Here is a 72,089-nt window from a genome sequence, read left to right on the forward strand (position 1 = left end):
TCCTGTCAAGTTTTTCTGGTATATATCTATGTAAAAATAAAATAAAATAATAATACACCACTAATGCTAGACATGTGTAAACAGCTATTGAGTTCGTCGGCTGTCTAGCTATATTTTTATTCAACAAGAATTTGGTTTATATACATGTAAATTTTTAGCGTCACTGAACTTCTAGACACACCTTGCAAAAGTTTTTCCACTCTGATGCGACACTGAAACTTAATCGCTGATATTCCGTCGCTAAGAACACTCGTTGACTTTCAACCGAAGAACATACACTCGAAAATTTCGCTCGGACCGAAAAAAAATTTTGTAAGATTGAAAATTTAAATATTTACAAGTTGATGAAGTCGAGCGCCGGGTGGCGTGCATTACGGTTCCTCGAAACTAATTTGGTAAGATGGCAATATGAGATAAATTTATCTGAATCACTAGCAGTGCACGGAGCCAGGCCTCTAAGGATTGTGAGCGGTATGGCAGTATGGCAGGGATTCTCAACATGTTTTTGTCCATGGACCCCTTTGCCCTTCTCCAAAATGAGTAAATGGGGGGTTGACTGGGTCAATTCCGTCAAAGTGACAAATATGAGACAAAATTTTCAGCCGGAAAACAAGACTTTTAAAATATCACACGAAGATAAGGAGAAACGCAGCGAAATCCATCGACGCTCTTCGACGTCTAAGGTTGTTCAATTTGGTTCAAAAATCCTCCTTCTCTGTTAAATGTTTCTTTGTGTCAATTTGTTTTTTCTCTGTCAACCCAAAGGGCCGGGCCGCACCGCTCAACTCGCGAACAACTTGGTTGAGGGCGACCAGACCAATGCATGCAGGTAGATGGGACATGCCGCACTCGTCAACTTGTTTGTCGCACACATTTCCATACATTTTTTCGTGTCGGGCAACAAGTCGGCCGACAAAGTTGCACGGTGCGGCCTGGCCCAAAGACAAACTTTGGTAAAATTTGAGGTTATGTACATACATACATCAAAGGAAACACACACACACACACACACATACAAACCGCAAATACATACAAAATATTCACCCAGAAAACAAGGCTTTTAAAATATCACACGAAGATATGGAGAAACACAGCGTAAATCCATCAACGCTCTTCGACGTCTGACGATGTTCAATTTGGTTCAAAAATCTTCTTTCTCTATCAATTGTTTCTTTCTGTCAATTGGTTTTTTTTTTTTAAACCAAAAACAAACTTTGGTAAGATTTGAGGCTATGTACATACTTCAAAAGAAACACACACACACACACATACAAACCGCAAATAAATACACACACACACACACATTCACAGAATATAAAAAAATAAAATAAAAAAGGAGCATCCAGGGGAAATGTACTTTTATGGCGTATTAAAATAATTATTTTTACGTTCTAAAATAATGAAATTAGACAACAAGACCAGCCAAGTAGCCATTTACCAGACCTTGGTTTGTGACTGCAGGTCGATAGTATCTTTTGAAAGTTTTCCAATTATTCTGTTCCTGTAAATTTTCATCTCCTTATTAATCTCTCTTGACAATCTCAAGCTATTCAGCGTCTCGAAGTTGACCAATTTCTATAATAAAATGTTGTGAAAATTTATCCATATACATATATGTCACTATGGATGATGTTTGTAGGATGAATTCGAATTGTATAAAAATGCTTATATTAATTGTATTGAATCTGTATGAGTACACTCATTGCTTTGGAATGATCTTGTAAAGGCGAGTGTATATGTTCAATTGAAATAAATAATAAAATAAAATACTTATTTACATATATGGAAAAAATCAGTTAGTAAAATAATTATTTTTACATTCTAAATAATGAAATTAGACCACAAGATCCGCCTAGTAGCGGTTGGCCAGACTTTGGTTTGTGACTCGATAGGTCGATAGTTTCATTTATTTATTTATTTATTTATTTTACAAATATACCAGGAAGGCTTAACAGGTAAACCCCAAATGCGCCTTCCTGATCCACATAATTATTACATAGATACATACATGTAAATCTAAACAATATCTGAAATATATGGTCAGATATTACAAAATAAGAATAAATAACAATGAATAACTTTCATGTAACAATACGAATTTTTATATTCGATAAACAACCACAGAGACATCTATGGTGAGCAATATGGCGAAACCTAAGATATAACAATAACTAAAGTTTCGCAGCAGAAAATTGAGAAGGAAACGCCAATTTTTACAGGAATCGTTTCAATTAAAATCAGAAAAATTGGCAAATTCTAATAAGAAACGATCGACCTTGACAAACCAAGGTCTGGTCAACAGCGAGACTTAGTGGGAATCGAACTCGTAACATCAAGCACGAAATAATTCAACATTCACCACTAGACCACGCTGCTGGTTATTTTATTTTATGATTTGAAATTTTGCCAATTAATCTGATTTTCATTGAAACGGTTCCTGTAAATTGGCATCTCCTTCCCAATCTCTCTTGCAAATCTCAAGTTATTCAGTGTCTTGAGGCTCACTCATTTTCTACCTATACAATAAAATGCTGCAAAAATTTCAACATAAGTGCCACTGTAGATTATGTTTGTACGCATTCACATTGTATAAAAATTCTCGTATTAATTGTATTATTGTTGAGTGTCTGTATTAGTACAATCGTCGCTTTATGGTGCGTACGCACCAAGCCAACGAACGGCCCACAGGCCAACTTTAAAAACCAGTAGCGTACAAAATATCGAAATAAAAATTAAATTTAAAAATTGAAATTAAATATCAAAATTAAAACTATTATTATTATATTAAAATTAAATTCAAGTATCAAAATAAAATTATAATCATTATATTAAAATTAAAATTAAATATTGTTAAAACAGAACATGCACAATTTAAATAAATTTTCGAGATTGACCTAAAATTAGATCATCAACAATCACATACAGGTAATCCTCGACTTTTGTTTGTCGAAGATGTTTTGACTTACGAAGATACGCACTAAGATCGAAAAAAAATCAAAGAATTATTATTTTTACTTCCCCGTAATGCGCAGTTACTGAGAATATATCATGTATTAGTATGGGTGATCCAACGATTTTTGCTAACCCAGGGTGTTGTCGGTCACATCAAACGGATTTTTTTATTCTTCAATTGTTTCTCTCGTCGAAATAAATCAAGTAATTAAATCATTTCAGAGGTAAAATTTATCGGATAATGTGTGATTATTAATTTTATTTCGACGAAAGAAAAAAAACCCTTTGACAAATCACCGACATCTGACACCGCGTTTTTTTATGAATTGTTTTTTTTTTATCGATCATCCAAGTGGAAATACAGTAACATCTTTGATGACTTTAACAATATTTTTTTTCGCTCGTACGCAGAGAAATTATAATATTTCTCTGGTTTTAAATGCGGTATCGTCGTAATTCAAAACATTTTTGCAATTCAAAACATCAACGATGATCTAATTTTAGCTCAATCTCGCTCTTTAGCTTGATTTTGATATTTAATTTCAATTTTAAAATTTAATTTTTATTTCGATATTTTGTACTCTACTGCTGGTTAAAAAGTTGGCCCAAAATCGTCGTTGGTTTAGTCCGTAAGCAACATTAGAGCGATCTTGTAAAGGCGAGTGTACATATGAACATGTTCGATGGAAATAAAAATAAAATATGCACTTTCAGAAAATTATCTAACACTTTTAGAATTTAGAAGATTTGTCTTAAGATCAATGATTGTATCCTTGATTGGGTCTTCAATACAGGAAAGCATTGCAAATCCATGGTTCAAACATTATACTACCATAATATAAATATTTTTTAGATCCAAATTCTTTTGTATTTCAACTCCACTTTGTGAAACACTCCCTCTAGCAGTTGGAAATCCGATCTGATCAAGCAATCCCTGATGTCTTTGAACCACTGGTTAAGAATCTCTGCAGTATGGAGAAGAAGGAAACGATGGCAGTGCGAGTAGGAGGGGGAGATATGGGGGGAGTGCTTAAGTACTCGCTGGTGTAAAGATGGTGGTCTTCGATGGGAGGGGAGGTAGGTGGGAGGTAGGGGGTGGTTTGGGGGTGGTGTTCGGTTGTTTGCGGGTGCTCGTCCAGGTCTCCTTAACGAGGGAAGACGCCGGCGCCGAGATGCTGTGGGACGACGCGGAAGAGACGCAAAAATCAGACGCCATCAATCATTATGACGCACCACGATTAATACTGGATCGGGATTCATTCACCTAACGCTAGCTGATTCGGCGGGAAGTTTCCTTTGGAGTCGTTTTTTTGGGTAATATCGACGCCACCTCCCAACCACCCCCCCCCCCCCCCCCAAACCGTCTTTTCTCCTGTGTGAGCGCTCGTCAATATTAAAATACAGCGATACATTGTATTATTCGAGTTGGAGCCGTTCGAATGGATGAAGTGATGTTGATATGGTTTCTAATGGGTATATAAAAAGTTCTGTACGTTTATGTTTTTGCGTTCTAATTAACGTTATGAAAAATGTTTTCTGTAATATCGTTTTTTTTTATTTCCCCAAGGCAGCACTGAGAAATTTAATCGATTTTTCGCTTGTAGTATTCACTCGACGAGTTTAAGTTGCCTTTTTCGTTCACTAGTGCAGAGCATCGTAACCTCTGGATATTCGCGGCACACATTGTTCACGATTCGAAGAGTTTGTCAGCTACGTATGTATATATGTACATACCGGTCTACGTATATACATGCCCACATACCCACATACCCACAAACATACATCACGTCCGTTTTTTTTTATATATTAATAGTATTGTGCCCGTCGATTTCAACGGGTGGCTTCAGAAGGGAATGGATACACGAATTAAAAAAAAATTTACCCGGCTTCGCTTAGTATTTGTAATATAAACAGTGTAAGCATGGCGAATTCTAATAGTAAATATTCATTTGTTTTTTTATTGAATTTATTTGTATCGAAAAAAAATCGACTCGTCGTCATTGAAATTTTGATTTGTTTACGATTACCAACCGAAGATACTTATAAACATACATACATACATACATACATATACATCTGCGCTCATCATTGTTTTCATGATTGATTGTGATTTATGAGTGAAATTTTGATTAACTCTCTTCCATTTGGGCCGTACAGGGATGTTTTGTATTTGTAGTTGTTTCTTACATATTTATTGAAACTGCCTGTAGGTGCAAGGCATTCCTTATGCTATATATTTTTTATTTGATATTTTTACTTTATCTGTTATTATTAAATGCTGTTTTTTTATGTTTATGTATGGATGTATTTATGTTTATGTTCAAATGTATTTTTTTTATGTATAATTGATGGGTGTATTATTTTCGTTGTGTATTGATTTGTGTTTAATTGTTATTTTGTTTTTTTTGTGTTATGTTTTTTGACCATTGTGGCGCTTTAGGAATTCCTGTTATGCCACAATGGTCTGTTTAGAATAAAAATAAATAAATAATAAATATTAGATTATGGTCAACGTGACGAGATAGAATGTTAAATTACAGAAAACACAAATACCGGAAGGCAAAGATCGAAAATCGAAAGATCTTAAGTCGAAAGATCAAAAAAAAAGGGTGCATGGTAAACGGTACATACTCACTTAATTTGCGCGAGCAGGGTACAGCAGGAACAAGAGGAACAGGCTTTTCCTCCCGTATTCTGCGCGCGCACATTAATACGGGAGGAAAAGCCTGTTCCTCTTGTTCATATGTACATATGTACTTCATCGGCAGTCGCTAGTTATTCCGTATATGCATAAGGACAAAATACTAACTGACATGGGTTTTCTCCCTCACACGCGATCTCACTCGCACGCATTAGGCTGAAGTGCTGTTCGGGGAACACATATTACCGCGGTGCACAGGTTACGATGCTCTGCACTAGTGAGTGCTCTACTGTAAATACACCAATGAATGACAGTTTTGGCAAATGGATTTTTTACAGAAAGAAATTAGGATGTGACCAACCCATCTATGTGTTTGAGGAATATAAGAAGTATAAAAAAGAAAATTCGATATTGAAACATTTTCAACAATTCGATATTAAAACAAACAACAACGCATGAAATTCCCGTTCCCGTTTCAAGTGATGGTTGGAGCTCAACTAACGTCTCTTCAAAACATTTCCTTGACTACACAATGGCGCTTCAAACTTTCGCGTGGGTAAGAACTTAATTGCAAATATTATTATTAAGAGGTTTTTTCACAGTAAGCTTTCCGGATATGCATATTTCAAAAATCATATTTCGAATATTCTTGTGGATTAATAAGAAAAATTCATTTATTTTATTGAGGTAGGCCAGTTATCAATAGAATTTTTGTTATTAATCCAAAAGAATAGTCGAAATATGATTTTTCTAAGTGGAATTTTATTTAATTCTCATTTAAAGACAATTTAATATATTATCCCTATTAATTCAATTCAGATTCGTGTAAATACAAGTAAATACTAGTACGAGTTTTAGCTCGCAATTTTATTGATTTAAAATTCAGCACACTTCCAATTAACACTTTTAAACAAAAACAAAATATAGTTTGGCCAAAACATTATCCTAATAAACATTGTTCAATGGAAAATACTCAATATAAAATAGTATTAACAGTGAGAAAAAATCCCAAGTGAAAATACGTACTTTTGACTTTTGATTTGAACTGGACGACTACTTAGAGAGATTTGAAAGCTGAAAAGTACTACAAGTGAAAGATAAAATATTCGACTATAGATTCAAATATTCATTTTGAACATGAAATTGACAGATTTTGAGACATTGACCGAATAACACCAAGATATAGGAAAAATCGCGCGATTTAAAAAACACATATTTCTCCGAATCTCGAGCCAATCAACATTTTGTATTACCAGATTCGTGTTCACTGAGCATAGATCTATAAGAAAAGTCATATCTCGTCTCTGAGCCATTTTTCGTGTCGAACAGTGTTATTGGTCACAAAGCGCTCGCCCGAAGGTCACTAAAATCTCTATAACGGAACATCTGGCAACCGAAAAGTACATCATACTAACGAGAACTCGAGTGCCAAATATTCCATATTCGCGATTTTCACGGCAAAAATTGTCTTTTGGTCGGTCGTAATGTGACGAATAATCCAATTACCATTCTATAATGTTTATATGTACATAAGTAGGTATTTTTTTCCTTTCTCCCTCTCTACCAATTTTTCTACCAATTTTACTTATAAATTCTCTACCAATTTTTTGGTGGCACGACAAATCAGCGCAAACCAACTTAGCGCCGACCTTTCGGCGCAGACAACTCAGCGGATGACAATTCAGCGCATGGACTATTCAGCGCAAAATCAATTTTTTCAATAAGTTTCAAACGTGTTTTCAAAAATAATTACTGTATTGAAATTGTCGATCATATCTACATGATAATTTCATAAATGCGAATAAATTTATTTGATACTCTTTGTGCCTTTGTGCCCGGTTTAGAAACCCTAATTAAAAATAAATTTTTGCGGCCTTAGTTGAGAAGCCCTGCTTGCGTAAAGATTGGATAAGTTCCGAATCTTGCCTTATTAAACTCGCCAGAAAGATCCAACTCAATTTTAATAATTGCATCTGTGCACATCGAAAGGTTACTCGTCATCTGATGTGCAATCTATCATTCGAGAAAACGAGAATTACGTTTAAAGCTGCCGTTCTGTTAATCTGGCGATTTTAGAGCGGATGCACCAAACCCTTTTTCATATTAAACAATTAAATATAAATATATTTAAAAGGTATTTGAAAAAAGTGATTGAACACATGACCGACGACACATTTAATTTAATTTAATAACGTAATATGCTAACAACCACCATGCGATGATATGTCCAACATATGGTACAACACAAGTATATATCTAATATGAAACAAACAGATTTGAAATATATGTCAGATACACATTGTATCGATACATGTATCGCTACCGATATCAATGTGAGTGGGGGTTCAAATATCTGTATCACTCTTGAGCTTGGCACGAACAAGCCTCTCTAAATCTCCATTTTACACACCAGATTTTCGTTGCACAGTTTCGCCTGCACAACTTCCTCAATATCCCTCACCTACACATCCCCCTCACCCCTACCCAACCCTGAGGGTCCTTCCCAGCCGTGTCCAGGGACGGGGAAAGACTTCCGCCGGGGCTGTGCAATTAATTATGCGGAGTCGTGTGGGCATATCAGTAATTAGAACAAAGCGTCCGGGCAGCTCTAGGTGCGACGGCGGCCAGGTCGTTAAGCGCTCGCCGGGGCACTTTAGACCCCGTCGTTTAACCCCCTCACCCCCCACGTGGTACCCAAAAGCCCACGCCAACTTAAAATGCGCAAACGGGACGCGACAGCGTAACACCTTGCGGCCTTGCGACGGCCTCATTAGTCAAAAAACTCACTCGATGTCGGTTTTGTGCCAAAAAAAAAAACACGTGCAACTCTTACTTTTGAGCCGTCTATATACGAAAATAAAAATGAATTTTCATATTGAAGCATTTGGCGTTGCACTCGTATTTTCCAATTCATTATTTCAAACCGTATACACCCAGTTATGTTTTAATAATTTCACATACATAGGTGTAACTTACTTTGAACTTAAATAACAAAGCTTGACAGAAATACGACAAAATATATCTCAGATTATTTTCGTCTTTTAGGTGCCTTTTCTATTGCCGCGCCTGTGTGCATCGTACACTTCGCACACACCACCCACCAGCTCCACACTAGGAATCCCAAATATTCGAATATATTCGAATATCGAATAGTAGCTTTAAATTATTTATTTGTAGTGTAAAGTTATGAAGAGAGACGCCCGTATACCGATGACGTCATGGTGACGTCGACCAATGGTGGAGTCAGGCGTTGCGGCCAATGGCTGCGCCGGACTCCTTGACCAATGACTGTACGTGTATGCGCTGAGCGCTCAATGGTATAAGTATGGTACGCTCTCGAACGGTGTCATTCGGATCCTGGCCTCCACCTGACGAGCAGCAATAAATAACCTGCCTGCGTGTTTTCTTGTACCTCGATCTGACTCCACTTACCTCTGAATACTCTTCAGTAGTTTTAAGAAGTTCAAGATATTGTTACGTACGCCGTGGATTGAGCGAATTGTACTTAGACCAACGGATATCTGTTATCGGTTAACTAAATGCATGCACTTACTTCCAAAGATTATATCTGGACTCTAAGTGCATTTAGGCTAAACAATGACCGTTATTAGTTATTTCTCAGAATCGTTACGGGAAGACCCAATGTCTTGGAAATATATATCCGAATACGTGACTATACAACAGGTAAACAGATTAGGCGTCCTGAGAGATCTACCCTTTATAAGGCGGTACGTAGGCGATATAATTCATTCTGGACTGAACACTGGCAATACGTGTATCTCCTGAATCATCAATAAATGCTGTGAAACGACTGTTGGCCTTTTTCTTGGATCCTCCACCCACCCTTACGCAACAATATTATTAAAATTTTAAGAGAATCATTATCCGCAACATCAAATAGAACTAAATGTGCTGTATATTGAAAATAAAAAAATAAGTCCGTATAAAAAGTAATCGAATATTCGGATTTGGGATCTGCTGCTGGCCATAATATTATATCAATTGTCAAACTCTGATATGAAACGATCGACCTAGACTAACATATCCAAGGTCTGGCCAGCAGTTGAACCCATGAAAGAAATAGTTTCTCCGTTTGAAATCAGTACTAATACCAATCACTAATCCTGCAAATTATATCGCGCGCTCATATTACCATTATTAACCTATGCTTCACCTGTATAGAATAACGCCTGGAATACTAACCTTTCCAAGCTCCAAATAATACAAAATAAATCCCTAAAAATACTTTATAACACACCCATATTCACTAACTTGAAAAAACTGCATGCCATAAATAATATTCCGTTAGTTACATAATAACCATACTAACACACTTGTGAAGAGTCTGGTGATTACAACAAAATGTCTATACCCTTCAGGTATAAACACAGATTACCTAAACACAATCTGCTTTAGGTCATCGACTTTAGAGAGTATTTAATTAATATTATATATGAGATGTATTATGAGCCTTTATATGAATTGTAAACAGGTTTTTGAGCTATTTTTCCTATTATGCTGTACATTAACATAACAATAATATAATACTATGATTACTAAAAAAATTAAATTAAAATTTTAAAATAGAAAATGATCAGTAGATCAGTAGCTATTAGAATATATATAAGATGTATTGTGAACATAGTTAAGTAATAATAAAAAGTATTTAAAAATCTATCCTGCTGGTCGGTGCGTACGTCTATTCGTCTATTCTACTGATGGTTATTTTACACATTGTTTTTTTAATGCTCATATTGTTCTCACAGATACTATGATTACACTACTATGGGAATAAAAGTCCAGCAAGTAAAAATTTTCAATTTATTCTTTGGTTTTTAAGTGATTTGCGTTTGATTTCTTGGCATCTCTTTGGGAACTTTGGTATCTCTGACTCGTCTCCAAGCCGAGCATTCAAAAGTGTCGTGATGGCCACCCGCAGCATTTCCAACGTAACATAACGTCACAGAAAGTATTAAATTATATGGCCAGTCGTAAGTGCGACGAAAACACATAAAAATAAAAAGAAAAGAAAATTCATAAAAACTAACCTGTAGAAAGTAATTTCAGCGGGGACATTATATACGAAATATTTTTCGAAGATTTTATATAAAATTTATACGAGCGTAACTAAGTGTTTCGTTTATAGCAAGTATCGCACATTAAAATTTTTACGACGTTTCGATCTTTGCTAAGTGCGCGACATCGAAACGATGGTAATTTGTAATGGAAAAAATCGCTGAAAAAAAAAAACGACGACCATGTAATGGAAAATCGCTATGCGATCGGAAAACCTAGACGTATACATTTTCTTGGCACGCGTTGCGAATGGGAACGGCTATACGCGTTTTCGTATACATATTTATATATGGTAGTATATCGAGTTTGATTGGAGTGATTAATAAAAGCTGCGCGAAAGCGGTGTAGCTGACGTCGTTTCGAAGTAAATGATCTATATAATTCGTGACATTAAAAAAAAATGCAAAGGAAGCCATAGTCGTTAGGCGTAATATTGGAACGGCGTCGTAATTCGAAGTGACTGTTATATTATCGTTAATTTTCGTATTAGAGCGCAATGGCCTAATGAATGCTGAAGGGCGAAAATCTAACGGAAAATTTCCCCCCTTTATACAGGAAGTGATGCTCACTATGACACATTTATTTTTCGAAAATCAATTATCTCAGAAACAAGTTGAGCGTTCATATTACGTATATTTAATGAATTTATCCACTTGGCAATAAAACACCGTATTTATTCAGTCGTATTGAATCATAATGAAAAATGCGATATATTGTATTATTAAGTCATCTTCCACACATGTGATTGGCTACTCGATTTCGAGCGTAGTGATCATTGTTATGTAATAAGTTATTACATAACAATGTTCACTACGCTAAAGAGTGGACCCAGAGCCCGCCGTTCATTGTTCAATTGTTGTAAATGCATTGTGAATGGTTCGTCGAACCTTTTTTACAAACCTCCTTTACGTGTCACTTACGATTACAATTCAGGAAAAAGTTTACCTCTTATCCGATCATTTCATACTGCTCATTTTGGTCATCAATATATGTAAGTAAATGGATCCTCCGCCATTACGATAGAGATACAATATCGTTTAAGACGCGTTTGAAGTTTGCAAATATGAAATGTGGGTGACGTCTATGTAGTCTTTAGTTTTATACGTAGATGGCGGTAGTAAAATAAAATTATTGGTATTTTTATTCAAAATAATAATTTATATATCTTAATATTATATAAGAGGTTTGTTTTTAAAAAACTTTTTTTACAATGCTATTTTTTTTATTTGGGTATTGACGGTTTTAAAAGTATTATTAATTTAATTATTATATACACAATTTTTGTATTTTTATACATATATTTATATTTTTTATTATTTTTGCACTCTAGCTTTGTAAATAGAGCCAAACCGCCCCAATTCCCGGAAAAAGCACGCTCTCTATCCGCGCTCTAGTAATAACTACATACATTTAGAATTTATAAATCAAGCTTTCGACTATTTACTTTGTATTAGGGTTTCCATTACCGGTGTTACTGAAACCGGAATCCCGGTTTTAGCCAATTTTCAGATACCGAAATACCGGTATTTTGTTATTAAATCTTAAGCAAATTTGATTGTAAATATAATTGATTTTGTAACGAACGGATTTACGCGCGCTTATCTGATCTCGTGCTGGGTGATGCAGAGGGCGTTTAAATCGTTCTTCCAAGGGTCGGGTTATATGGAAACGTGGACTAACCTTGGGATACAGTTATATATATAGTCGGGGAGGTTCCTGACTGCAAATCGTCTCGTTGATAACAGCTTCCTCGTGGTCGGGAAGCTGGCTCTGCGGTCCTCTGGTCGGTCGGTCCTCTCACGGCGGATGTTTCTCCGTAAACGGCGTGAGGAATACAGGGGACGTTGTGCTGGAACTCAGGGGAGGGAGTGATGCTACACTTGACCTCACAGCAGTTATTCAGCACTGATGGTGGATCTCTGGGCCCCGTCTCCCCCTGGAGACGTGCACAGGAGAGATCTTTCCCGGATGAAGGCTGGCGGTAGAGAGAGGGCGCTCTACATGCGTGCGCGCCTATAAGGCTTTTTCCTGTGTGGCCACTCGAAATAAAGGGCGAGTGTTGCCCTATGGGACGATGGGGAGAACGTCGCGTTACAATTTCAATTATGCACGAAGATCCCGTCAAGATTGAGCGATTGAGAATCGAAGTATTTTATGTTTTTCACAGAAATCCTTTATTCTATTTAATTGAATTTATCCACTTGGCAATAAAACACCGTGTTTATTCAGTCGTATTATATATCATGATAAAAAATGCGGTATATTGTATTTTTAAGTCATCTTCCACACATGTAATTGGCTACTCGATTTCGAGTGTAGCGATCATTGTTATGTAATCACTACATATAGCTGAATTTTCCAGAATTTTTCGGTCGAATTTAGCCCTTTGGACGCGGCAAATTTGGACAAAGCAATCGGAATAGTGTAGGTAGTTTGACATACGAACGAACGAAGTGAAACTAATAAAAACCTTGTAAAAAGTGTACTGTTCCAAAAGTACTCTGTGGTGTCGCTTTGGTACAACCTGTCATAGCACCTAATGGTAAAAATGAAATATATAAAATTAATACTATTAAAGATACTAGTTCATACAATTAAATGACACATAAGCCACATCATTAAATTCATAATGTGCATTAATTCCAAATTATTACTCAAATAGCGTTGTTTCTTAAATATATATGATTAAACAACGCAACCGTGTGACTCAATGCACAGTTAAAATCATCAATGCGCATCAACGAACTATTAATCACATTATTCAAAACATCAATAACTTCTCATATGAATTTCCGCTCACTAAATTCGAATATCGGTCAAATCATACCGAATATGAATTTTAATTTAAACCAATATCAAAACGTGAGCCAGGTTTTTTCATATGCAAAAATTCAAAATTGACACATCACACAAAACATATTTTATCAATTCGTTCGTATTGAAAATGAATAATAAATTTACTACTTTATGAGGTTGGCCGGAAATGGTATATTCCCTTATATGTAGATGTCCTCTTTGTTATGTTTTTGGATTCAATTATCTCCAAAACACCTCAACGGATCTAACTGAAAATTTTACATGTAATAGAAACCATAAATTTCATACACTAATATTTTTACCTCAACCGGACTTATGGAGAATCGAGGTATTTTATTTTTTTCTCAGAAATCCTTTAGTCTATTGAATTGAAATTTCATATCTAGAAGTTTTAATTTAACACCAAGTGATATATAAAATTTGGTGAACACCCGTCAACCGGAAGTGACAGTTAAAACTTGTTCGATTTTTCTTCCACTATTTTTTTCGACCCCTAAAACATGTGTGCTCTTCACAAGAAAATTCAAGTAAAGTTCTTTTGTCAATGTGATGAAAATAAAAAAAAATCATCAAATTTAATAAACCGGAAGTGGGATTTTTTCCTCTTAGAAAAGTCAAGAATGTTGTGACCACACGAATTTTTCCACACACTGAACTTATCAAGCTTAAAATTTATATTCGTATTATTTATGTACTAACTTAGAGTTTGATAAGGTTTTTGGCTAGAAATCAGAAGCAGTAAGTAGTAATTTCAATACTAATTAAGTAATACTACAATAAGTAGTAATTTTTTTTAAAACAATATTTCATCATTTTTAATTATTTCTTGATATTTAATGTTTGTAATATTTATAGTTATGTTAAGTAATAAAAAGGAATTAAATAAAATCCGACAGCGGGAAGTAGAATATTTTTCATATGTAAGTTTCCCTACATTTGCACTCAATTTGGAACGTGTATGCATTATCATGTTCCAAAACGCAGTTTATATATAATTTAAATTACTTGGTTAACAAACCATGATTTCTTTATTTTCATAAAAACGTCACATTTATATTATTGCTAGATATATTCTAAAACTACAGATTTAATTACGGAACGATGATGAATTAAAAATGAGATACGTAGAACTTTGTTTCACTAATTTACTTTTGTTCACTTTGGTCTGCTGCTGTGCTGACCGTCAATTGCGGGGTCGATATAAATGACTCGAATCGTGACCTATATAAATGATTTTTATATTTTGGATTGGGCAAAGTCCGGCATTCCTGGATTGGGCAAATTTGGCACTCCTATCTCATATGACTATCCCTTTACAGGAATTTTATTGGGCTTGTTACTCACGTATATGAATGTGAGAAATTTTATTATTATTTATTTTTTATTATTATTTTTTGTCTCTTTATACAACTTTCTTTTTATATTTTATTCTGTATGTGTGCCTATTTAAATAAAATAAAATAAAAAATAAAAATAAAGTAAATTTAGTTATTGTGGGAATTATGTATTTACAGTGATAAGCCAGGTATATAACAGTATGTACATATGTACATATGTTTCGTTATCAAATATTGTTTTTTATCGTTTTTATATTCCTCAAATACATAAATAATGTCATGGTTTGGTAACATCTATACTTTTTTTAGTAGAAAATGTTGTAAAACAGCGTAATTCATTGGTTAAGCGATTACCTACCAGGTCATTGGTTCAAGCCCCAGTGCAAATCAAAATTTTTTATCGTTTTTTATTCGGTTGAACTGCATTTAACCTACAAACATAAACAGGTTAATACTTAAAATATGTATATCCGATTGCGAAGAGACAAACAAAAACTTATTACATCACGTTGAATCCGTTCGGAGTTCGTACTTTCAAAAGCTTCAACGTCGATCTCCACGATAAAACTCGCCATTATTGTGCATCGTTTCCGGTTTTACTGCTACGTCCGGTTCGTCGTAAAGGTGACGTCGAACTTAAACCAGAACACACACTTCTTAATGGACGGTGAACATAAGCCAATTTTTTACTACCTATACATACTCCGATTTGTACGTGCGAAATCCTTACGAGAAACAGCAAACATATGTGAGCACTCCTTCTTACGGAAGAGTTAAGAAAGCATCTTCAAAACTTACCCAGCTGAATTCTAAACTAAAACAAACAAAAAAGGAACATACATACATTCATAAGTACATATATAACCAGCAGCGTCGACTAGTGATTAGTATAGTATACTTTCGAGCGGAGTGGTCACGGTTCGATTCCCACTAGTAGCTGTTGGTCAGACGTTAGTTTATGACTCCAGGTCAATCGTTTCCATTCAGAGTTTGCCAATTTTTATGATTTTCATTGAAACGGTTCCCATAAATTGGCATTTCCTTTCCAATCTCTCTTGAAAATCTCAAGTTATTCAGCGTCTTGAGTTTCAGCAATTTCTATAAAAAAAAATGCTGCAATAATTTCTCCATAGATATGTCACTGTGAATGATGTTTGTATGAATTTACATTGTATAAAAATGCTTGTATTAATTGTATTATTGTATTGTAAGAGAATTGCCGAATGCGTGAAAAATGCAAGCACGTTGCCCAGTTCACGGATTTGGCAATTTCTTTACCGAATGCGTGAACTGGACATTGTGTTATATTATAACCAAGTGTCAAAGTGACACTTAATTATATTTTTTCTTTTCTCCTTTATACTCACAAGCTATATGCATTTCAATTATAATTGATAGTACATAATTTCTAGTGATCATTACTTTTTATCATTAATTCTTTATACAGTAACAACTCCTGTGAAATGCGCCAAATTTAAATTTGAGCAAATTCTATCTGTGACGATGGGAAAAGTTATTATTACTAAGTTTATTGAGCTTTTTTGGAAATTAGTATTCGAAATAAAGTATTCGAAAATTGTTTTTTTTTTTTTGTAGGATTTTGTAAATATAAACCTTAATGTAGATGGCACAATTTGTAAATGTAACAATAGTTCTATTTACAGATTCTATTTACAATGTTCTATGTATTTACAGAAACCTTTGTAAATAGAACAATTCTCAATTTTCGGGAAAAGTACATTTTGAAACATAAACTTCTACGTAAATTCATACACAATACTAACTACACAGAATGAATTATTCAGAATATTTCCGTGGGATATATAATTGCTATTCTGTGTGTCTGTGTAATATAACGCTCGCCGTATTAGTCGTTTAGATTCGACATACATACATACATATATACGTATGTTATAATATAGAAAAACTTCTATATATATACTGTTTGATACCAATGTTTCGGCGCTTTTTTTAGAGAGCATTTGGCGCCATCTATTGAAAATTTATTTAATTAATTAATAATTTTTTTCTATTGGTGTTTTATATTTTTTATATGTATGTAGTTAGTGTTATGTACCTAAATTATCAATGTAGTTCCCATAATAATCAAATTCACTATATGAATATACGTGAGTAACAAGTCCATTGAAATTCCTGGAAAGTGATAGTCAGATAAGACAGGAGTGCCGGACTTTGCCCAACCCAAAAGATAAAAATCATTTATATAGATCACGAATCAATCACATAAGTTTGTCATCACCATCAAGACTCCGAGAGTGGTAGTCATTAATATCGAACCCGCAAGTGACGCTCAGCACAGCAGCAGAACATAGCGAAACAAAGTTTTACGTATCTCATTTTAAATTCATCATCGTTCCATAATTAAATCTGTAATTTTCGATTATACATATCTACCAATAACATAAATGTAACGTTTTTATGATAATAAAGAAATCTTGGTTTGTTAACCAAGTAATTTAAAATATATATAAACTGCGTTTTGGAACATGACAGGTATGTAGGTAGTTTTTACCTTTTCTTCATATTACACAATTAAATATAAATATTAAATTAAATATAACACAACTTAATATTTCAACACCGATGCGGTGCAAACGATCGTCAAGCGCCAGACAGACTGAACCACAGATTAACGACACGTGTACCTTATGCGTGCGCACTGCTCGCACTTACACTTAGCGAAATCTATCCGAAGTTCCGACATACCTATCCTGTATACGTTCTGTGCTTCTGATACTTTAGTTCCGAATTTTGCCTTATTAAACTCGCCGTAAAGATCCAACTCAATTTTAATAAATACCATTTTAATAATTGCATCTGTGCACATCGAAAGGTTACTCGTCATCCGATGTGCAATCTATCATTCGTGAAGTCGAGAATTGCGTTTAAAGCAACCATCCAGTTAATCTGTGGTTCAGTCTGTCTGGCGCTTGTCGATCGTTTGCACCAAACCCACCAATGATATTTCATCGAGTACAACACTAGTTGAATATAACAATAGCTTTTATTTTTATTTCAATTTTGTTTATATTTTAAACAGTATGAAGCTAATGTTTGTGTGTTGACCCAGGTGTAATGTATGTATATTATAAACAGCCTCACCTATCATCCCTTACAATATACAAAAAGCATGAACCGTGAACCGGCCTGTATCACATTCAAAATGTCAGTATTACATTCGAATATACATACATACATATTATATAATATATGTATATATAAAGCGACAAAGCCGTTTCAGAAAATGTACATGTTTTTATAGGCGTCGCCGTCGTTCAAATCTGACAATCGTGCTTCGAATCCGAATTTCCGAGCTCACAATAAAACGTTTCGGATCAAAAGTCTCTATCTCCAATATTTAATGAAAGGCAGATACTGACGACGTCGACCCACCCCATCCCACCCCCATCCCCACCCTCCCAGTACCCTTTGGCTTCATTTCCAGGAGCGCGTTTTCCATAGTTTTGCGACGGAAATAATTTCCCCGTCGAAAGGCTACAAATTTCCTCTCCCTTCCACGCCGAAACAAACTGCTACAAAGTCGCTTTTCGCCTTAAAAGTGTCTTATTAATTCCAACCGTTTATCGAGAACACTAAACAATACGAAACAAACACCCATCTACCCTATCTGCCACCCCTATATTCCAAACCGATCCACCCTGCCGCTTTCTAGGTCTTAATTTCCTCTTCATTATTTTTACTTTCTTTTTTTTACCTTCCTTCAATATAAAATGAAAATGAATGAAAAGCGTCGTCACTTTTTTGATAACACAGAAGATATGTAAAAAGGTAAAAAGACTAAACTTTAATAACAAATCCAACATCATTATTATTTTCCAAAACTACACATGGAAACTTCAACGGGTAAAGTACAGAAAATAAATAGGGATTGCAATACCGGTGTAACGTGTTTGTCGGTAAATCGTCAAAATTTCGCCATCGATATATACCGGTAAATATTATAATTGACTGGAAACTATTGTATCGCAAATTAAGTATATACATATACCCGCATTTAATTGCATAGTATTATAACATTAAACGTTGATGAAAATGGCGTATTGTGAATCGGGTTGTTTGGAATTTATTTATTTTCAGTATTAAATGTGGCAATTTCAAATTGATAAATTCACTGGAAACACAGACAAACCAAATATATTGTTACGAATCTACTTTAATGAATTTATATGACATTATTCATCCGAGATTTATTTTTAATTATTTACGATTTAGTCGAGGTTAACGCTTTTAGGAAAAGCGTCCACACACAATTATCTATGTACCTACATATATACAGTGGCGGCTCGTGGATATGATAATTGGGGGGTGCTGTGGTAGATTAAAAATCAGTAAATTTGCATATCACTTATATTTTATTAAAAATAATAACAATAATGATATAAAGCTATTTCAAAACAAATTCCATCCGTCTATTATTGCTATTGGCAAATTTGTCTATAACTTTTTCATTAAAATTTGTTATTTTTCTCATCATATCTTTCTCTATTGAAAACATATGTAGATAAAGATGTCAATCTCTCTTGACTCATTGTGTTTCTGAGGTAAGTTTTGTTTCTATTTAATGTAGAAAAGCATCACTCAGGTTCTGCAGTTGTCATCGGTGATAAGCTCAAGTTTTGATAGCATGTATGTGATTTAAAATCCGGTCGTGTGAATAATTTCAAGAAAATTACCTATATGTATCCGATGCGGTGCAAACGATCGACAAGCGCCAGACAGACTGAACCACAGATTAACGACACTTGTACCTTATGCGTGCGCACTGCTCGCACTTTCACTAAGCGAAATCTACCCGAAGTTTCGACATACCTACCCTGTATACGTTCTGTGCTTCTAATACTTCAGTTCCGAATTTTGCCTTATTAAACCTTATTTTCGCCAGAAAGATCCAACTCAATTTTAATAATTGTCATTTTAATGATTGCATCTGTGAACATTGAAAGGTTATTCGTCATCTGATGTGCAATCTATCATTCGTGAAATCGATAATTGCGTTTAAAGCAGCCATACAGTTAATCTGTGGTTCAGTCTGTCTGGCGCTTGTCGATCATTTGCACCAAACCCATATGTATCATAAATTTGACTAAACTGCCAGAATTTTCAAGCTAAATAAAACAATGTGCACAATAATAAAAAGTCATTAAAATGCGATTCAAAAAAAAGAATAAGGAGTTGGAGTCACTCAACTTTTACTACTCCGACTCCTACTCCACAGACCTGTATAAAACGTATTTATTTTTTTGTCGCCTCCTTCTCTCGAAATGACAACAAAAACGAGCTTCGAATTAAAAGATTCCAATTGCGATTAGATCAATCTTGATTATTATTATTAATTAAATATACATATAATATGTACAGATAAATGTATATGAAATCTCTCTTTCATACAACGTTGAAGAGCTCACAATTAATAATATAATATTATGGATATTGTGAGCTGGTATTCAATTAACTTTTTCCCCGAAATGCTATATTATAAAATACACCGCTTAAAATGAAATTTATAAAACCTACATTGAGCTTATTCCATATATGTATATTTTATGAAAACATTATTTTACGTTAAAATTTAACTACATACGAAATATTGTATTTTGCATGTGTATGATACAATATTTAATACAATAATACAATACAAATATTGGATTTTACATACGAAAAAATAACATAAAATTTAATTATTTTACATATTGGGAAACTTTATGATGATACTCCAATTCCAAAAAAAAAAGTTTAATTAATAATATTCAAATAATATAATATTTACATTAGCCAGCAGTATGGCTCGGCAGTTGCGTTTATGTTTAGCACCGAGAGGATACCGGGTTCAATCCCGTGCTAATCTTTAATTCTGCTGGTCAGACTTGGATATTTGTGACACCAAGTCACGAAATTAGTAATTAATTAATGAATTAATCTATAGAGACATCTATGGATTTAGACTTATACATACATAATTGTTTTACATATTGTACATAAATCAAATTCAAATATTGGTGACATAGTGGGTAGGATTGCTTTTGCCAATTTGATAGGAGAACCGTTTCAACAATGAAATCAGCAAACTCTGATAAGAAACGATCGACTTGGAGTTACAAACATCCAAGTCTAACCAGCAGTATTAAAGATTAGCACGGGATCGAACCCAGTAATCTATCGGTGCTAAAAATAAACGCAACCATCGAGCCATACTGCTAGACATATATGTACACCTACAGTATATACTTTGTTTGCATATTTATTTATTTATTTATTTACAATTTTGCCATAGTGATATTAAATATTAGCTTCAAGTCGTCACTATGGCTACACAAAAAGAAAAAAAATACCATAAGTTGAAAAAATAAAATAACCATAATTAAAAACAAATAAGGATAAATGTAAAACAAATATAAAAAACATACCTCTTTTATAATTTGATTAGTATATTATTTTCGTTATTAATTTATGTTTAATTGTTATTTTGTTTTTTTTGTGTTATATTTTTTGACCATTGTGGCGCTTTAGGAATTCCTGTTATGCCACAATGGTCTGCTTAGAATAAAATAAATAAATAAATTTGTATATAAAATTATTATTTTGAATAAAAATACCAATAATTTTATTTTGCTACCGCCATCTATGTTTAAGACTAAAAACTGGATAGACGTCAGGCACTTTTCAGAAATTCAAAATTCAAAAGCGTCTTAAACGATATTTTTGCACGATCGTAATGGCGGAGGATCCATTTACTTATATTGATGACCAAAATGAGCAATATGGCAAAGTATGAAAACCATCGGATAAAAGGCAATTTTTTTCCTGAATTGTAATCGTAAGTGAAACGTAAAGGAGGTATGTAATATGTTATAAAAATATAACATGCTACGATCCCAAACTAAGCAATCCCTCAACCAGATCGGTATATTTTAGATTAAACAAATCCAAACCAATAGAAATCCGGTTGGGGAGCTTGATGCCCCTGGCGACAGGGGACGAAACCATCAAATTGGTACGAGCCTCAGGTGAGGAGAATAAATAGCGGTATCTTATATATCTGAGTTTGCTGCGAACATTGAAGTTCAATTCATCAAGAATTTGAGAATTGCACACCAATCCAATCAGTAGTTTATTAAAATGCTTCATATGTATTTATGTACATGCAATCAACCGAGTGGAGATATCTTTCTTGTGGGAAACTGGTTAAGAATCCCTGTCGTTTTTACAGTCATAAATAGTTGAAAGCATTTTTTTATTATTTTCAAACGGACTTACACCACTCCAAATGAAGCGGCTTCCAAATGCTAGCTTTGAAATTTATGTGTCTATTTTTGACATTTCATTAACGTACCTCTCCCACTCTCTTAGCGCGCTGTTCATTTTTGAAAATATTCACCGCTGATGACACGATTAATTATGTGGCGGAGAGCATTCCGGTTGACAAGTGACAGAGAGCCTTAATTATCGTTTTTCTGGACAGCGAATTGGATGTGGTTTACCAGCGTGGTCACCAAAATTACCACACCCACAATTCGATTTATGGAGGTCGCATACGGCTGACAGTGAGTGATCGACAGGGCGTAGACACAACGTTTTGAATTGTGGAAATTAAAAATTTAAACTTTTAAAATTACACTTTTTAATGTATATTGTATTTCGAGCCTGCCGGATTTCACCATGTTAAACATTTGTACCATTTGTCTTATTTTCCAGTAGTGTCCCGTTTGTCTTCTGGGGTGCAACCATGAACTATGTATATCAATGCACTATGATGTTAATAGACAAGTTGAATTTTTGGTCATATCAAATTTCGCATGGAACTGTCTCAACAATTATCGTCATGTAAAACCGATAAACTCTGACATAAGACGACTCTTAAACTTAGTAGACCATTCTCAAAATATTTAGAACTTGTAGGAATATAGCACAACCTGTACTATCCCGAATCAAAATCAGTGATCTCATCTATTTCACAACAATACACAAGTCGTAAGATGGCATAATTGCGCTCCTGTACGCAGAGCTAACCTCGCCTGGAATTATCTTCGCTACTCAAGGGCAACAACCCAATTCGCTTTATAATTATGACTGCGAGCTCGTAGAAGCTTCCATAAAGATGATTTCATCACTCGATCTTACATCGAGCAACCTTGAGGCATAGCATACCTGACCTCCATAAACGTGAAAACTACCAAAATTATGATCTCTTCATCCGGAGACAAAGGATAACCTCAAGCTCCCGATTGCAGGATGACATCACTCAACCAGTATATAATCTAGAGCAGTAGAGGCTTCCGCTGAAAAGGGCAACTAGCCAACTTCTCCGCGAATATACTATACATACTTGTAATAAACTTGTATTCTGAGCAATAATAAAAGATCCTCTTAAAAACTCAACCGAGTTTCCATAGGCCAGGACATTGGTCGACACACCTATCCTACGACCAAAAGAATTTTTATTTTAATGCTGAATCTGATTTGAACATATCTGATTTCATTGCTGCAAATTTGTCCATAGATGTCTCTGCGGATGTTAATTGAAGTATGTATAATACTAACATGTTTGTTGTTTTATTTTATTTTATTTTTATTTAATGAATCATGCACACTCGTCTAACAGATATTTTTACAGACAATGCCACGAGTTGTGCTATACTTTATAGGCTTTTCCTCCCGTATTCTGCGCGCGCACATTAATACGGGAGGAAAAGCCTGTTCCTCTTGTTCCTGTTGTATCCTGCTCGCGCAAATTAAGTGAGTATGTACCGTTTACCATGCACCCTTTTTTTTACCTTTCGACTTAAGATCTTTCGATTTTCGATCTTTGCCTTCCGATATTTGTGTTTTCTGTAATTTAACATTCTCGCTCGTCACGGAGACCGCATATGTATGTATGTATGTTTCTGTAGATGTTAATCGATATTTGTCTTGTATAATATTTACAATACTTGATAATGTACAATGTTTGACCATATATGTCATGATTAGTGTAAATAAATTGGTGAATACACATATATAATTAATAATTCTCAATTTGTATCGTTGGGAGGGGGTTTTGGTCTCTTGTTGAGGGCTTTAAGGGTCGAATTTTTCGACCTTTAAGGCGGGATTTAATTTAATCTGTATGGCACATTCGTAGCGTTGGAGTAATCTGTTAGATGAGTGTGCATGATTGATTAAACACAAATAAAATAAAATAAAATAAACCGCAAGAATATGTATATTTGATATATAAGTGGTGGAAGTCCAATTTTCAGTTCCAAAAACACTATTTCTGTTTGACTTAATTCACAAATTGTTATCACTTCTTTTTATTCGATATTTTATTTTATTTTAAATATTATATTTAATGTTTTGCGAGATATTTCTCAAAATGAAGAAAAGTGCACTTATACCAATTTCAAATATGACAGCTCATATTCAGACTAACTAGAGGGAATGTTGATTTCATTGGAACCGTCACATTAATTAAGCTAGATAAATTGGCAAATTCTAATAGGAGACGGTCGATAGACGTAATCATAAATTTTCGATTTGGATTTTTGGATTTGAACTGGTTAAGAGGGCTGGACACCAGCGCCTTGTCCATACAAACGTATTACACTTCTCCCTTCCTCAATTATGGCACTAGAGAAATTATTTTTTAATATGCTATGGATATCCACCATAGGCATGTTTCTATCGTTTTATTTTTTTGATTAGTTATTTTTTATAGGAGCTAAGAGCCACCAAATATCTATAAAATCGCCTCGTTTTTACACCCACGAAAAGAGTCCAGCGTGCTAATTTAGCGGTTGATTTTTAAAAAATACGAAGACACAAACATAGAATTTTTAAATTGGTCCAGTTTCGCAAGAGAAAACTGGAGAATATGAAACCTCGATTTCGTCGATCACTCAATATTTATTTTATTGTTACAAATCAATACACACACACTCGCCATTACAGATTTGCTCCAATGCGACGGGTGTACGTTAACGAAATACAGAATACATAAACAATCAGAAATCAGAAATACAGTAATACATACATATACAAGCAGAATATATAGCATATAACAATTAATCAGAAATAATAATCATAGAGACATCTATGGATTATTTTTAGATTTTTTTTGTATACAATTTTTATACATATAATAAATACGAAATTATAGAGATGTCTATAGAGATATCTATAGATTTCAGATTACTGTGTATAATTATTACAAATTATACACAGGCAGATTTTGTGACAACAGGATTAGATCTAATACCAATTTTCAGGAACCGTTTCAGCAATGATCAGATAAAATTGGCAAACTCTGATAGAGAAACGATCACAAAAAGGGTTTTGTGACGATTTGGAGTCACAAAACCCCCAAATCTAACCAGCAGTGGCGAGGACTCGAACCTTTGACCTCAGTGGTGCTAAATATATACGCTACCACTAAGCCAAACTGCACATTCACTCAATATATGTATATATCGAAGAAAGGAACGGCAATAAAATTAAGGTTTCGGGTATCCAGCCCTCTTAAGTAGTGACCTACGCTGTCACTATGCATGTATACATACATATTCTGTAATCATCTAAAGGCTTGTTAAAATTATTTTTAAGCTTCACATAATTATCCACAAACTCCACCTCCTATTCGGCAAAAAACAAATAAGTAAAATAAAATTAAGTTTAACTCAAAAACAAGCCGACGCACAAAAACAAAAGATTATTTATTATGTCTGAGTGAAGTGAAAAAATTATGTGTTTTTTTTCCTACTCTTCTTTTTGTTCTCTCCAAAGGAGAAATTCCGGGGAAAACTCCTCTAAGCGAACTACATGATAATGACTAATGATAAAGGCTCGAGTTTTTGGATAAAACTGAACGGTAAAAAATACGTCTTCCAATCTCGCTTTTTTACGCACATTGATTTACTCGGATGCTGCGAATGATTAACTACCTGTTATATCTCACATCTACAACGCACGCGAAAACATTTTTTTTCTGCGAAAACTTGTACACAGAAAATACGTTACCCGTCGCGTATTTCGTTCGCCTCGCTTACAATCTATTTATTGTATATAAAGCGGGAATATTGCGAAGAAATATTTTAAACGCAACTAGTAGAGTGTAAAATTCAATTTTTCTCCTGAGGGAAACTTTTGTGATTGCTTTCATTCGAAATTGAGGCTGATTTATCAGACCGAACAAGTTAGTGCAACAAAAAAGATGATCCACTCTATGAATGGATATTGAACGATTGTTGTGATACACGAGCTGAACAACTCCAGATTGATTAAAATTAGCGGCTTACATTTTGTATAAATACTTTTTTTGCGATTCAGTCATAATTTTGGTAAATGTAGATAAGTGGAATTTAAATACAATTTATGTTATAAAATCTTATTTATAAAACCGAAACGGCGTATTTGATTTGTTTCTGATTGGCTGTTGTCAAAGTCGTTTCTGATTGGCCTTTGTCAAAGTCGTTTCTGATTGGCTGGAGTGGTCAAAGACGTCTGTGATTGGTCGGTTGTCAAATAATATTTTTTTCCATTCAAATAAATTTAATGAACAACCAAATGAAGATTGTTTTTATGGATTTCATTTCATTCCCATTTACCGAGCTAAGCCGGGAACCCAACGGGAACGGGAACGGAATTGCATGCGTTATTGTGGTATTGCAAAGCATGCCGGGTTCAGCTAGTCTATGTATTAGGGATCCCAATCGAATATTCGAATTATTCGTCTGATTTTTCAGCCATTCGTTATTCGAATATTATTCGATTGTATATTTTTTATAAAATAAATACACAAAATATGAAAAGAGTGATGACGAAGAAGCCAACGATTATGAAGAAAATTAAATATGTAATGGGGATAATTGTGATGAAAATGAAGATAATCAGGAAGATGAAATGTCTACATGTGAATAAGCGGATTTTTATTCATTAAATACAGAAATGTATGAAGAAAAATCACTTTTCGATCGATAATAAGCTCGAAATTTTAGAAAACATCAGCAAAAGAATACGAAGTCACCGGTGAAATATACATTTTTAGAAGAAATCATAATGAAAAAAGAAAATAAATTGAAATTATTGTTGGATGTAAAAACGAGGTGGAATTCAATGGCAACTATGATAAGACGATTTATTCAAGTTTACGAAAGTGTAAACATATCACTAAAAGAATATAATGTCAAAACTGTTTCTAAGAATGAAATTGATATTTTGAAAATTTAATTGATTTTATTATTCCCGTTGAAACCGCAATCAAAGAATTAAGCAAAAATAGTGCATCTTTAATAACAGCAAAACGAATTTCTAAATGTTGATCTTATATTTTGTGTGTATTTTAGTATGTTTTTTTTTAATTTTCATAAAATTATGTATTATTAATTGAAATATATTACATACATATATAAATATAATGTAATTTATGTTTAATACATATGTAACTACCTTTTTTTAATTTTTGAATATATTCGAATATTCGAATAGCTCTTGATTTACTATTCGATATTCAAATAGTATGTATGTATGTATATACATATATAAAAAAAATTCGGTCTCCGTGACGAGCCGGAATGTTAAATTACAGAAAACGCAAATATCGGAAGGCAAAGATCGAAAATCGAAAGATCTTAAGTCGAAAGATCAAAAAAAAAGGGTGCATGGTAAACGGTATATACTCACGTACATATTCACTTAATTTAATGTGCGCGCGCAGAATACGGGAGGAAAAGCCTGTTCCTCTTGTTCCTGTTGTACCCTGCTCGCGCAAATTAAGTGAGTATGTACCATTTACCATGCAACCTTTTTTTTTGATCTTTCGACTTAAGATCTTTCGATTTTTGATCTTTGCCTTCCGATATTTGTGTTCTCGGTAATTTAACATTCTGGCTCGTCACGTAGACCCAAAAATAATAATGTCTGTTTGTCAGTCTGTCTCGTATAGGCTCCTACACCATTCAACCGATTACGATGGAACTTTCAGCATTTATTGTATACATGTCCGGGAAGCTTACTGTAAAAAAAATCGCCCAAAAACGGGAACGGAAACGGAAAAAACGGGAATAAGTGGCATTGCAACGCAATCATTTCAAATGTTTTCGCGCCTCCACCTGCGTTGTTAGGGTAAAATAAACAAACAATTAAATAATTTCAATTGTGTTTTTCCGAAAAATGGAAACGGGAATTTCATGCATTATTGTAGCATTCAGCTAGTGCTATATAAAATGATACACACTAACAACTCGAACAAACGGAAACCGCACATATCTCATCTTTAGAAGCAAGATGTCCAAATTGAAAATTAGCCACAGAAACCCACCAGGACCGCATTCAGATCGATTCATTTTTTTTAATTCGCGGCGTGTACTGCGGTCGGGCCCTAAGTGGCAAATCTCGTTCGGGGATGTTCCTGGGCGGAGGCGGGGGAAGGGGGCTGTATATTCGCATCGAAAGGGTGTGGGAGAGATGAGAGGGGTGGTTTGGAAGGGGAGGAGGATGAGGAGGTGTGTGCAGCAGCCTCGGTGACAGGTCACGCGACAGCTCCAGTAAACAAGCTGTCAACGCTCACGCTCCCGAACCGTACAGTTGGCCGTGCCTGATTCAGCAGTTCGCCGTGCACCGGTCAATTTTCGAAAATTTGACCCATAAATTTCGACCGTATAATTTAGCGACACCACTACACTCCCCCTACCCCCTCCCATTCCACCCCCAGAATAGACCCCCAAATCTCCCCATACTGAACTCCTGTCGTATTTTACGTGTCGACCGGTGTCGTAAAAACGCGGTGACGCGGCGAATATTCTCCTTTTAACACGTTCAAAAATGACCCTCACTCATTTTTGCTCTATATTATTTCATTTAGCTAGGGGTTACCATATCCTAGTCATTAGAAAAGACCCAACATGGATAATGTTACGATAGGTTTTTGGCCAAAATATAAATAATTTTTGAATAAATCTTCTTTATTGGCGATATAGTATGTAATTTTAAATAAATATTTATTTATTTTTTACATATATATATACCAGGAAGGCCTTACAGGTAAGCCCCAATGCGCCTTCCTGGCCAATTACAAACAATGCAGCATTTTTTTTATTACAATTCGGTGAATTACGAGACACTGAAAAACTCGCAAATTAACGAGACATCTATGAATTGTACATAAATTTTATTGTACATCAATCAAACTTCAAATAGTGGTGACATAGTAGGCAGGAAGGATTTTTAGCCAATTTTTTTTCCTGGAACCGTTTCAACAATGAAATCAGAGCAAATTGACAACCTCTGATAGGAAACGATCAACCTGGAGTCACAAATCCAGGTCTGACCAACAGCATACTCTGAAAATTTTATTTTCATTAGCTAAGCAGAAGCTTAACGACCGAGCTATGCTGCTGGCTTTATGTAATTTTAAATGAATATTTAATAAATTTTTAAAATTTATTTATGCTATACAAATGTACATATATATACCAGGAAGGCCTTATAGGTAAGCCCCAATGCGCCTTCCTGGCCAATTAAAAACAATGCAGCATTTTTTTTTATTACAATTCGGTGAATTACGAGACACTGAAAAACTCACAAATTAACGAGACATCTATGAAGTGTACATACATTTTATTGTACATTAATCATACTCAAATAGTGGTAACATAGTAGGTAGGAAGGATTTTTAGCTAATTTTTAAACGGGAACCGTTTCAACAATGAAATCAGAGGAAATTGGCAAACTCTGATAGGAAACGATCGACCTGGAGTCACAAGTATCCAAGTCTGACCAGTAGCACTACTTATATACTCTTTTCAATCGAGGTCAGCTCACGGGATCGAACCCGGCGCCTCTCGAAGCTTAATGACCGAGCTATGCTGCTGGTATAAAATAATTATTTTATTAAAAATTTAAATATATACAAAATTTTATTGAATTATTGAAATCTAAATAGTGTATATAATTACTAGATAGGATGCAATGCCACAATAATGCATGCAATTCCCGTTACCGTTCCCGTTTTTAAAAGTGATTTTAAAAGTGTTTGTGTGTATATATGCATATTAAATTATCCCCAAATGTATGTGCGTCCTCTTTCACTCTGACATTGGATACATTTAAAATATTAAATTATATCAACTTTTCCAACGTTTGACCACTAATCGCGTTTATTTTTCAAGACGATTAATTTCAAACCGTTCAAAACTGAAATTTGACGTTGATTCGTGGAATAAGTACCAAGCTTTTGCCGAAAGTTCCAAAAAGCCTCCTAAGCTCTTTTAATAAGCTTCGTTTTGAGGTCGCTTTGAAGTTTACGACCGATCGCTGCAAATATTCACTTTTTAAGTATCGTCAACCCTTTAACGATCGCTCCATCAAATCTACCGTTTATATTAAACTTAATTCCATTCTACCTGATGATAATAAAATGCAAAAGAAATACTCGAACCGAAGTGAATTTACCCGCTTTGTTTCTTTTTATTTTATATTACATACATATTTATTATTATTATTTATTTATTTTAGTCGGCAGTATGGCTCAGTGGTAGCGTGTATATTTATCACCAAGTGATTACTGGGTTCGAGCCCGCTATACTGCTGGTCAGACTTGGGTGTTTGTGAGTCCAAGTCGAACGTTTCTTATCAGAGTTTTCCAATTTTATCTGATCATTGAAACGGTTCCTTAAAATTGGCAAAAAAAATCATCCTACCTGCTGTCACAAATCTTCTGTATTATGTATGTACAATTTGTAAAAAAATATATACAAATCTAAAGATCCGTAGACGTCTCAATGGATTAATTTTTTAATTAATAAATTAATTGTTAATTTCGTGTTCTTCAGCTTCTAGAAATACAGTGATTTGTGTAATAAATTATTATTTTGAATAAAAATACCAATCATTTTATTTTACTACCGCCATCTATGTTTAAAACTATAAACTAGATAAACGTCAGGCACTTTTCAGAAATTCAAAGTTCAAAAGCGTCTTAAACGATATTTTTCTCCATCGTTATGGTGGAGGATACATTTACTTATATTGATGACCAAAATGAGCAATATGGCAAAGTATAAAAACGATCGGATAAGAGGAAAATTTTTTCCTGAGTTGTAATCGTAAGTGAAGCAAAAAGGGAGGTATGTAATAAAATGCTGCATTGTTTGTAATTAATTGTCCAGGATGGCGCATTGGGGTCTTCCTGTCAAGTCTTCCTGGTATGTATCTATTAGTGCTTCCAATCCCGGAAAGTTACTTCAGCACCGGGATTGCGGTGCTGAGAATTTCCAATCCCGGGATCCCGGTGCTATCACCGGGATTAAATGTATAAGAAAAAAACGTTCAATTGCATTTTCAAAACTCACCTAAAATAAAAACTGCAATTACATACATTGACTTTATTAAAAAAAATCGGATGTGACCAACCCACGACTTTATCTATGTATTTGATGAATATAAGAAGGATAAAAAACAAAATTCGATAATCAAACATATGTATGTACATACACGTTCACACATACTAGCTATGAGCATTTTCGATACAAATTGAACACAAATGTAGGAAAACTTGCACAAGACAAAAGTTCTACTTTTGATTTCTGAGAAAAACATAAAAAACCTTGAATCTCTAGAGTAAAAGTAATTCTTTTGTTTTAGGAAAAAATATTTAAAAAATTTTGGGGTATAATATTAATAATTTCTATTACAAGTAAAAAAAATCTGTCCTATTTGATTAGCGGTTTGGCAGATAATTGAATTCAAAAAATAAAAATAAGAGAACACCTTCAAAGGGAGGTACCTTTTCCACTTAACTTGAAAATTTGAAAAAAATTACGTCGTATCGATAAGAATTTTAGTAACCGATACTAAGTTTCAGTTCGATTGGACGAACGGTGTTCAAAAAATCCCCAAAATACACTGACACACAATACACAGTTTTCTAAATCATTAAAAGATGATCAGTGATCGATTCTGAGTTCGAATCAGACAAAATATGCATCAAATATCATTGCGGTTGAGCACAATATCATACCATTTCATGGAAATGGCAAGCCGTCGTCGAAACGGGTTAGAACAAACAAATGGACTATGACTGTCATTACTCATCCCACTATTGTTCAATATATAATGTTGTTTTATGTTTTTTCCATATTATTTTTGTAAAAATAATATTTTTAAAGAAATTTCTGCCAGCACCGTAATCCCGGTATTCATACTAGTTTCAGCACCGGGATTCACGGTACCAGAAAACACCGGCATCCCGGGATTGGAAGCCTTAGTATCTATGTATGTAAAAATAAAATAAAATAAACCCAAAACTTTTTTGTACATAACGACATACTAACAATTCCAAACGATACAAATTCCGAATGGAATAAAAAATATTCCGTTTTATCAATAATAACAAGAAATCTATCTAGATAAATAAATAAATATTTGCTTTTAAAATTGGGATGGTTTTTTAATCCAAATCAACCGTCTCCTGTTAGATTTTATCATTTAATCTGACTTAATTTTTGTGGCATCTAATAAAATAGACATCTCTCCCTCTCTAGCATGTTTCTAGCAAAGTCCGAATGTGTTGATTGTTGCAAGAATGCATATACTTGCGGTTAATAATTAATATACGTAGGAAAGATTTTTGAACGTGTGAGTGAATGGTTGGCTAACGTGTATGGTGTGGAGCGTGTATGGAAACATTTGCCATAAGGCTTGCCCAACGTTAAGACGTATAAATAAACACTGTCGAAGCTACTCCATGTGTATCATTTGGTACGCCCTACAACCAGGATCCTAGATATACATATGCATACCTACATTGTATAATATTTATATTTCACGTGTCAGAAGTGTCATACTAACACTACAGGTGTCGTAGGACTAGTTGTACTGCTAGGTAGTACTAGTGTTGTATCCGATGACATATTTTATTTTTTTACATACATATTTTTACATATTGTTACGTACGCCGTGGATTGAGCGAATTGTACTTAGACCAACGGATATCTGTTATCGGTTAACTAAATGCATGCACTTACTTCCAAAGATTATATCTGGACTCTAAGTGCATTTAGGCTAAACAATGACCGTTATTAGTTATTTCTCAGAATCGGTACGGGGAGACCCAATGTGGAAAATACATATCCGAATACGTGACTATACAACAGGTAAACAGATTAGGCGTCCTGAGAGATCTACCCTTTATAAGGCGGTACGTAGACGATATCAGGTCATTCTGGACTTAGCCGTGACACTGCGTGTATCTCCTTAATCATCAATAAATGCTGTGAAACGACTGTTGGCCTTTTACTTGGATCCTCCACCCACCCCTACGCAACAATATGTACATATATACAAATATACCAAGAAGGCCTAACAGGTAAACCTCAATGCGCTTTCCTGGCCAATTACAAACAATGCAGCTTTTTTTTTATTACAATTCGTTGAATTGCGAGACACTGAAAAACTCGCAAATTAACGAGACATCTATGAATTGTACATAAATTTTATTGTACATTAATCAAACTTCAAATAATGGTGACATAGTAGGTAGGAAGGTTTTTAGACAATTTTTTTTTCCGGGAACCGTTTCAACAATGAAATCAGATAAAATTGGCAAACTCTGATAGCAAAACCTGGAGCCACAAATATCCAAGTCTGACCAGCAGCATTACAGAAATACTCAGAATAAATTCTTTTCAATCGAGGTCAACTCACGGGATCTAACGCGGCGTCCTCTTGGAGCTGAGCAAAAGCCCAACCACCGAGCTATACTGCTGGCTATATGGCAATATGTTTGAATATGTACACAGTACCTTCATTAAAATCTCAGTTCTACGTCAAAAACGAAAAGCATTTGATGTATCGATTTCAACTTCTACGTTTTATATTTACGAAGGTGCATATGTACATATGTACATGTATGCAAGATGGAAAAACATCAAAATTGTATTTTAAGCGGGGGAGGGGTGAGGAAGGATTGGGGTGGGGGGGGGGGGATGAGAGCGCAAACAAAGTGAAATTTTGTCGGAGGTTCTATGCTTTTTTGGGGCTTCCACGATCGATCCAATCTCGCTGTATAAATTATCGTTTTCCCGGGAAATTTCATATTTGTATAAGCGAACAAGAAGCATACACAGACTTACGATGTTTCATTACGACGGCGTTTTCACTATCTGTTTATTAAATCTGATATTTATGCAATTTCACGTTGTGCGTATCTTAAGCGTATTGAGTTTCCACGTGGGCGGGAAAATTTATTCGTACGTACGCAAAATTTACACGGTAAAATTTTGTGAGATTATTATCACGTGTATCATACGCCTGCTCACTGTCTCCGATTACTTTTTGAAATTTTCAATATAACCTTTTTGATGTCAGAAAATATGTCCATGTATGTATGTATGTATTTGATACCGAAAATTATCACTTCAATCTTAATAAGAGCATAACATATTATATTTGAGCTAATATTCTGGCAAACTCTCAACAACTAATCTGAACTCGGATTAAATATTCTGATTTAGTATGACTATTTTTTCTAATAAATATTACAATCTTTAAATAAATAATTCAATCTCAATTTTCGACAAACATATGAACATTTCACTCGTTTTATAATAAATCTATTTAACCCATAGATGTAGTATAATACACTAGATCCACCCTCACGTGTTATACTTGTCTCCCTTTTGGCACATGCAAAATACATGACGCATGCACAGTTTCTCTTAGTAGGTAGGTAGGTACCGCTGCGTCGTAGGGAAAAAAACCCAACTTCCCCGGTAGCTAAACCCCCCGCACCCCTCAGTTAGTGAAGACAAGATCTCCAACCAAAATAACACGTCTGGGCCCATCTAGTGTATTATACATCAATGATTTAACCAGCAGCGTGGTCTAGTGGTGAGTGTTGTATTTTTTCGTGCAAGGTGTCACGGGTTTGATCCCTATTAGAGTCTCGTTAGATTGTTGAGGTCGATCGTTTCTTATCAGAATTTGCCAATTTTTCTGATTTTCATTAGAACAGCTCCTGTAAAAATTGACTTTTCCTCTCCAATTTTCTATTAAAAACCTTGAATTTAGATAGATGTCTCTGTGGATGTTTATTGAATGTAAAAAATTCGTATTGTTATATAAAAAAATGTTATTGATCGTATTGTATACGATGTTTGTAATATCTGACCATAGATGTCAGGTATTGTTTCGATTTACATGTGTACATATGTAATAATTATGTATTTAATATATGTAATGAAGAGTATTCAGAGGTGGAGTCAGGTCGAGGTACAAGAAAACACGCAGGCAGGTTCCAAGTCTTTATTAGCTGCTCGTCAGGTGGAGGCCAGGATCCGAATGCCACCGTTCGAGAGCATACCATACTTATGTATATCATAGAGCGCTCAGCGCATACACGTATTATCATTGGTCGAGGAGTCTGGCGCAGCCATTGGCCGCAACGCCTGACTCCACCATTGGTCGGCGTCACCATGACGTCATCAGTCTCTCTTAATAACTTTACAGTAATATATAATTTCTCGAGTCTTAATCTGTTCTGCACACTCGCCGCTTTGCAGCAATCTGTTAGGCGACTGTGCATGATTATCTACATATATCTATATTCTATATATTACATATATAAAAATGAATGTCTGTGTGTGTGTCTCTAATAGGCTCCTAAACCACTGAACCGATTACGATGGAACTTTCAGGATTTGTTTTATGCATGTCCGGGAAGATGTATGCATGTAGCGGGTATGCACTGTGAAAAAAAATCGCCCAAAAATGGGAACGGAAACGGGAATGAGTCATTGCAACGCAATCATTTTTCCAACAAATGGAAACGAGAACGGGAATTGAATTCGTTATCATTCCGGGTTCAGCTAGTAAATTAATAATAAATATTATATACAAAACTAAAAGGTTAGTATTTAAAAAAGTTTTTTTTACCAGGGTTTTTATTTTTAAATTTTTAGTTTACTAGTAATATAACCGGAGTAGAACTTTTAAATCAGCTGATAACTAATAACTAAAAATAAAACTATCACTGTTTGATCTGTGTACATATATTAAGCCTGTATTGGTTAGAAAGTTTGTTTTGATTTGAGGTTATGGGTTAAACGTCATTCTGTCAGATTCACCAAACAGTGTTGCCACCCTGCATAAAGGCCGGTGTGGCAACAACCAAGACCGTTGGCTCAGCAAGCCTCCACAAAACTATAAATATTTATATATTAGAGATAACGAGAACTTTATAAAATTTTATAAAATACAGAGTGAAAAAAGAAAAAGTTATAGGCGCTTAAATAATTAAAATTTGACAGCGAGATGGCAGGGCGAAAAGTAATAAAACTACCGATGTGAATGATGAATGTGACAGATAAACGTCACCGTGTAATACGATGCAGTATTTTCAAGGGTGTCTAATACGATATTTTTTCACCATCGTAATTTCGGATGATACCTTAACTTATATTGATGACCAAAATGAGCAATATGGCAAAGTATGAAAACGATCGGATAAGAGATAAGGGATATAAAAAATGACCGCTTACACGAAAACCATGTAAAACGTATAAGAGGTTAGTAAAAAAATTGAAATAATCATCATACAAATTAATGTTTCAAAGGAAATTCACTCATATAAGATTATATACACAGCATAGCTCAAATGTAATCTAATCTATGTAACTGTTGACCTAAGACCGCGACACATAAATAGTAATTTTTTATACAAAATTTTAGATATGCACAACGCTAAAATGCATTTAAGCAGACGATTGATCAAAATCGTTCAACCGGAAGTACGATTTCAGTACACGAACTGTGCACACAAAGTCAGACGATAGTGAAAGGTACTTGTACGTACATACATATATAAGAAAAATAGAGCAAGATCGAGGTTGATGAATCACGAATGCATAATGAGGTTACTCGATAAGCACACCACACTTTATCAAAGATATACACATGAATGTATATGATATACCAGTGTTTCCCAAACGTATAACATACCCCTTTAGAAACTACACGAGTACCTCCAAATTTCGTATTGCATAAGATCGTTACGTATAACTCCGTTTAAAATTAAATTAAGTCAAAAACTTAAGGCCTTTTTATTTAAAACAGAACTGATTATTCAGAATGTATTTCGAAATAAATAAAGTCTCATCATGTTCAATTTTTTTTTCAAAAATAACATCTGTATTCAGCTCTGTTATTTTTTCATCACTGTTCTTATATTTTTAATAATATAAGAACAGTGATGAAAGGACATACATATATTTCACATTAAAATAAAGAAAATACATTCTGAATCTGTTTTCAACTAATGTGTTGAAACTTATGTATATATTTCAAACAGCAGCATGGGCTAGTGCTTTCGAGCAGAGTGGTCACGGGTTCGAGTCTCACTGGTTGCTGCTGGCCAGACTTCAGATATGTGACTCTAAGGTAGATCGCTTCCTTCAGAGTTGGCCAATTAAACTGATTCCATTGGAAACGGTTCCAAAAAAAATGGTAATCCTGACCTATTTCTCGCAAACTTGAGTTTACAGCATCTGATAATTTGTTGATATTTGATAATGTTGCAAAAATTTGTCCATAGATGTCACTTTGAATAACACATTGACAGTATATATCGTGTTAATAAAAATGGGTATAACATGTACATATATAAAATAAATAAATGTTTTTTCATGATTTAAAAACACATCAAGTTCGTAAATTTGACTTGAAAGTTTCAGTCTCTCAAACATTATTATATTATAAGCGCTTCTTTTCTAGTCATTAGTAAATAGGTCACAATTTACCAATTAAAAGGTTTTGGGCTCAAATTCCGAACGAATCAATTCGATTTTTTGATTATTAAAGTGTACAGTACATAGCCAGCAGCATAGCTCGGTCGTTAAGCTTCTGCATAACACCGAGAGGCACTAGGTTCGATCCCATGAGCTGGCCTCGATTGAAAAATATTTTTTCTGAGTATATCTGTAGTGCTGCTGGTCATACCTGGATATTTGTGACTCCTAGTTGATTGTTGCTTATCAGAGTTTGCCAATTTTCTCTGATTTCATTGTTGAAACGGTTCCCGATTAAAAATTGGCTAAAAACCTTCCTACCTACTATGTCACCACTATTTGAGTATGATTAATGTACAATAAAATGTATGTGCAATTCATAGATGTCTCGTTAATTTGCGAGTTTTCAGTGTCTCGTAATTCAGCGACTTGTATGATAAAAATACTGTATTGTTTGTAATTGGCCAGGAAGGCGCATTGGGGTTTACCTGTAAAGGCCTTCCTGGTATAAAATGCAATAAAATAAAATTAAATAAAAGTATGTATTTTCCATACAAAATTCGCAACTTAAAAATCATTCTTTCCACTAGAGATAAGAACGTTTCCCAAGGCACTAGATGGAATAAAAGCCTTAAAATCTTTCTCCTAACAACGAGAGTAAGCATGCCACAGTTTGGGAAACATTTACACGTATATACTAAGTAGTGAGAGAGGGGGAGGGGTGGAGAGTAAATTTCGCATCAACTTAGCCGGCTGCAGCTTTTGGCCGTAATTGGAACGGAAAATTCGGAAAAGCGTCGTTCGCCGACGACGCCGTCACGGAAAACTAAGCCATTCAACGGGTGGCCTTTAAGACTAGGGTCTCGAAATCTTCTCAGGAGGAGGAGAGACCCGTAATGAAGTCAATTATTCGGGCTTTTCACCGTCGGCGGTCGCGAGAGCGTGAAGGGCACGAGACCGAACAAAGAGAGGCGGTTGGGTCGCTTCCCAGCCTCAGGACACGAACGATTCCGGTGTGTTTATTCAAATTGAGTTAATCGTCCGGTCTCTTTTCCTTTTTTTTCTCTTAGATCTCCCTTACGTCTTTGCAATTTTCGCAAAAAAAATAACAAACGTATTTTGCATTATTTTTTAGGCCTTTAATTTGAGTCGGTATCCTCTTTGGCACAACAAACGTAGTTTTTTTTGTTCATTACCTATTAATATAAACATGTGTGCTTAATTAAAAACGCTTAATTTCATATTCTCGGAGAATACTGCTTACTTATGTATATATATATATATATATATATATATATATATATATATATATATATATATATATATATATATATATATATATATTTATATAATACGTGAAATTAATTTCCGCAAGTGCCTTCTGAATGTACATATGTATACATAATAAATGTACATACTAGCCAGCAGTATGGCGCGGTGGTTGCGTTTATGTTTAGCACCGAGAGGTTACCGGGTTCGATCCCGTGCTAATCTTTAATACTGCTGGTCAGACTTCGATTTTGTGACTCCAAGTCGATCGTTTCTTATCAGAGTTTGCCAATTTTTCTGATTCCATTGTTGAAACGGTTCCTCCATCAAGTTTGCAAAAATCATCCTACCCGCTATGTCACAAATATCTGAATTTGATTTATGGACAATATGTAGACAAATTATGTACAAGTCTAAATCCATAGATGTCTTTATTAATTCATTAATTAATTAATTTTTAATTTCGTGTGTATTAGCTTCTACAAATACAGCGATTTATGTAATAAAAATGCTGCAATGTTTGTAACTATTTTTCTAGGAAGGCGCATTGGGGTCTACATGTTAGGCCTTCCTAGCATATATTGTTACGTAGGGGTGGATGATCCAAATAATAGGCCAAAGTTGCTTGACTACATTTATTGGGTGATTAAAGAGATCCACGCACAGCCAGTGCTCCGTCCATAATCCCTTTGTATGGCCTAAGTACCTTCTTATAAAGGGCAGGTTGCTCACTGCATCTTCCTTGATACGTTTGTTTACCTATTGTTATAGTCATGTACCAGATATGGAGTCCCACGGTCTCGGCACGCAGTCCCACGCTTTCGCGCTGTCAGTTCTGAGAACCCTAGCGGGAGTACCGTTACCGACCACTAAGTCAATTTGAGGGGTCTCCATTGTAAGCTGACTGCACTTAAGCCTGGAAATAATCCTCGAAAACCAATTAAAACGGCGGCTCTTTTTCGCATATGCTACAATATATTACTATATCTAAGTGTTAAATGATAAAAAAAGTGTTGATCACAACTTGAAAAAGTCATATTTATGATTTTCGTTCGATAGTTTGCCGATAGATGTCTATAGGTGCCTTCTAACGAAACGAGTTCTACCTTTGATTCTTCTTTTTTTGATTTGAATTCTTTGACTTTGGTAGTACTTTGACTATTGGTAGTTACTCGAAAAATCTTTTTGAATCAGGACTGTATGTACTCCACAGGATCACTTCTGTAGTACTTTCTTCACCGTCAAGCACGCTATAGGAGAGAGATCACGAGTCACGATGACGAGACGTGGCGCGTTTTCCTGAGCGTGAGAAGGGGATGGAAAGGGTTTTAATAGCCCTTTTCATGCCATCGATGACCGTTCGCCCGTAATAGGATCACGGGAGGATGGGAACTCGTCGCTGTCTGAGTGGCTTTTTTTTAAATAAAAAAATTAACTTTAAAACATTATTTACATCAAATTTTATTTGTAGCCCTTTCAAAATGATTTATCTATTCTCTTTTATCTTTTTTTTACTATACGAATCTTTGAACGTACGTTTTATCGATTACCGAAATTTACTAATTTAAATTATAGTACATACATATGAAATGAGTTAATGTGAAATCGTCCCTATTATATCATACTTTCTTATTCAATTATTTATAAAAATTACAAAAAACTTGTAGGTATTTTCTAATAGTTGTATTTTCGATAGATTTTTCGCATATTAAAAATATTTTCCCATAATAGTGTAGTTAAGGAAATGTGTACGTTGGTACGTTGGTAACTAACCCTTACATTACGTACCACTCATACCAACCTTACATTACGTGCCACTCATAACAATCCTACATACATATATATAAAAATCATTGTTTGTCTGTCTGTCGCTTCCTATACTTAACTATAATTTTATTTGATTATTAAGTATTCATTTGAAACTGAAACATTCACTTATCGAAACGCATCGAGAAACGGGAATGGGAACGGGAATTGCATGCGTTATTGTACAATGGAACTATCAGGATTTATTGTATGCATGTCCGGGAAGCTTACTATGAAAACAAAATCGGCCAAAAACGGTACTGAGTGGCGCTGGGAAAAAACAACTGGCAAACGGGAAAAAACCTCTTAATAATAATATTCGTAATTCGTATTATCGACGCGAAAGTATGAAGCGCCATTGTGTAGTTAAGGAAATTTGTTTGTTGGCAACGACAAAAAAGCAGTTCTGATGACACGGCTTTGAAAAGTCGTTGTTTGATCTCCAACCATTACTTAAAACGCGAAGTCTGCCAACTGAAGAAAGCAAAACGGAACGGAAACGGCAACGAGAATGGGAACGGGAACGAGAACGGGAACGGGAACGGGAACGAGAACGGGAACGGGAATTGCATGCGTTATTGTGGCATTACAACGCATGCCGGGTTCAGCTAGTCTAATTACAAAACTACCACAATCAATACATATCATCCACAGATCATCAAACATGATAATTCAAAGAAAATAGTAAAAAAAAAACCTTCACAGACAGATTGATCACCGTCTGCGCTGTTTTTCCACAAGTCTACCCCTCTCATTATTATTTCAGGATCCCCTCAAAAATAAAAAAAGCCATGAAAAACAAAAGAGACGACGCCAAAGGGGAAAACCGACACGACAACTCTGAAGAGCGCCATATTTTTCATCGAGTGTGAAAATTCATCGACTTTCCGGTCACGCGTGAAATGCAAATTTTCATCTCAATATTAGCCCCAGCGTCGGGCTAATAACACGCGGGGAGCTTTTGTCGGTGGAAATGTGCAACTCAAACGAACCGATGACGGGTGTAGGACGAACAGAAAAGGGGTGGTTTTCAGAGAGTGGGTGGTTCAGTTTGCCCACCCACCGCTAAGTGCTCACTTCAAAAGCCGCGTGCCCCAACCGACCTTTTTACGTTATTCAAAGCCGTAAAGACCAGCTCTTTCACGCGCACCTAAAACACAATAAAACACATCCCCCCCCCCCCACACTCCACCCCTCTCCCCTTTCTGTAACTACCACCCTTTTGGTCGTCGTGTCCAGAACTTAATAAGCCCTCGAGCGCAGACCGACAAAGAAGCGAAAATGTGCCACGAAAGTGCGGCGAAGAGGTGACCACCACCCACTCACCTGTCCACCAGCCGAAACGTGAACGCAATATAATATATAAAAGCCTCCAACGAACTACCTTTGCCACCCCCTTCCATCCCCCCCTCCCCTACCACTCTTATTTTACTTCGTTCGAAATGGTTAAATTGCATAATGTGCACGTTGATCTAAAAGTTAATGTTGGGTCGAATGCATGAGTGAGTACGTGCAGAGGAGTTTTAAATTAAGTTTTTGTTACTTTTTACATACCTTCTTTACGTTTCACATGGCTTTCGTGTCAGTGGTCATTTTTGTCTCTTATCCGATCGTTTCTAATATATAAATATTTATAGTTTTAACTCTCATATGTATATATAAATTTAAAATTTGGCGTGTAGCTTCTTGTAGGGTAATACACGATATATATTGATTTTTGGCCAAATATGTCAGATTTGACATTTCACGGCTAAGAGTATAGCACTTCACTGGGTTTTATCTGCGAGATAAGTATTCAATAATAAGTTATGTTGTATCTAATTGTTAATTTGAATTACAATAACATTTAGTTTTTTACAATAAGCTTACATACATACATTACATACAATTATTTTTAGTTATCAGCTGATTTAATTTATCTGATGATTGAAAAGTTCATTTCTGTAAATATGTACATAAACTCATTTATGGACAATCATACATTGATAACTATCCTTAAAGCAATCTTAGTATTAATAAACTATTCTAAACTGTTAGGTTCCCGGCATAAATGAGTATACATATTGCCGGCAGCAACTCATAACCTCAAATTTCATTGTTTATTCCTTCATAACAAACTTTCTAATCAATACAAGCTACACATGTATACAGATCAAACAGTGATAGCTTTATTTTTAGTTATTTTACATACCTCTTTTATGTATATTTCACTTACGATTACTATTAAGAAAAAATTTTGCCTCTTATCCGATCGTTTTCATACTTTGGCATATTGATCATTTTGGTCATCAATATAATTAGTAAAGGTATCATCCGCCATTACGATGGTGAAAAAATATCGTATTAGACGCGTTTGAAAACTCTCCCACGAAGATGTGCCTGACGTTAATCGCCCGAAATGATCGGTCGCATTGTTCGCCTACTGCGATCGCTTCGGCGTTTTCTTAGTGAATATTCCTTTTCGCCGTCATCTAGCTTTGTCAGATTTTAATTGCTTAAACGGCTATAACTATTTCTTTTTCACTCTATACATATTTTATAATTATCTTAATTAAATTTTCAAAAAAAGCCGCACTGTCCAAAAAGACCATCGTATTTGATGATATGTAATTAAATACAACTAATTATATGTAAACCTGTGTGAAATAACCTGATTAAGATAGGTTATTTCACCGGAGGTGACCGGAAAAATGCACTCGAGATAGTTGCACTCTCGAGACATCCAAACTTTCAAAGATGCTCAAGGAGAACTAACGCAATAGAATTCCACAAAAAAGCAGCGTCAAGGGGTATTTGTATGTTATCTGAGGGTGCTTACTTTTTTTGTGGAATTCTATTGCGTAAGTACTTTTTGAGTGCCTTCTGACTTCTCGGAACTGCGCTACGTTTGAGTGCAATTTAGTGCATCTTTCCGGGAACCTTCGGCGGATCTGTCGGCTCGCGAAATGACAGATATAAACGTCATTCGACTTTTGGCCGAAACACCACGCTATTCGACATAGCACCACGCTTCATTTAACATTCATTTTAACAATCATTATATAACCTACGAGTGAAGTAAAATATATATAAGAGAGATAAAGACAGCCTATAATGCAAATTTTATAAAATATAGAGTGAAAAAAGAAAAAGTTATAGGCGGTTAAACAGTTAAAATCCGACATAGCGAGAGGGTGGCGAAAAGGGTGTGGATAAATACTAATATACGTCACCGAGAACGATGGTGGAGTATTTTCAAACGTGTCTATTAGGATTATTATTCACCATCGTAATGGCGGATTTGATTTCCACATATATTGATGACCAAACCGAGCAAAATGACAAAGTTAGAAAACGATCGGATAAGAACCCAAATTTCGTCAGACGAAAAAACCGAAAGCGAGATAAGAAGAGGCTAGTAAAAAATACATAGTATTATTGTACCAATAAAATTAAAAGTAATTGCAGTCTATAAAATCTATATACATACATACATATCTAATATATAATTTCGAAAAAGACTTTGTAACTATGTATGTAAGTACGTAGGGTTTGTTGGTAACATCGAAAACGATTCGACATAGTTTCGATTCGATATGTATTTTTTTCAATTCAAATAAATTTAATTACAAAACAAATGAATATTTACTCTTAGATTCGCCACGTTTAAGTTGTTTATATTACAAATACTGAGCGAAGCCTGGTAAAACAACTAGTAATCTATAAACAAATCTCTAAACACAATTTCGAACTTATTATGTACATGTACATAAATGATGTGATATTTAGTATACTAATAAAATGTACTGAATATTAATATAACGGTCTACTTAAAAAAAAATAAGCTTTACGAAAAAATCAAATTTAAAATATAATTATTAAAAAAAAAACGACGATGAATTCAATTTTCAAAAAAATTAAACATTCTGACCTTTGTTTCGAAGTTTCGTCTGAAATTTGTAATTATCTTCAATTTACCTTTCGGACAGGGTAGTAACAAATATGCGCAGCATCAGGAACCAGTGGCACGGGGTGAAACGAGAAAAGGGACGAAAAAAATCAAAAAGTAAGGGTGGGTAGAGAAACGAAACGAGACATGGAAAGAAAAAGAGAGGAGACAGGGAGGCATTGTCTCGGCCCGAATTTAAACTTTTAATGTCGTCGCGCTCGCGGGACAAACTTGAATTACAAATTACGGGATGAAATTCAAAAAAAAAAAAAACGAAAGAAAATTGTACGCATCCCAGTCGAGTTTAATGAAATAATCTTGAACCTTGTCTTGGCGGGGCAAAATTCTTGAAATCCCGCACGCAGACTCCCCGCGCGCCGTTAAACTTTGCTTAAATAGATTTACAAGCCGGAAAAGTGGAAAACTGGAGAGGGTGGGTGGGCAGTCACGGGGTGGAGATCGACTCGCACATCGCACCCCATAATACATATTTCATTTTTAATTTAAACTTCACAAATCATTCTTATAAATAAATGGTCTCCTAGATTACCTTATTTTTTATGTGTAAACTTCTATGGGTGCGGTTCAATATGAGACCGTCACGGTAACCGTAACGAAAAGAGCATACATATGTAGATATATTTAACCAGCAGCATAGCTCGGTCGTTAAGCTTCTGCCTGACACCGAGAGGCGCCAGGTTCAATCCCATGAGCTGACCTCGATTGAAAAGAATTTTTCTGAGTATATCTGTAGTGCTGCTGGTCAGACCTGGATATTTGTGACTCCAGGTTGATCGTTTCCTATCAGAGTTTGCTAATTTTCTCTGATTTCATTGTTGAAACGGTTCCCGATTAAAAATTGGCTAAAATCCTTCCTACCTACTATGTCACCACCATTTGAGTATGATAAATGTACAATAAAATGTATGTACAATTCATAGATATCTCGTTAATTTGCGAGTTTTCAGTGTCTTATAAGTCGGCGACTTGTATAATAAAAATGCTGTGTTGTTTGTAATTGGCCAGGAAGACGCATTGGCGTTTACCTGTAAGGCCTTCCTGGTATAAAATGTAATAAAAATATGTATTTTCAACATTTGTTGCAAAAATCTCATATGTAATTTATTTTATTTTATTTCAATCGAACATGTATGTACACTCGTCTTTACAGATCGCTCCAAATCAATGAGTGTACTAATACAGATACAATACAATAATAAAATTAACACGAGCATTTTTATACAATGCGAATTCTTACAAGCATCATCCATAGTGACATCTATGGAGAAATGTTTGCAGCATTTTATTATAGAAATTGGAAAACCTCAATACAATGAATAACTTGAGATTTGCAAGAGAGATCGGAAAGAAATGCCAATTTATAGGAACCGTTTCAATGAAAATCAGAAAAATTGGAAAACTCTGAAAGGAAACGATCAAATTGGGAGTCACAAACAAAAGTCTGGCCAACAGCTTTTTATGGGAAAATATGCTAATTGCAGTATATAGGAATCGAATCCTAAATACTGCAATTATTATTTAATTATTAGCACGGAATCGAATCCGGTAACCTCTCGGTGCAAAACATAAACGCAACCACCGAGTCACACTGTTGGCTAATATATAAAAATTTCTGGGCTACGTTGATTGTATTGATATTTTAGATACATTTATTATGTATGTAAATGTCACAGTGAAATTGTATTTCAAGTGAAAATACATTTTCAGTGAAATCATAACCAATTACATTTTCAGGGTTGGTTTTATTCATTTAAAATTAGATTGTTAGGGTTGGTATTATTTAAAGGTTAGGATAAGTTAGGTTAAGTGATGGTTGGCCCTATTAATTTAAGATAAGTTCGGTTAAGTAAGGTTTGGCCCTATTCATTTAAGATTGGGTTGTTAGGGCTAAATTTAAAGAGTTATATTAATGATTTGGTGAAAGTATTTGATATATGTAAAGTTCATATGTTTGCGGATGATACGTTAGTTTATATTGTAGGTGATGTGCAAGTTATGAGTGATATTACGGTATTTAAGTGATTGGTTATGTGAGAATAAACTGAAAGTGAACTTAAGTAAGACTGAGATGATGTGGATGAATAATAAAAAAGTTGTGAGTGATGTGATTATGGATGGGAGAGTGGTAGAAGTAGTAGATAATATTAAGTATTTGGGCATTTATTTGGATTGTAAATTAAGTTTTAAGGTGCACGCAGATTATATTATTAAAAAAATGGCCAAAAAAGTTGGTGTACTTTGTAGGTTAAGAAATTTATTAAGTATAAAAAATAAAATATTGATAGATGTATAATTGTATTGTACGGCCTCATACTGTATACTTTGCTACAGTCCTCAATCTATTTAGTGGTTTGTGTATTGATAAACTGCAGAAAGTGCAGAATAGAGCAATGCGTGCAATTTTGAATGTGAGGAAACGTATGAATGTAAGAAGTATGTTAGATGAATTGAAATGGTTGGACATTAGAAATAGTCTTAAAGTAAGCACTTTAAAGTTTATATATAAGCTAGATAAGAATCTATTACCCAAATATTTTAATAATCATATAGTTAGGAATAGAGATATACATAATTATAAAACGAGAAATAGGAATAAATTAATTATAGGTAGAGTTAAGAAAGCTAAAACTGCAGTAGGTGTTTTTCACAGAGGTGTTCAAATGTATAATGCCCTTCCTGAAGGCATTAGAAGTTCTAATAACATTGCCGCTTTCTTGAAGGGTGTTAATGGATACCTTTGTGGAAGATGATTTATAATTTTTTGTATATGTATTAGCAGTTTTGCTATACATATAATAAATAAATAAACGTTGTAAATTCATTGTTTGATACATTTTCACTGCTTGAATTGGTGAAAATATATTTTCACTTGAAATATGCTTTCACTGTAACATATACATACATTCAGTAGGCACTTACGGAAATTAATTTCACGTATACATATTATATCATATATATAAAGACGGTAATCTGTGTTATATGTAAATTAATTTAATTTGTCGCGACTCGAACCGATCACCCCAAATATTCGGAATATAGGTCTAAATTGAGCTAATGGTCACGTACATCACGCCAAATCCAATTCTTCATTTCGACTTTTTTTTTTAAACATTAATTGAAATATTCCTTCTCGCCATATAAAAATACGTAATTTTAATAATTTCATTTAGTGAGGTTTTGAAACATTTTTTATAGATTTATTTTTAATTAAATTTAAATTATTTATATTTTGACGATATTCGAGAAAAAAATTGATTTCATTCACCGCGGGCGCCGGGAATCGAATCTCGGACCCTCCGATCCAAACGAAATGTTCTCACGAGCCCGCGCCGCACGCCATATCCTTGCCCAGAATACGTGTTGTAAATACACATCATATGTATATGCACGTAATTTGTTATGTGTAATAATAATATTCAACGTTACGAGGTCAATGATCGTTTGTGTATTATCGGAAAATATTACATTTTGTTAACTTTAATTAACATTTTGTTAACGTTAACTTTAAGAAATTATTACAAATAAAGAATTGAAAACTATCTATGAGAGTCTACGAAAATAACGGTTCCAATTCCGGATTTATTTTTAAGTTTTATACCCATGCGATGATATTTCATCGGGCTATTCACTAGTAAATATATATAAGTAAGCAGTATTCTCCGAGAATATGAAATTAAGCGTTTTTACTTCAGCACAATTGTTTACACATATTAATAGGTAATGCACAAAAAAAACTACATTTTTTGTGCCAAACAGGATACTGATTAAAGGCCTAAAAAATAATACAAAATACGTTTTTTTTTTTGCGAAAATTTCAAAGACGTAAGGGAGATCTAAGAGAAAAAAAAAGGAAAAGAGACCGGACGATTAACTCAATTTGAATAAACACACCGGAATCGTTCGTGTCCTGAGGCTGGGAAGCGACCCAACCGCCTCTCTTTGTTCGGTCTCGTGCCCTTCACGATTTTATTGATATTTTAGGTACATTTATTAGCTAATAATAATTCAAAAAAATAAATAAATAATTTATGTACGTATAAAAAATGTTATAGCACATTGCACGAATGCGATGGCATTCTCGGTTCGCGAACGTCTCTCGCTACATTGCATCAACTATACACACCCAGTCAACTCTTCACAGCTGGAATCCCTCACGCGTCGGTCACTTGCGTTAGACCCATCTTTCAGCGTCAGTATTGCTTCGTCCCCATCCAGTCGCGTGTTGTTTTCAACTCGAAAGCTTCGTTTCTGTGTACATCACTTACACCCGGTGCTTTTTTTTTCTTCTTGGGTCGACTTATGACTTTCGGTTCGGCGCAAACTTCACAAAGCTCGACTCGTCGGTTGAGTTGGTCGGGTACATCGCTCGGTTGTGATTAGTTGGCGAGTTGCTGACACCGATCAACTTCCAGCCGGTTAATTGATAAAGTAGTCGACCAGCCGAACCGTGAATCGCTTTACTGACGAAACTCTCCCTCTTTCCTTCCCTACTCAAAGCAATACCGATTTTCGCGTTTAATCCAAATGCTGAAACGAACGTGAAAATCCGACAACTGCCAGCTGAAAGAAAACTCGCGGAAATGCGATGCAAAACCATTTTGAATATTGTTACAGCGTAATATTTATTTATTTATTTTACATAAGTATGTATATATATATATATATATATATATATATATATATATATATATATATATATATATATATATATATATATATATATATATATATATATATATATAAAGACGATCACCAATATAAGATATGCTGATGACACGGCACTAGTCGCTGAAAATTTAGCAGACCTGCAAATATCTCTAGACCGTGTACATCAAGAAAGCAATCGAAGAGGTCTGCGCATAAATCTAAAGAAGACAAAATTTATGATAGTAGATATAATGCAAACAGACACCGGGAATCTAACCTTGGATGGAGAGGTGATAGAAAGAGTAAAAAGATTCAAATACCTGGGTACCTGGCTGAATGAAGAGATAGACCCAGATGAAGATCTAAGAATCCGCATCGAGATGGCTAGAACAGCATTTGTAAAAATGAAGGCGGCGCTTACAAACAAGCATCTCAATCTTCATACGCGGTTGAGATTCGCGAAGAGCTACGTCTGGACAGTATTACTACACGTATGTGAGAGGTGGACTCTGAAAACCAAGATGATCAGCCGCATTGAAGCTTTTGAGATGTGGATCTATAGGCGTGTGCTGAAGATTCCGTGGACCAAAAAGATATCAAACGAAGCTGTCCTCGGCATGATGGGGAGAGGCAGGGAACTCGTTTCTGTCACCAAGCGGAGAAAGATGGAGTACCTCGGACACATGATACGGGGTCCAAAATACGAATTTCTCCGTTTGATAACCATGGGGAAAATAGAAGGAAAACAATGGATTGGCAGGAAAAAGTTATCTTGGCTTCGAAACATGCGCATGTGGACCGATATGAGCGCCGAAGAGCTATTCTGAGCCGCTGAAGACCGATGCGGATATATTCAAATAATCGACGAGGTGGTCGCCAACGTCCGGATGCGGACAAGGCATTAACAAGAAGAAGAATAGGGATGTGGCGTGACGACCGATCGATTGTGTCAAAGAGACACGGTTAAGTGGGGGGGGGGGTGTGGAGCGTCTGACATGTGCTCTTGATATTGAGCAACTGACTTGGAACGGGTGACGTCAGTGTCAGATGCGCTGCGCGGGAGCGTACAGACATAAACACATCCACGAAGACACAAACACACATTCATTCATCATTTCGAACGGGTGAACGGATTGGATCGGCGAGCGTGTAATGCGCGCACTCAACATTTTACTATTAATATGTGCGCGTGCCTATAAATTACATATCTTACATTATATATATATATATATATATATATATATATATATATATATATATATATATATATATATATATATATATATATATATATATATATATTTATAAATATATATATATATATATATATATATATATATATATATATATATATATATATATATATATATATATATATATATATATATATATGTATATATGTATATATATATTTTTTTTTTTTTTTTTTTATTACATTTTCATACCAGGAAAGCCTTACAGGTAAACCCGAATGCGCCTTCCTGGCCAATTATAAACAATGCAGCATTTTTATCATACAAGTCGCTGAATTACGAGACACTGAAAACTCGCAAATTAACGAAACATCTATGAATTGTACATAAATTTTATTGTACATTAATCATACTCGATTAGTGGTGACATAGTAGGTAGGAAGGTTTTTATCCAATTTTAATCGGGAACCGTTTCAAGAATGTAATCAAAAAAATTGGCAAACTCTGATAGGAAACGATGGGACCCGGCAATAAGGACAGCAACAAGGATTTCATTAATAAGTCAGATACCTCATGGAATAGGAGCCATCCGATAAAAGACTGTGCGGCCAGGAGGTACCTTCAAATGATGTCTACCACGCACGCAATTTGAAAAAAATATTTACATAGATTACTAAATTTTTTATATTATAAATATCAATAGCATATTTAGAACACAGTAGTTTTAAATTATAGGTAACTAGTGTTTTTACCCGGCTTCGCCCGATATTTGTTGTATAAACCGCTTAAATATGGCTAATCTAATCATTCGACAGCCAATCAAAAATTAATTACACACACAACGAATGATTTTTTTTCATATATGTACATATGTATAAAGGAACTGGAACTGAAAAAAGAATCCTGATCCGGAACTGAAAAAAGAATGCAGATCTGGAACTAAAAAGGAAAAGGGATCCGGAACTGAAAAAAAATCCTGATCTGGAACTGCAACAGGGATCTGGATCTGGAACTGAAACAAGAATCTGGATCCGGAACTGAAAAAGGAATTCGAAACCGGAACTGAAACAGGAATCCGGATCCGGAACGGAAAAAAAATGAAAAAGAATTTGGATCTGGAACTGAAAACAGAATCCGGATCCAGAACTGAAAAAGAAATCTGGATCCGGAACTGAAAAATGAATCCGAATCTGGAAAAGAAAATGAATCTGGAACTGGAACTGAAAACCGAAATCGGTATCGATGTCGTTGTCATCGAAAATTTGATTTTTTCGATAACGTCACGGATTCTACCACCCAAACCTTACACTTTAACAAAGTCTCTTTTGAAAAATTATATTAGATTTGGTATAAATAAAAATAAATAAATAAAAACCTCCACTTGAAATCCAATTGAAACCTCATCATTATCTTTCCGGTCACGATTATACTATGGGTAAGAAAGTTTAAATACTTATGCCAGATCTAACTTTGAAATACTCACGCATGATTACCACAGCAGAAAATCACTTTATAGTGTAATATAATCCGACATTTTCCAACCGAATAATAACTATTTCGAACTACACATCGTACATTAATTTTCTACTCTATGCCCGTTCCGGATGATTCGAGGCCCGAATGAATTTAAAAATAAAAAATCTATCAATGCTATGATTTATAAGCGAATATTATACATATTCACTTCTACTTCGAGGACTTGGGTTCTTTCCCCGTGAAAAGCACTAGAATCACGATCGTAAAATTAAACGAATTCAGCTCGATGACGGTCGGTATTTAGCATCGATGACCGGAGTTTACTCGGAGCGCGTACTTTTTCATTTACTTTCAGGAATTTTCTTTTATTAACAAAGGAATTTGCAATTTATCGGCCACGACCTTTTATGGATCAAGTATTCCGTCGACCTTCATTGTTGTGGAATCTTGTAAACCCTTTTAAATGACCCTTTGTACCTCGCAGGTCTCCGACCTTAATCCCGCTGGGTGAGGCCAAAGGGTCTTTCAATTTAGTTTAGATCCGTAAACGTATAATCGACAAAAAAAATTTAGTGCCACGTTTTAAAATTCGCCAGAGCATCGCATGAAAAAATATTAACTAACTCAAATTGATATTAGAAACACGCACAACGTTCAAACAGGATTTTATATGAAACTAGTGCTGTACCCGTTGATTTCAACGGGTGGTTTCGGAAAGGAATTGATACACGAATTAAAATAAAGTTATATATATATGTATATAATGTAAGATATGTAATTTATAGGCACACGCACGTATTAATAGTAAAATGTTGAGTGCGCGCATTACACGCTCGCTGATCCAACCTATTCACCCGTTCGAAATGATGAATGAATGTGTGTTTGTGTCTTCGTGGATGTGTTTATGTCTGTACGCTCCCGCGCAGCGCATCTGACACTGACGTCACCCGTTTCAAGTCAGTTGCTCAATATCAAGAGCACATGTCAGACACTCCACACCCCTCCCCCCCCAATTTCCCGTGTCTCTTCGACACGATCGATCGGTCGTCACGCCACATCCCTATAGCTGATGCTTAAAATGCACCCATTGGTCAGAATGTATCGTCATTGCTCTAATTGGTCAAACGTTTTAGTCCACGTGGACCACTTCACGCTGATTGGTAGTGCGCCTCGTTTTCGTGTATTTATTTTATTAAATATCTCTAGACACAACATACACTCCTGGCAACTTTAAATTTATATTTTTGAAATCTCCGTACTGGTCGACGCGTCCACCACATACACACAAACATACATCGCGTCCTTTTTTATATATATTTTACCAGTGTTGTGCCCGTTGATTTTAACGGGTAGTTTCGGATTGATACATGAATTAAAATAAAGTTATATGTTATACATATATAAATATAATGTAAGGGAATTTATAGGCGCGCGCGCACGTATTATTAATCGTATAAAGTTGAGTTTGCGCATTACACGCTCACCAATCCACCCGTTTGAAATAATTGAATTAATGTGTGTGTGTGTGTCTTCGTGGATATGTGTATGTGTCACCCGTCACTCGGCCTGACGTCGCATATGCCTGTTGTCGCTCGGCCTGACGTCACATGATGCTCTACACCCCACACATCCCCACTACCACGCTTCCCCGTATCTACTCAACCACTTGATTCCGATTGGCTGTATCTCCACGGTCCGACACAAATATACCCACTGTTATGTACCTCGCTTATCAATGTAGTTCCCACAATAATCAAATTCACTTTCTCATATTCATATATGTACATACGTGAGTAACAAGTCTATTAAAATTCCTGTAAAGGAATAGTCACATAACATAGGAATGCCCAACCCAAGAAATAAATAAATCATTTATATAGATCACGATTCGATCACAATAGTCAGTCAGTTACCATCTGACTCAACCTGTAAAAGGATAGTGACATAACATAGGAATGCTGGACTTTACCCAACCCAAGAAATAAATAAATCATTTATATAGATCACGATTCGATCACATAAGTTAGTCATCATCATCGAGACTCCGAGAATGGTAGTCATTAATATAGACCCCGCAAGTGACGGTCAGCACAGCAGCAGAACAAAGTCTACCAAAGTTAATTTCTACAAATTTCTACGTATCTCATTTTAAATTCATCATCGTTCCATAATTATGTAAATCTGAAGTAACAATATAACATAAATGCAACGTTTTTATGATAATAAAGAAATCTTGGTTTGTTTACCAAGTAATTTAAAATATATATAAACTGCGTTTTGCAACTTGACACCACATTTTATTTTATTTTATTTAAAAAAAAGCAATACCACAGAGACTTGACAGTTTGCCCCAAAGCGTCAATGTGGTTATAATACAAATATAAGTTAAAGCAAATCAAGAATAATAAAAATCATAAAAAAATAATAAAAATCAAGTAAGAAATATGTACACAAAATAAAAACAAAGAAATAAGATTGAAAAATTATATCGTAATATTTAGGATGTGTTCCACCAACTCAACATAGCTGGCATTGAAGAGGTCCAAGTAATGTGTCAGTCAGTTAAGGAGTCGACCAGCTCTAGAGAGGGGAGAGTTCATGAGCACGTTTGATTTAGCCCTAATTGGCAAAAAGATATCATGCTTTCACAAAACTCTATGATTTTCCGGGGCCCAGGATTTTAGTCTCTCCAGGATAGAGGAATTGTTAATCTCTCTTCAAAGTAATTTTACAAAATATTTCCCAAGAAAATATACATATGTACATCGTGTCCGTTTTTATATATACACTAGTGTAGGGCCCGTTGATTTCAACGGGTGGTTTCGAAAAGAAATTGAAACTCGAATAAAAATAAAGTTAAAGACATGGAATCGACTGGTTTCGGAAAGACAAAGGCACAAAAAAATGAAAATTATGAAAAAAATGAAAAATATGAAAATAATAAAAAAATATGAAAAAAAATGAAAAAAATGAAAAATATGACAAAACTGAAAATAATGAAAAAAAATGAAAAAAATGGAAATAATGAAAAAGATGAAAAATTTGAAAAAAATGAAAAAAAATGAAAAAAAAAAATTTTCGATTGTCGACGAAAGCCGAAGTCGATTGTCGATTGTCGACGAAAGCCGAAGATACGCGAATGATTGGTTCCCCATACTTGTAAAGGGTAATCGAATATTATGTACGTAATTTAGAGCATTTTTTCTATCAAGACTAATGTAGTAACGTAACGTAGTCTAATGGTTAGCGTGAATGTTCTGATCGGTTCAAGTCGCGACAAAGTCGTCTCGTCGAAAAATTAATTTATCGATTTTTATCGATTCATTCATTATGTTCGGCGAGAGTTAGGACACACACACACACACACACACACACACACACACACACACACACACACACACACACACACACACACAGATTACCGTCTTTATATATATGATGATATTTTTTTAACGCTCAATATTGAAACCATTCTTCCTTCGCAAGTGAAAGATATTACACGTGGATTTAACTTGAATTTTATTATAAGTCAACTTTTTTCTATAATAGAATACTTGGAAGCAATTCAGAAAATTTATTACAGCTTTTCAAATATAATATTGTATTAATCCATTAAGTCGGGGAAAATTTCTACGAAACCGATTAATAATAAATTTTCCACATGATATAAAAAATAATATCATATCGTAGCACGGTCGAATCAATTTCAAAATAGTATTAATTTATATATTTTTTCTATTACTGTTACATATATGTTAAAGAAAGTGTCGGGAAAAGTAATACCGAAGCGATCATGTTGCCTGTCACGTACACATTCCAATTACACGATACATAATACAAGATTCAATGAAATCTTTGCAAAATCGAAAAAAATAAGATTATTTCAACCAAAGAAACACATTTTTACTAACATTAAAAAAATATACAATGCTCATTTGATACATTATCATTGATACATTTTTTTATATCATATTTGTAGATTGGAAAGTGGTACATTTATATTATATATATCATTAATAAAATATTTTAAATACTTAATCTGTTTATGTCTAGACTCCTGAAGTCTCTAGAGTTGAAAAGGGCTAAGCCGATTTTAATGTGGTTTTTTCGTGAACGAATATTCACTTAATGTAAATATTTATAGGAACATTTTAATTTATGGTTTAATATATAGTTTAATAATGTGAAAGAGACGCCTACACATTTAACCTGTTCTTTGACGATATTATTGGTATTTAAGTCCAATTTCATTATTTAGAATATAAAAATAACACTGTTCGACAAATGACGACTTTTCTTATATATGACCAGTATACCAGTATACATATCTATGACCAGTGAACACGAATCTGGTAATAAAAAAATGTTGATTGGCTCGAGATTCGGAGATATGTGTTTTTTAAATCGCCCGATTCTTCTATATCTTGGTGTTGTTTGGTCTATGTCTCTGTGAATTTTATTTTTGTTACTGGCAACCCATTTAACGTTTGATTTGCCAGGCGAATGCCGATTCTGTCGGCAAAAGGGAAAAAACGATTGGAACAGTGTGGACAAATTATTTTTCACCATGGTAATGGCTGACTTGATTTCCACATATATTGATGACCAAACCGAGTAAAATGGCAAAGTTTGAACACGATCGGAAGAGTGTGGAAAAGAATCCAAATTTATAAAGAGTGTGGAAAAAAACCCAAAGAACCCAAAGTGAGAAGAGCCTAATAAAAAAAAATTACGTTTTTACAAATACATAGTATTTATTCAAAAAGTTTGATACAAGGCAAATACATCTATATACATAAAAAAATCAAATATTACAAAATTATAATAATGTCCTATTATTGAGTTATCCATGTGTGTAGTAATAATAGATGAAGTTTTGTGAAGACATTTTGACTGATTTGAACTGATCAGTGATCATGTTTTCATGTTTTTTTTTTTTTAAATGCTTTTTATTATTACTAAATTATGTTCACAATACATCTTATATCTATTTTAATAGCTACTGATCTACTGATCATTTTCTATTTTACAATTTTAATTTAATTTTGTTAATAATTATTAAACCGTATTATATTATTCTAATGATAATTTACAGCATAATAAGAAAAAGAGCTGAAAAACCTATTTATGTACAATTCTTATAAATGCTCATAATACATCTAATACATAATATAAATTAAAGACTCTCTAAAGTCGACGATCTAAAGCAGATTGTGTTTAGGTAATCTGTTTGTTATACCTGAAGGGTATAGACATTTTGTTGTAATCACGGAGACTCTTCACAAGTGTGTTAGTATGGTTATTAGTGATTCTGTCATAGAATCTATTGGTTGGTTTGTTAGTAATGTCTGTAACTAACGGAATATTATTTATGGCATACAGTTTTTTTCAAGTGAGTACATATATATGGGTGTGTTATAAATTATTTTTATGCAGTTATTTTGTATTATTTGGAGCTTGGAAAGGTAGTATTCGAGGCGTTATTCCATACAGGTGAATTTTATTTTATTTTATTTTAAGTTGCTAAGTTTTCATGTTTTTAAAATAATGTGTGTGCTAGTATTTGTGTTTGTGTATTTATAAAATATGTAATTGGAACACCGTTAATCCTATAAAACTGAAACAGTATAAATTAACAAAGCTTCATATATTATTAAAACGTAATTTATAATACAAGGTATCACCGCTATTGTATTATATAATGATACATTGAAAAACATAATCCTAATAAGGATTGGTTATATAATATAATAATCTCACATGAAGTCGACTTTCACATGAAAAGCACACCACGTACTACACAGTGGCTATTTCCAGCCTAAGCCTGAAAGCTTTTTCACAATTTAAAACTTGATATTAAATCGAAAAAGTCATCTGTCGGACACGGCAACCCATTTCATCCATCTGAATGGCCGACATATTATAATTTCATTCCATATTCACAATAACAGTTCATTTCATCCCGGCTGAAAATAACCGCGATACGTACCGATCCTACCTCCACGTAATCCCGCGATGCGAGCCATTCTTGTCCGCTTATTGTTAGTAAAATTGAGACTTTATCATGAAAATGTATCATATTCAAGCGACACAATGCGTACATACCGAACAATGAGCTTTTCCTATTTCCCGCGTCGATATCGCCATTATGTACTACATACGTTCGATATTCGCGCATCGCGAGTCGACGCCTGCATGTATTATATAATATGTACACACAGCTACAGCCACAAGCGTCAAGATTAAATTATGAGAAGTGGAAGATGAAGACGTGCGCTAGTTTCAGGATGCTGAAAACCGGCTGCAGGGCCTGAAAGCTCGGCAGCTTTCTCGCCAACTTTCGATACATGCGGTTTCGCGCCGCAAACTCCAACCCTGCTCCGAAAGCTCTCATTAAAAGCTCGCTCGTAACGAACTTCCCCAGAGCTTCGCAAACATTTCCCTAATAATAAACATATCCAATTTAACCGAAACGGATTAATTTACTAGGGCAAAAAAGCACGAAAGCAAACACCTACGCGCGCGCCCACTTTTATGTGTGTACGTGGAAAGGAAGGTTTTCGCGACGTGCTCGTAAACAAATCGAACGCTCTACTAAAATCGGAAATGAAATTTCAAACGTCACAAACAGGGTTTCCACACGTCCAAATTTGGGCGGAACTGTCCAGACTTCAATGGACAAATCCCGAGTCACATATCGCCTATGAAATATATATGTATATTAAAATATATATTTTATTTATTATTATTAATAGCAAATTGCTAATGAATTATTTCACAATTTCACAATTAAAAATATTAACCTAATACTATCAACTATATTATAACATAGTTAACAAAACTATAATTAGTAATCCTAAAATAATCTTACATATAAAACACTAAAGTTTGTACGTATGTTTGTATTTTTCGTCAATTAAATTAATAGTCGACAGTCTATTTTTCTGACGTCATCGAACAAATAATTCGCTTTTTTCCGATTCAAAGGATTCTAAGTTCCCGGGGGCGTGGGAAATGAGGGCTAGGCCCTAGGGCTTCGCCCCTTAGGGTGCGCAGACCCCGTCGGTGTACATTTTTATAAGAGACTTACCATATATGTTTGTTTGTTCGTGACAGTCAATTTAATAATAACGAGAACCTATAAAGTAAATTTTATAAAATATAGAGTGAAAAAAAAAAGTTAAAGGCGTTTAAACAATTAAAATTTGACAGCGAGATGGCAGGGCGAAAACTAATGAAACTACCGATGTGAATGATGAATGTGACAGATAACGTCACCGTGTAATACGATGCAGTATTTTCAAACGTGTCTAATACGATATTTTTTTACCATCGTAATTGCGGATGATACCTTAACGTATATTGATGACCAAAATGAGCAATATGGCAAAGTATGAAAACGATCGGATAAGAGATAAGGGATATAAAAAATGACCACTTACACGAAAACCATGTGAAACGTATAAGAGGTTAGTAAAAATAAACAAATGAGTATTCAAATAAATTTATATAAAATAAAACTTCAAATAAATTTAATAAAATACTATTAGATTAGTCGTGTTTTAGCGGTTTATATTACAAAAACCGAGCAAAGCCGGGTAATAAAGCTAGTATAATATAATTCCAAACATATCAGTTTATTAAACTTACATATATGTATATAATTAGCCAGCAGCATAGCTCGGTCACTAAGCATAGCGTTGAGAGGCGCCGGGTTCGATCCCATGAGCTGAACTCGATTGAAAAGAATTTTTCTGAGTATATCTGCAGTGCTGCTGGTCAGACTTGGATATTTGTGACTCCAGGTCGATCGTTTCCTATCAGAGTTTGCCAATTTTCTCTGATTTCATTGTTGAAACGGTTCCCGGTAAAATTGGCTAAATATCCTTCCTACCTACTATGTCACCACTATTTGAGATTGATTAATGTACAATTCGGATGACCGTGAAAAAGTCGAAAATATTGATTTATCATGCATGCATATGAAAAACGGCTAGTATATATGTACATATATCACTGGCGTGCGGTAAAAGTCTCTCTCCCCCCGTCGTACATCCTCACTTAATTTGCGCGAGCAGGATACAATAGGAACAAGAGGAACAGGCTTTTCCTCCCGTATCCTGCGCGCACACATTAAACAAGGCTATATGACAAAAAGAGAGATAATTTCACCGCATGCCACTGATATATATTATATATACATAGTACCGTTTGCCATGCACCCTTTTTTTTGATCTTTCGACTTAATATCTTTCGATTTTCGATCTTTATCTTCCGATATTTGCTTTTTCGACCATTTCACTTTCGGTCCCGTGAGGTAGACCCGTACAATTCATAGATGTCTCGTTAATTTGCGAGTTTTTCAGTGTCTCGTAATTCAGCGACTTGTATAATAAAAAATAAATAAAAAAAATGCTGCAATGTTTGTAATTGGCCAGGAAGGCGAATTGGGGTTACCTGTAAGGCCTTCCTGGTATATATGTAAAAAATAAATAAATAATTACGTCATCTTCCATTATTCATTGACACCCCCTCAAGAAAGCACCAATGTTACTAGCACCTCTAATGCTCTAAGGAAGGGCATTGTATATTTTAACACCTCTGTGGAAAACACTTCCTGCAGTTTTTGCTTTTTTAACTCTTCCTATAACACTGAGCAACAACAAAAAAATACCAGAGCGGAGACTAAACAATATTTACTTAGTTTAACCCACTGAATTTGAATATGATAATGATTTTTGTTGGTTGGGTCTCCTTTACGAAATATGAGGGTTTAAAAAAATGAGCAATTTTTACAGTTTTTTAGCGGTCTTTAATTCAAAATCTAGTATTGCCGTGCTCAAAGTGAGTATTGGAATCAATAGTCGGATGTTTTTTCTATTGATTGTGATTTTTTATTGTTTTAAAATACGTTGTCTAGCGAATTTTAAAAGTCAAAGATATATTTTTTTACGGATTTTTTCTGTGCTATTTTGCCTTTTTTGGTCAGTTTTTTATTTCACCACGTTCATAAGGATTGTTTTTCTATCTCAATATTTTTTTTTTTTTATTTAAACGTACTTTTACTCGAGCGGTAATTGCATTAGAAAGACTTTCGTTCAGTTTCCTTGAGCGTACACCAGAAGCGTTGGTGCAAGCGAGATGGCAAGTCCGCCACTTACGCGCGTAAGTGGTGGACTTTCGCTTATGGTAACCTTAGGTTTGCTATGCAATAAACAAAACTCAAATTTTCAATATGTTAATTTGTATTAAATCGAAAATCATTCAAATCAATGTTTTCCTTTTATTAAATAGAAGACACTGTCAAAGGTAACACAGATTAATTAAAGTTCGCATTTAGTTGGAATAATTATGACGCGCAATGCAACATATCGATATTGTTTTCAACGATGCGAATTCTGGAAACTTCTATGTCGTTAGAATGAGCTCTGAAACTCCCCATAGAATTACATACTCCATTTCGAGAAGCCTTCTCTAAATGTATGTACGTATGTACATAGGTTGTGTATCGGAACTCTTGCAATCTGCTCAAACTACGAGGAAACGCGTTTGACGACTCCTACAGCAATGTATTATATGTATGTACATACATATGTATGTATACATCGCAATCAAATTTAACATGGAAACACTGTTTGCAATAATTAAGTTATAATTATGACTGTGCTATAATCGTTATTAATTGGCATACTTACATTATAATAGTTCGTTTACTTCCACCGTTCTATTTTTACATAGATATGTATATACCAGGAAGGCCTGATAAGTAGACCCCAATTCGCCTTCCTAGACAATTTACAAACATTGCAGCCTTTTTATTATATAAATCACTGTATTTCGAATCATGAAGAGCACAAAATTAACAACTTATTAATTAATTATCGGTTGAACAATGAAATCAGATAAATTGGCAAACTCTGACAAGAAACGATCAACCTGGAGTCACAAATATCCAAGTCTAACCAACAGAATTAAAGATGAGTGCGGGATCGAACCCAGTCATCTCTCGGTGCTAAACATAATCGCAACCACCGAGCAATACTGCTAGCTAATATTCATTAATTTTGTGTACCCACTAAAATGAACTGTCGATAAATGGTAAAATTTTAAGCATAAACTGAATCGTTACAAAATTAGATGACATCAGTCAATTGGTTTATTTATCTAATATCCAAATATATAATTTCGATAGAGACTTTGTATGTACATATGTATCTTTGGTTCAGAACTGTTTTTTGTTTCGATTCATATAAATTTAATAAAAAAACAAATGAATATTTACTATTACATTAGCCATGTTTAAGCGGATTATATTACAAATGCCAGCAGCAACCAGTGGGACTCAAATCCGTGACCACAATGTTTGAAATCATATATGTTTAACATATAGTCGACGCTGCTGCTTAATATATGTACATATATTTACTAGTATTGTACCCGATGAAATATCATCGCATCGCGTGTTGGCATATTAAGTTATTAAATTCCGCACGCGGTAGAATTTTTTTCAAATAACAATTAAATAAATTTAATTTAATGTTTATATTTAATTAAACCTACCAAACTACCTACCTACCAAGGATCCCAAATCCGAATATTCGAATACTGTTTATACGAACTTATTTTTTTTATTTTCAATCTACAGCACATTTAGTTCTATTTGATGTTCCGGATAATGATTCTCTTTACATTTTAATAATATCTTGAACTTCTTAAAACTACAAATAAATAATTTAAAGCTACTATTCGATATTCGTCATTCGAATATATTCGAATATTTGGGATCCCTATTACCTACATACATACATATAAACAATATAAAACAACAATAGAAAAATTAATTTAATAATAAATTAATTAAATAAATTTTCAATAGATGGCGGTAATTGCTCAGATACTTCTATTAGAGACGTCTATTAGCCTATAGGAAACATTGGTAGCAAACAGTATATATAGAAGTTTTTTTCTTTTGTTATTATATTCGTTCGTTTTGTTGGCATTGTTTTATGGTGCGTACGCACCAAGCCAACGAACGGCCCACAGGCCAACTTTTAAAACCAGTAGCGTACAAAATATTGAAATAAAAATTAAATTTAAAAGTTGAAATTAAATATCAAAATTAAAAATATTATTATTATATTAAAATTTAATTCATATATCAAAATAAAATTATAATCATTATATTAAAATTAAAATAAAGTATTGAAAGTTAAAACAGAACATGCACAATTTAAATAAATTTTCGAGATTGACCTAAAATTAGATCATCAACAATCACATACAGGTAATCCTCGACTTTTGTTCGTCGAAGATGTTTTGACTTACGAAGATACGCACTAAGATCGAAAAAAAATCAAAGAATTATTATTTTTACTTCCCCGTAAAGCACAGTTACTGAGAATATATCATGTATTAGTATGAGTGATCCAACGACAGTTGCCGATCCGTTGCATTGTCGGTTTTATCAAACGGATTTTTTTATTCTTCAATTGTTTCTCTCGTCGAAATAAATCAAATAATTAAATCATTTCAGAGGTAAAATTAATCGGATAATGTGTGGTTATTAATTTTATTTCGACAAAAGAAAAAAAAACCCTTTGGCAAAACAACGACCGCACTTTATTGTCGTTTTTCATTATCGATCATCGTCGCCCGAAATTCAGTAACATATCGTGACGACATTTAAGAAATAATTTTTTTTCGCTCGTAAGCAGAGAAATTATAATATTTCTCTGATTTTAAATGCGTATCGTCGTAATTCAAAACATTGTTGTAATTCAAAACATCAACGATGATCTAATTTTAGCTCAATCTCGCTCTTTAGCTTAATTTTGATATTTAATTTCAATGTTTTAATTTAACCCTTTGGCTGCTACGAGGTTTTTCAATGTCCAAGCGAAAAATGCGAACATTTGTAATTATTTTGAAAAAAAATAAATATAATGGTTTTTTTTACATACTTACTTCGCCGAACGCTCGTAATTTTTATAATACTTTATATACATTTTTAAGAAGCAGTTGTGGACTCGTACTCTCACTTTCTGTCTTGCTTTTACATGCGTGCGTGCGAAAGAGATACCTACATATATACACTAAATAAGTTTTGACGATTGTTTTCCGACGCTTTATTTTTTTCAATAATCTATTTTTAGACATCGATGTATCCTTACAACATGCGATATATTCGAAACAGGTAGCGGTCTTTCTTGGTTTTAATTGTGTACGTGTGAGCGAGACACACAAGGATGCGAAGTTTCTAATAATCAAATAATTTGTCAACATGTATCATAAACATTTTGTATGCATTTCAGTTGCATTTGATTGATTGCATGAATTCGTGACGTCTCGTGACCTTTATAATTGAAAGCGGATTTCTATTGTTTTTTGCCATTTATTTTAACTCTGCAAAATGATATCGGACAGTGAAAGTGATGAAAGCGAAATAATAGCTCCTCGCCGAGGAACTCGACAAATCAGCAGCTCTACTGATTCTGAAAATGAATTTATCGACAATAATCAATTCCCAAGTAATAACTCCTTATATGACATTGACAACGAACCCGAAATTTACTTTGATGATGAACCCGAAATTGAAGAGCTTTTATTTAAAAAAATGATAAATATTTATAAAGCTTGATTGAAAAATAAATATAAATACGTATATAAAAAAAATGTTTCGTGCCACTGATGCGCTGGTGGCTCAAAGAAAGTATTGAAATACGACAATTAATGACGACAACAACGATCGTCGTAGCAATCTTCGCCGATTTCAAAACAACGATTTATCGTTGTTATAGCAGTCAAAGGGTTAATTTTTATTTCAATATTTTGTACGCTACAGATTTTATCCTGCTGGTTAAAAAAGTTGGCCCAAAATCGTCGTTGGTTTAGTCCGTAAGCACCATTAGTCGAAACGACTATTATAGTACGACGAGCGTTATCTCTAATACACAGACACATTATTAAATATGTACATGTTTATTTATTTATTTATGTATTTATTTATTTATTTATTCATTATTTATTTATTTTTATTTTTTTATGTATGTATTTATTTATTTTTTTTATTTATTTGTGTGTCATTCAATAAAAATTCCAATCATTCATCTCATTCAATGTATTATATTATATTATATATTAATTATATATAATTATACATATTATATATTATATGTATTATATATTAATCAATTCTGCAGACATCCAGCTCGAGGCATAAATTGGACCATTCAAAATCATCACTATAGTCCACTTTCCAGAATGTTCTTGTAGAGGGTCTTAGTGGGGTCGTTTCGAATTCAAATCGCCACACTGCGGCCGCTTTAATTCCTTCAACGTCCGCACGCGCGAATGTCACCCAACGAACTCTAATTGCACGGTTTCTGCACAACGATCATCGTGAGCCATATTACAAATTTGTTCCGATGGCCGGCCGACATCGACGCCCTTAAATAATCCGGGGAGGGTCAGACTCCGCACGGTTAAACGGAGAGGACACACGGAGAGGGAATTCTCGAGTAACTTAATTGGATATTTGTGTGCGAATGTAATGTCAGCAGTTTTGCCGACATTGAAGTCGTTAGCCGCCCTGTACACATTTCGCAAGTGAGTACGTGGCCCTTAAGGTTTGCGTACACGCATACTGATTACGCGCTCATTAATCAGTACAATGAGCGAACCCTTGCGCGCGCAATCTCCGCAAGGCGATTATGCGAATTAAGATGGCCATTCACGTAAATACTATATTTGACAAATCTCTCGGGCTATGAAATACACGTAGGATTCGGATCTACCTCACGGGACCGAAAGTGAAAAGCCCAAAAAAGCAAATATCGGAAGGCAAAGATTGAAAATCGAAAGATCTAAAGTCAAAAGATCATACAGCCTTGTCATACAGCCTTCATACAAGAAATCATACAGCATTGTTTAATGTGCGTGCGCAGAATACGGGAGGAAAAGCCTGTTCCTCTTGTTCCTGTTGTATCCTGCTCGCGCAAATTAAGTGAGGATGTACGACGTGGGGGGGGAGAGTTTTACCGCACGCCACTGATATATAAACTAAACGTTTTTCATATGTATGCATGGTAAACGAACATTTTCGATTTTTTAACATTCGGTGCGGTGACGGTCACCCGTAGGATTCAATTCTGAAAGGGACACGTGGGTTTTGCTCATTTCGATTTAAGCATGTACGAAAGACGAGATATTCACAAATACAGATGACATTTTGATGTGCATTGATGACACTGTTCGACAAATGATGACTTTTTTTTGGTTCAGAGACGAGATATCACTTTCTTATAGATCTATGCCCAGTGAACACGAATCTGGTAATAAAAAATGTTGATTGGCTCGAGATTCGGAGATATATATATTTTTTAAATCGCGCGATTTTTCTATAACTTGGTGTTGTTCGGTCGATGTCTCAAAATCTGTCATCTTCCTGTTCAAAATGAATATTGGAATCTATATTCGGGTATTTTATCTTTCATTTGTAGTACTTTTCAGCTTTCAAATCTCTCTAAGTAGTCGTCCAGTTCTAATCAAAAGTCAAAAGTTTTTGACTTTTGTCAAAAACTTTTTTTGACAAAAGTCAAAAACTTAAAAATTAAAACAAAAAGACACAAAAATTATGCTTTCTCAGGATTCACTTGTTTATTCTATACTGAGAAATATAACAACTATTGGGATTTACACATCTACTTCGTTTTGGACTTTAGCACACATATAGATTATCAATTTCAACCAGTGTGCGTTCGTCTGCAATTATTTATTTTTGCAACAATCTGAATCAAATTAAAAAAAATAAAAAGTTTTATAAATCAGACTAAATAAAACAATAATATATCTTCTTGTTCTAATGCCGAATCCGTATTCGGACGTAGGCGACTACCATGGGCAGACATCGTTTATGGCCCGTGCGAATTCTTTCCTATCATGGGCAAGCCGAAAAAACTTTTGGAGACCGAGTCCCATCCATGACCTGATGTTCCGGAGCCAAGAGAGCTTCTTTCTCCCAAGCCACCGTTTGCCTTCTATTTTCCCTTCTATGATTGTTTGTAGAAGGCGATATTTGGGGCCGCGAATAATGTGGCCAAAGTATTCCATCTTACGGCGCTTCACCGTGTCAAAAAGCTCTCTTTTTTTATGAAGAAGCTGGACTGTTCGTTTCTTACATGATCCTTCCGCGAGATCTTTAGCATCCTCCGGTAACACCACATTTCAAAGGACTCTATCCTGTTCATAGATGCCACTAACAGCGTCATATAGGGAGTAATATATAGGGAGGGGTAAAATCACAACGCCCCTCTCCACCGCCTCCCCTATGAGCCTATGGCTACGACAGACAAAACTACGTGAATGGGTAGCGGACATTAAATATGGGTATTTTTGAATTTGCAGAGGTGAGAATTGTACGGGGGTTGGGAAGAAGGGCGAGAGCGCGAAAGGCCCACGTGGAAGGGTGAGTGGTTTCGACCTTTTTCGCGAGCTTTTACGAGTTCGGGTATCTGTGTTTGAATCGGCCCGGGCATAGCCAATTTGGACGCCAATGGCTGTTTGATAGGACATTCCGAGCGGCCGTTAACCAAAGAAAACAATTCATAAAGACTAGTGCCGTAAATATTTTTCGATGCTAATAAAATGTCGGGTATCCAGGGTGAGAGGAGGGGGATGGGGGGGGGGTTCGTACAGGTTGAGTGAAAAGTCGACAGTTCCAGAACGATTCGATTAAATTTTCGGCTGATTTCGCACGAAAACTGTGGAATATTTTAAAGTCAAGACGAAAACACTCTTGCTTGTTTTCAAAGCGAGTGTTTTTCGATTAAATAATGTCGTTGGCGATAATTGAAGCTTTGCGAAAAAAATATGCAGGCAAGTGGTGTGTTAATTTATTTTATACAATTATCATTAGCCAAGTTTCAAGACAATGATTTCTCTCCTCATCGAAGACAAATTTTATTTTATTTTATTTCATAGAACGTGAACACTCACCTTTACAGATCGCTCCAAAGCTACGAGTGCACTTATAAAGATACGATACAATCAATTAATATACATAATCATTTTATACAATACGAATTCATACACACATCCACAGTGGCATCTATGGAGACATTTTTGCAGCATTTTTATAATCAAATTGGCGAACTTCAAGACGCTGAATGACTTGAGATTAGCAAGAGAGATATGAAAGGAGATGCCAATTTTACATGAACCAATTCAATGAAAATCAGACCTGGAGTAACAAACCAAGATCTGGCCAGCAGCGAAACTCTTAGTGGGGCTGGAACCCGTGACCACTCTGCTCGAAAGTATAATATTCTAATCACTAGTCGAAGCCGCTGGTTAAAAAGATGATCAATTTAAATATTAAACATGATTAGGGAAACTTACACAGGACAAAATTTATACTTCCGGTTGTCGGATTTTGTTCAAAATTTTTTCCTTACTTATAATCACTATAAGTATTATACACATTAAATATCAAGAAAATAAAAATAATTTAAAAGATCAAAATAAAATAATGAAATATTGTTTCTAAAAAAATACTACTTCCTGTTTACGAATTCTAGCCAAAACCTTATCAGCTCTATGTTAGGATATAAAGAATACAAATATAAATTTTCAGCTTGATACGTTCAGGGTTAATTTTCGTAAGAGTCCTACTTCGGGTTTATTAAATTTAGTGATTATTTTTGTAATTTTGCGTAATAAATATAGTATACTAGTGATATTTGTAATATAAACAGCTTAAACGTGGTGAATCTAACAGTAAATATTCATTTCTTTTTTTATTAAATTAATTTGAATCGAAAAAAAATATATTCAACCAATCGAATCGTTATAGAAACTGACATGTTTTCGATTTCCAACCAACTATACATAGTTACAAACTTAAAAAGTCTCTTTCGAAATTATATATTAGATGTATTATATATTATACCAGAATCCGGCGGCTACCCCGGGGGCCTTCGCCCCAGGCACCCCTCAGTCCTTCGCCCCCGGCGCCCCTCGGGCCTTCGCCCCCGGCGCCCCCCGTCCTCATGTCGTCATGGAAATTTTGACTTGTTTTCGAAGTACCCAACCATTTTCCAATCAACAATATTTACTCACATACAAAGTCTCTTTCTAAATTATATATTATGTAGATAATCCTCATCTATGTCACATATGTAAGTTCTATCAACAGTAATAGTAATCAAAAGTCAATCTGGATTTAAATTTTTTTTTTTACATACCAGGAAGGCCTTACAGGTAACCCCAATGCACCTTCCTGGCCAATTACAAACAATGCAGCATTTACTAAAAACTCGCAAATTAACGAGACATATATGAATTGTACATTAATCATACTCAAATAGTGGTGACATAGTAGGTAGGAAGGATTTTTAGCCAATTTTAATCGGGAACCGTTTCAACAATGAAATCAAAGAAATCGGCAAACTCTGATAAGAAACGATCGACCTTGAGTCCTAAATATCCAAGTCTGACCAGCAGCACTACAGATATACTCAGAAAAATTATTTTCAATCGAGGTCAGCTCATGGGATAGAACCCGGCGCCTCTCGGTGTTAAGCAGAAGCTTAAGAGGGCTGTACACCCGAAACCTTAATTTTGTTGCCGTTCCTTTCTTCGATATATATATTGAGTGAATGTATATATTGAGTGAATGCGACAGTATGTATATATCAATATATATATATTGAGTGAATGCGACAGTTGCGCTTCGACCAGATAAAATGTATTTTAAATTGACAAAATCGAGGTTTCGTATTCTCCTATTTTCTCCTCCGAAACTGGACCAATTTTTAAAAAAATTTCATCATCGGTATGAAAAAGATATTTTCTGTGCAACTATCGCGTATTTTTTTAAAATCGACCGTTAAATAAGCACGCTGGACTCTTTTCGTGGGTGTAAAAAAGAGGCGATTTTATTGATGTTTGGCGGCTCCTTGCTCCTATAAAAAATTACAAATTAAAAAAATAAAACAATAGATGCAATTCAATGGTAGATATCCATAGCATATTAAAAAATAATTTCTCTAGTGCCATAATTGAGGAAGAGAGAAGTCTAATACGTTTGTATGGACAAGGCGCTGGTGTCCAGCCCTCTTAACGACCGAGCTATGCTTCTGGCTAAATTTTTCACCCCATTTGTATTTGAACCCCCAATCTCTTTACAATAAGCAACCCTTATTTTCAAATGTTACCATTACCACTCTCTGATAGATCGCCGAATTGTTATCATCTTTGCGCTCCAATGACGTGACACGTACAAATGTATAATTTTTTTAAATTTTCAATTCAAATGAAAACATATGTTAACACGTGCAATCTGGCAGAATGGAATGAGCTAACCGTATCTGTTTGTCGTCAAACAATTTTTTCGCAAACGAAATAAATCACAATGCGGACATGGCTTATGCATATTTTCCTATACATATGTACATACATACATACATATGTACATATTTAAAAATCAATATTGACTCGCATTGTTAACCCTTTCGCCCGTGTTTGTCGATCGCTCTCTTCGTTGATTAACACGTCAAACACCGTTGTACACAGCTTACAATGTACACACATCTTGAATCCCTGGACACATAATACTTAAAACCATGACGGGGCGATGGGGGGAGGGAAAGGTGGAAGGATTGGTAGAATTTTTTAAATGAAAAATCTTTGAAATAGCAATAGTGTTTATATACGCTATCGCTAAAAGTGGCAGTGCATAAAATAAGCGATTTTCAACCCTGAAAGGGGCTTTAATTAAAAAATCGTTAATGAAACGTGATGGGACGATATCAAAAATCCAACGTAAAGGAGCGAAACGGTGACGCAACAAATTTAATCAGACTTGAAGCGTTCTTCGCTTCAGTTGAAGTTCTTCATTATATCTAAATTGGCAAAAAATAAAAAAAAAATGAATAACTATGTAAAAAAGTATATATTTTTAATCTTCAACCCGAAAATGATCATTTTGAATGCGTAAATACGTTTTATTTTCTATTTTCGTGACTTTGATCTCTGTTGTGAAATGTTCCTCGTACGATTTCGAGTGATTCATTAAGTGCGATTTTAATTAATTAATTCCGGGCCGATCTGAAATTCTCAATTATCTATTTAATTTACAGTGATTATGTATCTTTCGTGAAATCCTTTATACATTTTAATGGACGTAAATTCTTTCTAGAATGACCGAAAATTTCATTCGAATTCTCAAAATAAGCGCTCAAATTATTTTTTAATATGATTAAAATAAATAAAAAATAAGTTCTTTGAATTTGAAATTTAAGACAATTAATTACAACTAATTTCGGTATTTCAAGAAACTGGCATTCGACAGCATATTATTTTGGAATAACCGAAGATATTATTTATCAATTCTTATTATGTTTTTAGTAAATGGTTTTTAAATGTAGCTAGTGACAATATATCAAAATATATGTACTTTAAATATTTATTTATATTATATTCTAAATAGGTAATGTTTTTTGATCACTTCACTTTTGGGGCCTGAAACACAAATATACCCCCCCCCCCCCCCCCACCCTCTTCAAGCACCAAAAAAACGTGTTCTCGTTCATTTAATTCGCGGAAAATTAGGGCTAGTGTTTTATAAGGTACATATTCTTTGGCAAATTAAAAATAAATATTTATCCAGGGAGTTCATACGACTAGACTATCAAGTTGGATAGAATAATTGATTTTTCGTTATTTTATAACTTTTTCGGACCAAATTATCAAACTAATTTTGTTATTTCGCTTTAAAATGTTTTTTTGTTTATTCAATAAAAAATTTAAATTTATGTTAAATTCAAGGCAGAAGGCATGTTAACATAATTATCATATACTATTTTTTGAAGAAATTGAGAGGATAAAACAGAGCTTGCAGTTTACCATAGACGGTGTTTTTCCTGTCGAAACCAAGCAACTGCTTTTTTCTACTACTGTAAATAGTAGACAAAAGTGTGGATGCTGAAAGGTATTTTAGTAAATACAATATAATTGTTACCGATCGTCGAACAAATCTCAAAAAAGAATCTGTAGAAATATGCTCCATGTTGAGTTTTAATAAATTTTAATTGGTATTATATTTTTATATTCATACTTTTTGTATTTTTATAT

General features: G+C 34.5%; 1 non-coding gene across 1 annotated transcript; it reads left to right on the forward strand.

Annotated features, from left to right (window-relative positions):
* Positions 1 to 40,084: 40,084 nt before the first annotated feature.
* Positions 40,085 to 40,300, forward strand: LOC143914999 (small nucleolar RNA U3). The gene has a single exon (XR_013260875.1). It is a non-coding gene; the product is annotated as a small nucleolar RNA U3 (small nucleolar RNA).
* The last annotated feature ends 31,789 nt before the right edge of the window (positions 40,301 to 72,089 follow it).

This window comes from Arctopsyche grandis, chromosome 7, assembly GCF_051622035.1.
Source record: "Arctopsyche grandis isolate Sample6627 chromosome 7, ASM5162203v2, whole genome shotgun sequence".
Taxonomy (NCBI): Eukaryota; Metazoa; Arthropoda; class Insecta; order Trichoptera; family Hydropsychidae; genus Arctopsyche; species Arctopsyche grandis.